The following is a 72089-nucleotide window of genomic DNA, read 5'->3' as shown; positions in this document are numbered from 1 at the left end:
CGAAGACTAAAAGCCAAAACCTCATCGCAGGCAGAATTAGTGCCACAAATGTTAAAGATAATTGTTGTTTTTTTGAACAAATGCTATTCACTGTTATTTTGTCCAAAGTAGTGGATTGTAAACAACAATCTGTTAAAGATTCGTGGGAATTATCTACACACACCCAGGTACTGTCAGAAGACAGGAATAGCACAAGAGCAAAGCTGTACAATGATTGCATTTCATTCGGCCTCAATGAAGGACAGGGGTAGATACAGAAAAGGTTCTGGGAAAATGATTATTGATGGGCCATCCAACTGGTCCCATTGTCTCTCATCCTTCAAATCTTAATACCTTAATATTTATCGATTATTTTCCAAAGAAGCTATTAAATCTGATTCCATCATACTTTCCAGACCTGTGTTCAAGTTTATAACAACTCTCTGTGTAAAAAGAATCCGCCTGTTCAATACAGTAAATCTGTGTCCTCTGGTTAAATACACTCCAGCCAGTTGCAATAGTTTCTCTCTAATTATTCGATTCAAACCTTCATGATTTTCTTTCGCAGTTTTATTAAATAGACACACATAAAGACGGAGAAAGATACAGAGAGAGAGAGAGTGAAACTGACCGAAGAAATTAGAAAGAGAGAAGCGGGGTTGAGAGATAAAGGCTGAGAAACAGCAAAAACAAATTGCACACAGAGAGGGAGAATGATAAAATAGTGAAAGGGAGCAATATACATTTTCCTGGCTTCAGAGAATCGGGGAAACTCAGTGACTGATCCACTGACCATCCAATTATGCCCTGGAATGGAAGCTTTAGAACATAGAACAGTACAGCACAGAACAGGCCCTTCGGCCCTTCGATGTTGTGCCGAGCAATGATCACCCTACTTAAACCCACGTAACCCGTATACCCGTAACCCAACAATCCCCCCCATTAACCTTACACTACGGGCAATTTAGCATGGCCAATCCACCTAACCCGCACATCTTTGGACTGTGGGAGGAAACCGGAGCACCCGGAGGAAACCCACGCACGGAGACTCCACACAGACAGTGACCCAGCCGGGAATCGAACCTGGGACCCTGGAGCTGTGAAGCATTGATGCTAACCACCATGCTACCGTGAGGCCCCAAGAACAGATCACAACCGGCTCATTTGTAAATGTCACCGCAATGTGATCTGTGTGACTCTGCCCTGACTCTGTGGACAGATATAGGCCGCACTGACAGATGTTCTCACCAGATTGTGGTCCCTGGATTTATTTTCTGCTCAGAAGTGAGATGTGCGGTTTGGAACCGGCAGCAGAGAAACAGGAAGTTGTGTTACCTGAGAATGAAACAGCAGGCGTCAGTTTCATGTTATCACCGTGAACAGTCTTCCTGCCTGTGAGGGTGAACTCACTCTGACAGCATCAAGGACACCCACACAGATTGCTGCCGGCTTTAGCATTACATTCATCCCCATTCCTTTAAAAAAGGTGGATTATTTGTTTAGAAACACAGTAACCGATCGGGAGATGCTTAGATGATCTTCACTGGTCATAATACCAATAATCTGGAGAGAAGGAGGGAAATTAAAACAACAATCTGTTAACAGAGGTTATACTAAAGTAGAAAGTTTGAAGTCACTTGATGTCTGAGAGCGATAGAGCGAGAGCTAGACAGAAGGAGAGCGTGTGAGAGAAAGAGGGGGCGCGGGGGGGGGGGGGTGGATAGAGAGAGAGGGGGAGAGAGTGAGAGGCGGGGGGCGAGAAAGGAGGTTAAGTGAATGAGCTAGTGCCTTTCTGGTACAGAATTTTCCTCTGATGAAGGTTTAGTGCTTCATTTTTTTAGACATGAAGTGCCTTCAACAAAAAAGATTTAAACACGAGGTGCCTGACCCGGCTGCTGTGTGCCTGTGTGAGTGAGTTAAGAGTGAGAGACAAAAGCGAGATCAACTGATTTAGGTGCAGCCTGAGACAGAGAAAGCGAGGTGAACCGATATGTAAGTAATTTGAAAGATATGTTTGCCTTTTCAATGGAATGAACAGCTTGACATTACTGCATAGATCACTCAAGACCAGTAAATACTGAGTGCAGCATAGGATCTGGAAGGTAATCTCAATAAAATGTCGTCATGTGCTGAAAAATAATTGCAATTATTGGCAACGCCATTTGCAAACAATGAATAATGATGTTGTGTTCCAGACTAACCGGCCCTTATGGACATACAGGCACACACATAGACACACATATCCACACACAGACACAAACACACACATACGTACATACACAATTTCAGACTCTGTCTCTCACAATCAGTGGCCACACCAAAAGGAAACAGAAATCCACTCAGCAAAAAGTGTGAAAGACAATTCGGACCATGAAAGGAAACAGTGGGTAGTTGCCACAGATTTACACAAATCTGAATTATCATACATACCACAATGGAGTTTGTGATTGTGTTGTGCAATGTGAAATTCAATATGGCTCCTGTATTTCTGTTCCTCAGTCTGGTGATGAAGTGAATGGCACAAGATTCACTCCGATCTATCAGCAAAATATTACACATCCATTACCAGACCAATCACACAACACCAAATAGTTATTCATTATGCTTTTGTAAGTGAAATAAGTCTGAGAGAGAACAGAGAGATTAATCAATATACGTGTAGTCTGTAACAGTGATGAGAACAGATCGGCAGTAGTTTTAAAGATGTCTTTGCCTTTGCAACGAACGCCCATGACAGCTAATAGTTATTAACACGACAAAATGTATTCTTCCAAAGTGAGTGTCACAAGTCATTGGCGCAGTGGTATTTTCGCTGGACTAGTAATCCAGAGACCCAGAGTCAAGCTCTGGGGACCCGGGCTCCCACCACGGCATGTGGTGAAATTTCAATCAAGAAAGATCTGGAATTAAAAGTCTAATGATGACCATGAAACCCTTGTTCTGTCTAATCAAAACCCATCTGGTTCACTGATGTCCTTCAGGGAAGGACACCTGTCGCCCTTAACTAGTCTGGTCGACATATGACTCCAGATGACTCGACAGCAATGTGGTTGACTCTTAAATGCCCTCAGGGATGTGTAAGAACTGTAGGATCAGCCAGCGACATCCACATACCATGAATGAATAAAAAGTATTTAGTATCTTGAAAATAAAATTTCTTCTTTCTCTCTCTCTCTCTCTCTCTCTCTCTCTCTCTCTCTCTCTCTCTCTCTCTCTCTCTCTCTCTCTCTCTTTCTTTCTTTCTTTCCTTCTTTCTTTCTTTCTTTCTTTCTTTCTTTCTTTCTTTCTTTCTTTCTTTCTTTCTTTCTTTCTTTCTTTCTTTCTTTCTTTCTTTCTTTCTTCTTTCTCTCTCTCTCTCTCTCTATCTATCTATCTATCTATCTATCTATCTATCTATCTATCTATCTATCTATCTATCTATCTATCTATCTATCTATCTATCTATCTATCTATCTATCTATCTATCTATCTATCTATCTATCTATCTATCTTTTAGACATCCTTTATTGTTTGATTCATTTACGGGACATGGGGCCACTGATCGGGTCAGCAATAATGGCCCATTCCTAGTTGCCATTCAGAAGGTGGCGGTGAGCTGCCTTCTTGAATCGCTGAAGTCTCTGATATGCAGTTACACCCATACTCGTATTAGCGAGAGAACTCCAGTATTTTCACCCAACCACAGTGAAGGAACTGTGATATATTTGCAAGTCAAGATGGTAAGAGACTTGGAGAGGAACCTCCAGATGGCATTAATCCAAAGTATCTGCTGCTCTTGGCCTTGTTGGTAATTGTTGCCATTGGTCTGGTAGGTGCTGAATATGAAACCTTGATTAGTTCCAACAGTAAATCTTGTGGATGGCAACAATCAAGCGACTGATATTTCCTGGATGGTGTAAAGCTTCTTGAGGTTTGTTGAAGCTGCACTCCAGACAAGTGGAGAGTATTGCATTACACTTCTGACTTTTGTCTTGCAAATGATGGGCAGGCTTTGGACAATCGGGATGTGAGTTACTCGCTGTAGGATTCCTAGCCTTTGAACTGCTCTGGCAGCCACAGCATTCGTCTGGCTTGTCCAGTTCAGTTTCCGGTCAATGACAACCCCCAGGATGTTGATTGTGCGGGAATCAATGCAAATAAATCTGTTGTATTATTCTGTGGGGTAGGAACGTTTGTTATACAAAGTGAGACACAGATGACTTCAGCCGTGAATGAAATAGTAATAAAATAATATCAGAGAGTGGACGCCACATAGTATAAAAGGAAGGACGGCAGGAAGAGGGAAATCGACCGTGGATATCTAAGGAAATAAGTGAGAGTATCAAATTGAAGGAAAAGGCATAGAAAGTGGCAAAGATTAGTGGGAGACTAGAGGACTGGGAAATCTTTCGGGGGCAACGGAATGCTACTAAAAAGCTATAAAGAAGAGTAAGATAGATTATGAGAGTAAACTTGCTCAGACTATGGAAACAGACAGTAAAAGTGTCTTCAAATATATAAAATAAAAAAGAGTGGCTAAGGTAAATATTGGTCCTTTAGAGGATGAGAAGGGAGTTTTAATAATGGGAGATGGGGAAATGGCTGAGGAACTGAACAGGTTTTTTGGGTCGGTCTTCGCAGTGGAAGACACAAATAACATGCCAGTGACTGATGGAAATGAGGCTATGGCAGGTGAGGACATGGAGATGATTGTTATCATTAAGGAAGTAGTGATGGCAAGCTAATGGAGCTAAAGGTAGACAAGTCTCCTGGCCCATTGGAATGCATCCCAGAGTGCTAAAATAGATGGCTAGGGAAATTGCAAATGCACTAGTGATAATTTACCAAAATTGACGAGACTCTGGGGTGGCCCCGGCGGATTGGAAATTAGCAAACGTGACAGCACTGTTTAAAAATGTAGGTAGGCAGGGAGCGGGTAATTATAGGCCAGTTAGCTTAACTTCGGTCGTAGGGAAGATGCTGGAATCTATCATCAAGGAAGAAATAGCGAGGCATCTGGATGGAAATTGTCCCATTGGGCAGACGTAGCATGTGTTCATAAAGGGAAAGTTGTTCCTAACTAATTTAGTGGAATTTTTTGAGGGCATTACCAGTGCGGTAGATAACGGGGAGCCAATGGATGTGGTATATCTGGATTTCCAGAAAGCCTTTGACAAAGTGCCACACAAAAGAGATCTGCATCAGATAAAGATGCATGGCATTAAGGGTAAAGTAGTAGCATGGATAGAAGATTGGTTAATTAATAGAAAGCAAAGAATGGGGATTAATGGGTGTTTCTCTGGTTGGCAATCAGTAGCTAGTGGTGTCCCTCAGGGTTCAGTATTGGGCCCACAATTGTTCATAATTTACATAGATGATTTGGAGTTGGGGGACCAAAGTTAATGTGTCCAAGGTTGCAGACGACACTAAGCTGAGCGGTAAAGCAAAAGGTGCAGAGGATACCGGAAGTCTGCAGAGGGATTTGGATAGGTTAAGTGAATGGGCTAGGGTCTGGTAGATGGAATACAATGTTGACAAATGTGAGGTTACCCATTTTGGTAGGAATAATAGCAAAATGGATTATTATTTAAACAATAAAATATTAAAACATGCCGCTGTGCAGAGAGACCTGGGTGTGCTCGTGCATGAGTCGCAAAAAGTTGGTTTACAGGTGCAACAGGTGATTAAGAAGGCAAATGAAATTTTGTCCTTCATTGCTAGAGGGATGGAGTTTAAGACTAGGGAGTTTATGCTTCAATTGTATACGGTGTTAGTGAGGCCACACCTGAAGTATTGTGGTCTCCTTACCTGAGAAAGGACGTATTGGCGCTGGAGGGTGTGCAGAGGAGATTTACTAGGTTAATCCCAGAGTTGAAGGGCTTGGATTATGAGGAGAGGTTGAGTAGACTGGGACTGTACTCGTTGGAATTTAGAAGGATGCGGTGGATCTGATACAAAGTTTGATTAAACTTAAACGAGGAAGGGTCTAAAGCAGTGATTATTGATGCAGGATCTAGAATATTATAAACTGAGGCAGGGTCCATTGCAGTCATTCCTGGTCAGGGTCTGGATTAATATATGTGAGAAGAGTTATTCGGCCAGATGATTAAAAACATGGTCGACGAGGCAGGTTATAGGATGATTTTAATAAGGAAATTGAGGTAAAGAGGTATAGGGAATGAATACCAGCGCTTAGGGCCGAGACGCAGGAAGACATCGCAAAGTGAACCAAATAATTCTGAAGATAACAATAGGTCTTGATCAATTGGAGTTGCAAAAATTAAGAAAAATGTTTCATATGCACACCTGTACGAACGGTCAATACGTTTTTGCAGCAATTTTAATTTTTCTTCTTAACCAGATGAGTGTTGTATGATTGAGTGGACATTTCTCCTATGGGTGCCCACCATTACCATCGTGGCGATACTGTGAGAACACGGTTCTGTCTAAGTCTGCCAGTGCATCAGGTGATTGGTTAATAGAAATCGAGGCAGGAAAATAATCATCATCGTGAAAAAAACGTTCCAATCGATAGAGTGTAACACAAGAGTAAATTCATCATTTTGAACAAAACAGAGATTTCCACTAAATTTTGGAAATTGCAGTGCACCGGTGTTCAAATGTAGACCTGTCCCTCAAGGCCAGCACATTCCTGGGATGTTGGGTAAAATATTCAACTCAATATTGCCCACATAATAGCAGAGCAAATACACATGCAATCTACTTAGAGATATTAACACGAATTAACATAATCTCAAAATCAACGATGATTGTACTTGGAGATACAAGCAAACATATTCAATCATTTATAATATCGAGAGGCAACAGGAACATGGTCCGGTGTAATATAAACAGAGAGAGGCCCTGGTGTGATGTAAAGATACAAATTCCTGTGGAATATAAAAGAGGCGGTACTTAATGTAATATAATCCTATGCATGTTATAGCATATTATTAATTGAGTGTAGCACAAACAGAACAGTGTAGTATAGACAGGGGCAGGGGTTACTTTAATAGAAATAAAGACAGGGTCTCATTCAACATGAGAAGAAACCGATTTCATGTAATAAAGTGCATAGAAAATAGAGCAGGAGTAGATCATTCTGCCCTTCGAGCCTGCTCCGCTATTCATTCTGATCATGGCTGATCATCCACCTCAGTATCCTGTTCCCACTTTCCCCGATATCATTTGATCCCTTCAGAGTTTTCATCCCCAAGAGCTTTATCTAGCTCCTTCTTCAAAACATACAATACTTTGGACTTAACTTCGTTCTGTGGTAGAGAATTCCACAGGTTCACGACTCCCAGGGTGAAAATATTGCTCCTCATCTCAGTCCTTAATGCTTTATCCCGTATCCTTAGACTGTGACACCTCGTTCTAGCTTCCCCTACCATCGGAACATCCTTCTGCATCCGCCCTGTCTAGTCCTGTTACAATTTGATAGGTTTATAATCAGAGGGGGAAATTAATATTTCATAAATTAGCACGAACAGACTCAAAAACAGCTTCTTCCCCACTGTCACCAGACTCCTAAATGACCCTCTTTTGGACTGACCTCATTAACACGACACCCCTGTATGCTTCATCCGATGCCAGTGCTTATGTAGTTACATTGTATATGTTGTGTTGCCCTATTGTGTATTTTCTTTTATTCCCCTTTCTTCTCATGTACTGAATGATCTGTTGAGCTGCTTGCAGAAAAATACTTTTCACTGTACCTCGGCACACGTGACAATAAATAAATCCAATCCAATCCAATAGTGTCTTCTGGTTTCTGACCCTCCTGCCAGTAAATGACGTGTATTCCTAATTAATCAAACAAAACCCTTCGGAATTTTGAACGTTGTTTCCACGCCTGCCCATAACCTGCTCAGTTTTCAGGAAAACAATCCCAGCTTCTAACCGCTCTGACCGTGCAGCTAATGCAGTGGGAAGGCCCAGTTGTATATATGTTTCTACCTTCCTTGTGTTCAGATGCTGTTTTTGGAATTACTGACATTTTATATGGAGTCAGTGGAATTCCCATTCACCATTGCCATCGTGTCAGAATAAGGCACAAGACTAAAAAAAGACCAGCCTCTGAAAATTAAATTGGCCCATGTAAGGCTGGACCCAGAATTAGAATTTAGATACACTGAGCAATGTCACAGAATGTAATGTAAAAATGCAAACCATGATAGGTTAACAGCCTTGCTTCAGTAGAATCAATATCACCTCCCACAACAGATTCCTGAGCCCATGATCCAGACTGTGATCCAATGTAGGAGTATTTTATGTTCAGTTGCTCCATCTTTTGGATGTGATGATATCACAATTTTAGGGGTGTTTCGCAATATTATTACTAGACTGGTAATCTGGAGGCCTGAGCTATTACTCCAGAGGTAGGAGTACAAATTCCACCAGGGCATATTGCAACGATGTGAGCAGTTTTGATCTTACCTAAGGAGAGAGATTTTGAAAGCAATCCAGAGAAGAAGGTTCATTAGGCTAATCTCGGGTATGGATGGATTTTCATAGGTAGCTGGAATTTCACAGCACAGAAAGAGGTCCTTCGGCCCATCGTTACTCCACCTGTCATCAAATAGAGAAGAATCCGGCCTGAGATGGTCTTGAACCACAGACACGTTGACCAATTGCACCAAAGCGACTGATATGAGGAGAGGTTAAGTAGGTAAGGCCTACACGCATTGGAGTTTAGAAGAATGAGAGGTGAAATTACTGAGATATATAACACTCCCAGGGAGCTCGATTGTGTAGATGCTGGAGGTTGTTTCTGTTTGCGGAGAGTCTGGGACCATAGGGCACAATCCCATAGTAAGGTGTCACTCATTTCAGACGAGGATGAGGAGGAATTTCTTCTCCCAGATGGGAGTGATTCTATGGAATTATTTGCTGCAGAGAATTGGAGAGGCTGGGTCAATAAATATGTGCAAGGCTGAGACAGACAGATTTTTCATCAGTAAGGGAATCAAGGGTTGTGGGGAAAAGGCGAAAAAGTGGAGTTGAGGATTTAATCAGATCTGCCACGATCTCATTCAATGGCAGATTATATTCCATTGGCCAAATGGCCAAATTCTGCTCCTACATCTTATGGTTTTATGGCAGCTTGAGGACTTACAATTAAATGAATTAATAAGTCAGAAATAAACATCGTTGTGTCATTCCTAATACTCATGAAGTTATCGAAATTTCCCAAAGCTCAGCAGGTTCACCAACATCCTTCAGGAGAAGAAATCTTCCCTCCTTACTCTGTCTGGCCTATATGTGACGAGTTCAACAGTGATGTGGTTGACTCATAACTACCTCTGGTATTGCTGAACAAACAAGTTAGTTCAAGGGAAGCTGCTGCAGAAAGTCAAATGTGAATTAAATTGTCCTAATTTTGCCAGTGAGGGTCAGATGCCGATAATGAATTTTTAAAAACTGCAAAGTGCTGCAGATTCCGGAAATCTGAAACACAAACAAAAAGAGGCTGCTCAGCAGATCGGTGAGCATCAGCAGAGAGAGAAACAGATTCACATTTCAGGTGGTCTACCTCATTGACATAATTCAAAAGAGTAGAGCTGATTTTCCCAGTGTCCTCGACCAATGTCCGTTCTTCATCTAAAATCACAGATTAGTTGGTAATTTATCACATCTCAGTTTGTTGGAGCTTGCTGTTCGCAAATTCTCTGCTCTGTTTCCAACACTACAGCAGAGACTAAATTCAGCAAAAATATATCAGTGAGTTTTAATGGCTTTGGGATGACCTGAGGTCGGGTAAAGCGTTTTACAAAAACAAGCTTTTTCCAAATGTTAACATTTTAAAATGTAAGTTTAATATGTTGAAATATCTGAGATTGATGTGACTGTAGGTCACTCCTCTGCCTGATGTTTGAATTCATCTACTTTAAATCGGTTAATATTTCAATCAAATTAACATTCAGTGGAATAACAGCCTGGTTAAAGATGCTTTATTAATTGAGGCATCAGAACTTTCAGAAAGAATACTTAATTTAAACGTATTTTTTATTTCAATTAAGTAACAGCTGTTCTAATGGAAGTTTCTATACATTTTATTATACTGTCAATATGCTTAAAATAAACTGCTATTTTGAGTTGAAACTAATCAATGCGTGAATGTGTTTATCTCGTTTTGCTGACATGAACACTTCATTGTGACCAGTGAGGTGTTTATGTAAATAAACACAGAAATAGAAGTCCCAGATTAGATTGTGGACTGACATAAACACAACATCTATATCCCCACCGACACAGCACAGAAATAGAGATAAAGATGTAAATAGAACAACGGATTCCAGTAGTAGTTGTTTTTGGACATTTGTCTCTTCATCAGTTATATGAGAAAAATGCCACGATGATATCCATGTTCAGAATTAGCAAATATTCCCTCCAATCTCGAAATATAATGACAAGCAAAATGTGTTCGTAGAGTTTTCCTGAATCTGATATATGTACCTTTCTCCTAACTGGTTCAGTCTCATGTCTCTCCACGATGGGTCATTGTCTTTATTCGACAACTTGAAGTCAACATTCGCCCAATATATTCTCTCAGCCTAAACTCACCCCATTGGTTTCCAACTAAATGTATCGAATCTAATGAATTGGAATACATAGAGGGGGTTTTACTCTAAAATGTGGTTGGAGCATTCAATTACCTTGTAGTGTTTAATGAGAACTGTAGAGAAACATTTACTCTGTATCTAACCTGAGCTGCACAGAGCAGTGAGGATTTGATGTGGCAGTGCCAAAGGATCGTTCCCTATATCGAACCGGGCTGACAGAGATAGATAATTTCTTGCTTAATAAGGGGATCAGGGGTTATGGTGCGAAGGCAGGAGATAGGCTATTAGAAACATAACAGTCATGATTGAATGCGGAGCACACTCGATTGGCCGAATGGTCTAATTCTGCACCTGTGTCATATGGTTTTATGGTATAAAGCCCATCTATTGACGATCTTACAATAGATAGGTACCTGATTGCCATCGCAGATATGGTGGGTGAAGGGCATCTTCCTGTATTGTAAACCTCTAACTTTTCATGACTCTATGACAAGGTCTAAAATTATTATCACTCATACAGTGTGGCGATTAACCTAAACTAATCTAATATTTGTTTTTCCACAAGGTAGCTGACATTAGCACTGCAATGAAGTCACTTGAAAAGTTCCTAGTCGCCATATTCCGGTGCCTGTTCGGGTACACAGAGGGGGAATTCAGAATGTCCAAATTACCTAACAGCACATCTTTCGGGACTTGTGGGAGGAAACCGGAGCACCTGATGGAAACACACACAGACACGGTGAGAACGTGCAGACTGCTCACAGACTGGGACTCTGGCGCTGTGAAGCAACAGTGCTGCTGAGATTGGATCTATTGAAGTGATTACTGATGCAGGGTCTAGACTAACATAAACCCAGACAGGCTCTCGTGCAGGAATTACTGATACAAAGGTTGATTACCCTTATATGATATAGGTTATAGAGCAGTGATTATTGATTCAGGGTCTGGAATATTATAAACTGGGGTAGGGTCTATTTTAGTCATTCCTGCTGTAGGATCTGCATTAATATATGTTCAAATATATAGGCAACACGGTAGCATTGTGGATAGCACAATCGCTTCACAGCTCCAGGGTCCCAGGTTCGATTCCGGTTTGAGTCACTGTCTGTGTGGAGTCTGCACATCCTCCCCGTGTGTGCGTGGGTTTCCTCCGGGTACTCCGGTTTCCTCCCACAGTCCAAAGATGTGCAGGTTAGGTGGATTGGCCATGATAAATTGCCCTTAGTGTCCAAAATTGCCCTTGGTGTTGGGTGGGGTTACTGGGATATGGGGATAGGGTGGAGGTGTTGACCTTGGGTAGGATGCTCTTTCCAAGAGCCGGTGCAGAGTCAATGGGCCGAATGGCCTCTTTCTGCACTGTAAATTCTATGTCTAAAGAGTTATTAGGTCAGATGATTAAAAACTTGGTCGTCGAGGCAGGTTATATGGGATGATTTTATTCAGGGAATTGAGGAAAAGAGAAGTACGGAATGCATACCAGAGCTTAGGGCCGAGACGCATGAAGACATCGCAAAGTGAAGCAATTAATTCTGAACATAACATAACGTCTTGATCAATTACAGTTGCAAAACTCAAGAACAATATCTTATATGAACACCTACACGAACAGCCAATACCTTTTAGCAGCGAATTCACTTGCTCTTCTGAGCCAGATGAGAGTTCTATGATTGGGTGGATATTTAACCTGTTGGTGCCAATCTGGTGATTCTGTGAGAGCACTGATCTGTCTAACACTGCCAGTATATCAGATGATTAGTGAATATAATACTAGGCAGGAAAATAATCCCCACCATGAAAACAACTTTCCAATGGATAGAGTGTAACACAAGAGTAAATTCATCATTTTGAACTAAATAGAGTTTTCCATTAACTTTTGGAAAGTGCTGTGCACCGGTGTTCATATGTAGACCAGTCCCGCAAGCCCAGTTCATTACTGGGATGTTGGTAAAATATTAACCTCAATATTACCCACATGATAGCAGAGCAAATACACATTTCATAGAACTACTTATAGGTATTAACAAGAATTAATATACTCTCCAAATCAACAACGATTGTACTCGTACAAACAAGCAAAAATATACAATCATAGGGCAGCACGGTGGCACAGTGGTTAGCATTGCTGCCTACGGCGCTGAGGACCCGGGTTCGATCCGGGCTCTGGGTCACTGTCCGCGAGGAGTTTGCACATTCTCCCCGTGTTTGCGTGGGTTTCACCCCCACAACCCAAAGATGTGCAAGATAGGTGGACTGGGCCCCTTAATTGGAAAAAATAATTGGGTACTCTAAATTTTAAAAAAATATATACAATAATTTGTAATATCGAGACAGGCAACAGGAACATGGTCCGGTAAAATATCAACAGAGATAGGCCCTCGTGTGATGTAAAGCGACAAATTCCTGGGGAACATAAAAGAGGCGGAATTTAATGTAATATAATCCTATGGTCTCGTGTGTATTAATTGAGTGTAACACAAACAGAACAGTGTAGTTTAGACAGCGACAGGGTTTGCTTTAATATAAATGAAGACAGAGTTTCATTCGACATGAGAAGAAACAGATTTGATGTAAGACAGTGACATAAAAAATAGAGCCGGAGTAGACCATTCTGCCCTTCGAGCCTGCTCCGCTTTCCCCCGTTTCATTTGGGCCCTTCAGAGCTTTGATCCCCAAGCGCTATGTCTAAATCTTTCTTTAGAACATGCAATACTTTCGACTCAACTTCGTTCTGTGGTAGAGAATTCCACAGATTCACGACTCCCAGGGTCAAGATATTGCTCCTCATCTCAATCCTAAATAGTTTACCTCGTATTCTTAGATGGTGACCCCTCGTTCTAGCTTCACCCACCATCGGGACCATCCTTTCTGCGTCCGCCATGTCTAGTCCTGTTGCAATTTGATCGGCTTAGAACCATGGGGGAATTAATTGATATCTAATTAATCAGTGTCCTCTGCTTTCTGACCCCCCCTGCCAGTGAATCAAGTTTCTTCCCAATTAATCAAACTAAACCATTCTTAATTTTGACCATTTTAACCAGGCCTTCCCATATCCTGCTCGGTTCTAAGGGAAACAATCCCAGCTTCCAACCGCTCTGACCATGCAGTTCGTGCAGTGGGAAGATCAAGTTGCACATATGTTTCTGCCTTGCTTGCATTTAGATGTTATTTTTGGAATAACTGATATTTTATATGGAGCCAGTGGAATTCCCATTCACCATTACTATCGTGTCAGCATAAGACCTAAGACTAATAAAAGACCAGCCTCTGAAAAGTAAATTGACCCATGTAAGACTGGACCCATAGTTTGAACTTTAGATTCCCCGAGCAATATTTCAGAATGTCAAAATACAAACCATGATAGGTTAACAGTCTTTTCCCAGTGGGATCACTATCACCTCCCACAACAGATACCTGAGCCCATGATCCAGACCTGTGATGCAATGCAGGAGGAGTGTTTAATGTTCAATTGTTCCATCTTTTAGATGTGATGATATTACAGTCTTTGGGATAGTCTCGCAATATTATTACAAAACTGGTAATCTGGAGGCCTGATCTATTACCCCAGAGACAGGAGTGCTAACTCCACCAGGGCATATTGTAATGTTGTGAACAGTTTTGGTCTCCTTATGTAAGGAAATATATTTTGGAGGCAGTCCAGAGAAGGTACTTTCGGTTAATCCCGAGTATGGAGGGATTTTCAAAGCTAGGGGGCGTTTCACAGCATAGAAAGAGATCTTTTGAACCATCGTTGCTCTACCTGTCAGCAAAAAAAGAAGAATCTGGCCTTGAATCACAGACCTTTCGGTAAACAGACAAACATGCTGACCAATAGCACCACAGAGACTGACATGGGGAGAGCTTAAGTCGGTTCGACCAACACGCATTGGAGTTTAGAAGAATGAGAGGCGAAGTTACTGAGATATATAGTATTCTCAGGGGGCTCGACAATGTAGCTAGAGGTTGTTCCCGCTTTTGGGAGAGTCTAGAACCATAGGCCACAATCTCAGAGTAAGGTGCCACTCATTTCAGACGAGAATGAAGAGGAATTTCTTCTCTCAGAGGGTAGTGATTCTATAGAATTATTTGCCGTAGAGAGTTGGCCTGATTGATGAATAAGTTCAAGGCTGAGTCAGACAGATTTTTCATCAGAAAGGCAATCATGGGTTGTGGGGATAAGTTGGAAACGTGGAGTTGAGGATTTTGTCAGATCAGCAACGATGTCATTGAATGGCAGATCATATTCCATGGGTCGAATGGCCAACTTCTGCTTCTACATCTTATGGTTTTATGGCAGCTGTGGGGACTTTCAATTGAATGAATTAATAAATCAGAAAAAAATCGTCGTGTCATTCATAATACTTATGAATTTAGCGAAATTTCCCAAAGCTCAGAAGGTTCACCAACATCCTTCAGGAGCAGAAATCTTCCCTCCTTATCCTATCTGGCCCAAATGTGACTCTAGTTCAACAATGATGGGTTGACTATTAACTATCTCTGATATTGCCGAGCAAGCAAGTCTGTTGACGGGAAGATGCTACAGAAAGTCAAATGTGAATTAAACCGCCCGAAGTGCACCTTATCAAAAAGGTGGTTCACATCCGGCTTCTCGGGATGGACAGTTAATGCTGACTTTGTCACTGATGGCCATATGGCGAGAATGAATCCAAAACTGTTCAAAGTGCCGCAGATTCTGGAAATCAAAAACAGAAACAACAAAAAAGTCTGCTCAGCAGGTCAGTGAGCATCAGCAGAGAGAGGAACAGATTCACATTTCAGGGGGATTACCTCATTGACATAATTCTAACGAGCAGAGCTGTTTTTCCCAGTATCTTGGACTAATGTCCGTTCTTCAACTAAAATCACAGATTAGCTGGTCACTTATCACATCTCAGTTTGTGGGAGCTTGCTGTGCGCAAATTCTCCGCTGTTTCCAACATTACTGCAGTGACTAAATTCAGCAAAAATATATCACTGAGTTCTAAGGGCGTTGGGATGACCTGAGGTCGGGTAAAGCGTTTTACAAAAGCAAGCTCTTTCCAACTGTTTACATTTTAAAATGCAAGTTGCAATTGTCAAAAGATCTGAGATGAATGTGTCTATTGATCTCTCCTCTGCCTGATGTTTTGAGTTATCCACTTTAAATTGGTTAATATTTCAATCAAATTAACATTCAGTGGAAACGAGCTGGTTAGATATGCTTTATTAATAGAGGCTTCATAACTTTCAGAATGAATACTTATTTTAAATGTATTTTTTCTTTCAATTAAGTAACATCTGTTCTAATGGAAGTTTCTATTCATTTTAACCAACTGTCAATATTCTTAAAATACACCTCTATTTTTAGTTGAAACTAATCAATACGTGATTGTGTTTATTTCGTTTTGCTGAAATGAACACTTCATTGTGACCAGTGAGGTGTTTATGTAAATAAACACAAAAATAGAAGTCCCAGTTTTGATTTTGGACTGAGAAAAACAAAGCAAATGTTTCCCCATCAACACAGCACAGAAATAGAGCCACCGACACAAATAGATCAACGGATTCCAGTAATGATCGTTTTTCGACATTTTTTATGCATCAGTTATATGAGAAAAATGTCATGATGATATCCATGTTCAGAATTAGGAAAGATTCCCTCTAATCTCTAAATGTAAGGACATGTGAAATGTGTTCGTAGAGTTTTCTTGTATCCTATCTCCCTCTGTGTGTTTCTCCTAACTGGTTCTGTCTCATGTCTCTCGACGATGGGTCATTGTGTTTAATCGACAACATGAAGTCAACATGTGGCCAATACATTCTCACAGCCCGATCTCACCCCGTTGGCTTACAACTAGATGGATTGAATCCAATGAATTGGAATACATAGAGGGATTTAACTCTAAATTGTCGTTGGAGCAGTCAATGACCTTGGAGTGTTTAATGAGAACTGCAGAGACAATTTTATTCTGTATCTAATTTGGACTGCATATGGTGGCGATGATTTGAGGTGGGAGGGCCGGAGAATCTTTCCTTTTACTTCACCAAGCTGCCGTGACCTTCGAGCATTTGATTGCCCAGGGTAGAGCAAGCTTTACTTGCATGTCACCTGCACTGAATCTGCCCTGTGAGTGTTTGACATGACTGCACAGGAAGATTTACTCCGTATCTGAACTATGCTGTACCTGACCTGGATGTGTTTGATGGAAAAATGACCAGGTTTCTTTGCCCAGTAAATGCACAGGTTTCTTTACCCCACTGTCAACCTGTCTTGGGGATCTCTGAGGAAGAGTGCAGAAGAGATTTTACCTGGCATAGAACCCTTGATTTCCAGACCTTTAATGTGTTTAAGCGAGTTATGTAGAGGGAATTTCATTCTATATAATAATAGCTTATTGTCACAAGTAGGCTTCAATGAAGTTACTGTGAAAAGCCCCTAGTCGACACATTCCGGTGCCTGTTCGGGGAGCCCGGTATTGGAATTGAGCCCACGCTGATGGCATTGTTCTGCATTGCAAGCCAGCTATTTACCCCACTGTGCTAAACCAGCCCCGCTTACAATCGGCAGCTGCACTGGGAATGTTTAATGGGGGCAGTGTGATTGAAGAAGTCCTGGCGAAGTTTTGTCTTCAACCACTGATCCAACTGTCCTGCGAGTGTTTGAAGGGACAGTAGGCCCTGCCTCTGTATTGTACCTGGCCGTGAACCCGTCTCTGTTTGTGTTATACTACCTCGTACCTGTGTCAGTTTATATTCAATAAGGACACTTTTATATTTGTTCATATAAAACTAGGCCACCAATTCGAGGATTGTCTTGATCAATAAGGAGTTCAGGGGTTATTGGGAGAAGGCAGGAGAATGGGGATGAGGAACATATCGGCCATGATTTAATGCCAGAGCAGCCTCTATGGGTCGAATAGCCTAATTCTGCTCCTATATCCTATGGAGTAATGGACCCTGTTGGCTCTGTTCAGATTAACCTAGAACCTAACTCTGTTTCTATTCATTTAAACCTCTCTGTATTACATTAGGTACAGCCTCAGTTCTTCACTGGGCCATGTCTCTGTTCATATTAATTTGGACCCGGCCTCAGTCATTGATGCAGTAGAGCATGAAATGAAAATGAAAATCGCTTATTGTCACAAGTAGGCTTCAATGAAGTTACTGTGAAAAGCCCCTAGTCGCCACATTCCGGCGCCTGTCCGGGGAGGCTGGTACGGGAATCGAACCGTGCTGCTGGCCTGCTTGGTCTGCTTTAAAAGCCAGCGATTTAGCCTGGTGAGCTAAACCAGCCCCTGCATGCACAGTAATGTGGAAAATGGCTGGGGAGGAAATTGTGAAGATAAAAAAAAACTGAGGGAACAGTAATACTGTAAAATTCTTTGGCGAGCAATGCTAATCTATGTCCAGATAAACGTCATAATCTGTCTTGTCAGCACCCTAGATGCAGGCACATAGAACCGCAGATCTCTATGATGTTCTTGCAGCCAATTCAAATTGTACAACTGAACTTCTATTGCCTGGGCCTAGTGCAATAAACGAAGGGAATGGAATAGTTGTAATTGTGCAACATAAACGATATGTTTCAAATGATGTAATAGGACCTTGGCTTCACCAGTAACGTCAGAATGTGGTGTTGAGCCCTCTTACTGAACCATTGCATTGATATTGAGTAAGTACACCCACAGTGCTGAAAGGAAGGGAGTTCCAGGATTTTGACCAGTGACGGCGAAGGAACAGAGACATAGTTCCCATCAAGATGGTGTGTGGCTTGGCGGGAACTTGCAGGTCCTGCTGTTACAATGCATCTGCCGGGCCTGCTCCTTTTAGATAGCTGAGTTCGTGGGTTTGGAAGGTGGTATAGAAGAGGCAGTTGCTGCAGTAGATCCTTGTATATCGTTCACGCTGCTAGAAGTGTATACCCGTGATTCAGGGAGTGAATATTTAAGGTGGTGGATGGGGTGTTCGTCGAGACGGCTACTTTGTCTTGGATGGCGTCGCGATTCTCGAGTGTTGCTTGAGGAACACATTTCAGACAAATGGAGAACATTCAATTAAACTCCTGACTTCTGCCGTATAGATGATGGGTAGGGTTTGGGAAGTCAGGAGGTGAGATACTCACCGCAGAATTTCCAGCCACTGACCTGCTCTTGCAGCAATATTATTTAAAAGGTTCTTCCAATTCAGTTTTTAATCAATGATAATCCAGAGGATGTTTATAGTGGGGGATTACATCATGGTAGTGTCATTTAAAATCCAGGGAAATGGTTAGCATCTCCCTTTTTGGGATGGACATTGCCTGACACTTGTCAGCCCAAGCCTGAATGTTGTCCAAGTCTTGTTGTATATGAAGACAGACTGCTTCAATATTTGAGGAATGGAATATGGTGCAGAACATTGGGTAATTATCAACGAACATTCCCACTTCTGACCTTATGATGAAGGGTGAAGCTGGGGCCGGGGACACTATGCGAGGACACTATACGTTACAGGATGCTCCTTGACACTTTTCATGAAGTTGCTGATGATCGAATGCGGACTGATGGGCCAATAATTGGCCGGGTTGGATTTTTCCTGCCTAATGTGGACGGGTCATGTTTGGCAATGTTACACATTGTTGGGTACATGCCAGTGCTGTATCTGCACGGGAGCAACTTGTCTGGGGCGCAGCCAGTTCTGCAGCACAAATCTTCAGTCTTGTTGCTGGAATGCTGCCAGGAATAGTAACATTTGCAGCGCCGTCAGCCATTTCTTGATATCGTGTGGAGTGAATCAAATTTGCTGAAGACTGACATCCATGATGATGCAGACCACCGGAGGAGGCCGAGATGGATCATCCTCGGCAAGGTTGACAGAAACTTTCAGTCCTGTTTTTTGCACTGATGTGCTGGGCTCCACCATAATTGAAGAGGGGGATTTTATTGAGGCTCCTATTCCAGCTTTTTGTTTATTTGTTGATTACTATTCAGGACTGGATGTGGCAAAACTGCAAAGGCAAATCCGAAACATTGAAAATGGGATCACAGTGATTATGTGGCATACGCATTGAGATGTACTGGTGCAGTATTAATTGAAACAGAGTGTCGTGTATTATAAACAAAGACAGAGTCTAGTCTAACAAAAATACAGATGGAGTCCAATTTAAAATTAACAGAGACGGGGATCACTGCATTAATTATTGAGTTAATGTCCGCTTCATGTGTATCGTCAGGCATCTCGATGTAAATGCCATCTGCTGGCCAAACTGTGCAATTGCAGTTACTGCGAAATGTCACTGTCAGGTATGATCCATGATGATTTTACATAGAATTTACAGTGCAGAAGGAGGCCATTCGGCCCATCGAGTCTGCACTGGCTCTTGGAAAGAGCACCCTACCCAAGGTTAACACCTCCACCCTATTACCATAACCCAGTAACCCCACCCAACACTAAGGGCAATTTTGGACACTAAGGGCAATTTAGCGTGGCCAAATGATGTATCACTAATCCTTTTTCCACAAACGTAATACCACATCGCCTTCTGCGGGAGATTTCGAAATATAAGGTGTCGATGGCTGATTATCCCACATTGAGATCAGAAACAGAGCAAAGCTGCTCAATTCCTGGCCTTGTATTTTTGTTCATCTTTGTTAAATAGAGGAATGTTTACCTGGGCGTTGTATCATGCGAAATGTAACATTCATCTAACAAACATAGTGTTGGGGAGAGTTTATTGATTCACTATACCACCTGGAAAATGGTTGGGATCAATGTCACCGAAGATTCCCAGGAAGTTAACATGGGATTTTAATTTTAATGGGGAAATGTGGGTGTGCGTGTAAGACAGAGAGAATGCGTGTGTGAGAGACTGTGTGTGTGTGTCTGTGTTTGTGTGAAACACATGTTGCGTACAACTAAATTTCACAAAGGCCACGACATCCTTCTATTTCCAATAGATGAACCGCAAATATTTCCACAAATGTAGCACATGAAGCTCCCAATTGTCGTTCTGGGTTGCCATTTTCTCGGTTTGTGTCTATTTCAAACCTGCTAAATCCACTGGTCCTGGTGGTTCACACCAGCCCACCGGACGTGTACCATTTTTTCAGTTTGCAGCTGGTGACACCCAGTTGCGATGATCAATATTTAGGTTTAAGGACATTATGTCACACTTGGAAGAATCCTTGAAGCGGAATATCGGCCTTTCCACTGGGTGCGTGGCTCCGGCTATTTCGCAAAGTGGACATTCCTTGCTCGTGTGACCATGGCCGATTTAGGGACAACACTGGAAATGTGAAAACCACCTCTTTTTATCTTGGAGAGACTTGGATGCTCTGTCTTTGAGAGAACTGCCGCATTTTGATTCCCGGCTGGGTCACTGTCTGTGTGGAGTCTGCACGTCCTCCCCGTGTGCGCGTGGGTTTCCTCCGGGTGCTCCGGTTTCCTCCCACAGTCCAAAGATGTGCGGGTTAGGTGGATTGGCCATGCTAAATTGCCCGTAGTGTAAGGTTAATGGGGGGATTGTTGGGTTACGGGTATACGGGTTACGTGGGTTTAAGTGGGGTGATCATTGTTCGGCACAACATCGAGGGCCGAAGGGCCTGTTCTGTGCTGTACTGTTCTATGTTCTATTTCTGATTGTTTCCGGCCAGTAAATATCCATAATGCATTGTGGATGACAAAGATGACATTGGTTGAGCTATTTTTCTTCACAGGTGCAGGTGTTCCTTGTTTCACAGCCAGACAACAGGGTTCTGAGAGTTCAGGCCTTATAAACCATCAGCTTGTTCCAATGGGTCAGCTTGATGTTATTCCATGGGCATTCAATGAGTAAAACGTAACTGTTTTTCCCCATGAATTACATTCCAAGGCAGCCTCTCACCATGGAAACTCGGGAGCAGAATCTGCTCACCGGCTCTTATTTAGTGAGACCATGGCGAAAGTGCAACACCTTGACCCACAACCACGATTTTCCTCATGCTTATGGTAAGGAAGAACAAGATACAGGCACCGAGGACACAGTCCATGAGTCTCTGTAGATGATGTTTTGTTTTGATGATCGAATTTTCAGCGTAGAGGAATTCTCTGATGAGGATGTATTGTGATTATGTCTCCGTTTTGATAACTGAGAAGTTGTAGAGGTTGCAGCCTGACCGAGTGTGTTAGTGGATTTTATTCTTGTCTTCAGGTAAGGCGAAGATCAGCAGCATGGAGAGGAAGCTGCTGAATAGAGGTGGGTGTGGGACACGGTCCTCTTTCACTCAATTATTCACTTAGAATCTGTCGGAAGTGGAATGATCACTCTGTCCCCGTGCAGTGCATTTTACCATGGAAGGAGTGAATGCGACAGGGGAGCTTCAGCAGTCAGCCAATTTTCCCCAAATCATATAGTCCCTACTCTGTGGACAGTGTCGAATATTTATCGAGATTGACGAAAGTAAGGTGAAGAGGTAGGCATGTGGCAGAGGGAGCAGATCATGTCCAGAGTAAATCCTGTGACGCAAACACAGCACCATTCTTCCAGCAACATTTGGCCTGAAAGCAGATGAAGTGTTTAAAGTGTGACCATTGGAAAGGCCTTCCCAGTGCTGCTATGAGTGAGTTATGTCATTAGTTGCTGCAGTCTCCTCTGTCCACTTTATTTTCAGATATTGGTTATGATTTTGCATCATGAACCTCCTGTGGGATGGGTTATATCTTCCAGCAGAGAAAGAGCAGGCCATAAATGTTCATAAACATAGCAATAATATTCACCAATTTTCGTTCATTTATGAATATAAATAATTAGATTCACAAATTGCCAGCGTTCCATAAAGTGCAGTTTTAAATTAAGTTATACGGTGTGGCCATCAAGGGCTAGGCCATGACTTATTGTCCATCGCTAATTTCCTTTCACAAAGAGGCGGTGAACTGCTTGTTTGAACCTCTGCAGTCACTCTGGTGTAGATACAGCGACAATGCTGTTAGGGAGGCAGTTGTAGGTTTTTGAATCAGCGACACTGAAGATTCTGTGATATATTTCCAAGTCAGGATAGTGAGTGATCTAGAGGGGAATTTCCAGGTGGTCATCTTCCCATGTGTCAGCTGCCTTTTCCTTCTAGAAGGTAATGGTCCTGGGTTTAGAAAGTGTTTCAAGGGAGACTTGCTGCGCTCCTGCAGCTCATCTTGTGGATGGTACATGATTGCCATTGTAAGTCAGTGGTGGATGGAATGAGTGTTTGCGCATAGGGTGGCAATCAAGCGGAGCTGCTTTGGCCTGGAAGGTGTCAGAGTATTCAACAGTCCTGACTTGTGCCTTGCAGATGGTGAACAGGCTTTGGGAATCAAGAGGTGAGTTGCTCGCTGCAGGCTTCCGAGACGCTGACCGGATCTTGTAGCCTCAGCATTTATATGGTTAGACCAGTACCGTTTCTGGTCAATAGTAACCCCAGTGTATCGATCGTGCGGGATTCAGCGATGGCAGTATCAGTCAAAATCAAATGGCGATGGTGAGATTCTATTTTGCTGGAGATGGTCATTGTTTAGCAATTCCGTGGCGAATATTACCAATTGTCACAATTCACAAAGTTAAATAATGATATTAATCAATTATCATCAACTCACAACATAAAACGTTATATTCACCAATTATGATCCACACTTTTTTTTACAAACTGTAAACGCAATTCATTTAAGGGAGGTGGATTTGAGATCAGGAAGAGATCAGCCATGATGATTGAATGGCGGAGCAGGCTCAAAGGGCTGAACTGCCTACTTCCGCTCCTAATTCCTATAGTCATATGTTCAACATAATTTAATTGAGATAGGATTGACTATTCTGTCACCGAGTAGTCACATCTGCATCAGAATTCAATGTGAAATGGAATTAAACCAGACCGAGGATTATGTGCAGCTACCCAGCAGCCTCTGCGTTGTATTGGTCAGTAATCTCCTCATCGTCACACAGAATCTCCAGACTGGAGTATGAGATGATTTTTAAAGTGTCGGTAGAAATGAAAATGTCTGTACCCAATGTGACGCTGATGAATCTTTGAATCCCAGTATGTTATTACAATGATTTGGAAACTAATTCAACGTCTGCAGCTGTCCACTGAGTTTCACAGTATTTCAGTTTTCACATTAATGTGTTTTCAGTCTGGTGTCTTCATTAATTTGGGTGAGGACATCTTAATTGACCTATTGTACATGAAATTACCACATGTTCCAAATATTACAACCGTCCCCCCTCAACGTCATCATGTTCCTGCTTTCTGTCTTTGAGATGAAGATTCGCCATCAGCAGAGAAGTATCACCAGAACCGCAGGATATCTCAAGTTTCCGCTTAGTGACCTCCATCTCATCAGTTCCCGATAGTCTGGGGATGGAATTCACCCAGAAAAGCTTGAGCCACCGAATGCATTATACTGACACAAATTATAAAGGTCCTGATTTAATTTGTGAAGTCATCAAGCACAAAACTGAGAATGTAGGACAGCATCTTTCAGGACCATCTATCCATGCATCCATCAAACCCATTCACCGATTCCACAATCAAAATATTCAGGCATCTAACAAACATCCATCCCTACATCAAAGCAATAATCCCTTTATCTTTTGGGTCGGTAGTGGGGGTGTATTAATGACATTGAACCAATAATCCAAAGGCCCGGGCTAATTCTGTGGGGGCTTGGGTACAAATCCCACCATGGCCGGTGGGGGAATTTGAGTTCAGTTAATAAATCCGGAATACATACTAATGGTCACCATGAAACCCCCTCTGCTTCACTAATGAAGGAAATCTGACATCCCTCCCTGGTCTCACATACATGTGGCTCCAATCAGACAGCAACATGTCTGACTCTTCAGTTCCTTCTGAGCTGGCCCAGCAAACCACTCAGTTCAACAGCAATTAGGGACAGGGAACACATGGTGGTCTTGACAGTGGCTCCCACATTCCATGGAAGAATAAAGGGAAAAACACGTAAATGTACATGTTTAGCTATTACAAAATGTAGCCCCTGTCTGATAGTCTGCTTGTATTCCTATCCATCATCACAATGTTATGAGATGTGGGAGAGATACTCCAGCCGGCAATTGCTACGATTGGTCAGAGAAGCTGGATAACTCTCCTTTCCTTAGGGATGGGAACAGTTCAAATAAGTTCACAATTTAAAACATAAAAAGATCTCCAGTACTGTTGCTGGGTAGATTTGTTTATAATTAGTCCTCATTGACAATGTTAAGAGTTTGAAGTTGGATTGCAGCCAAGCGGTCAGTACTGAGCAAACAGATCTTTGAAAAAAAATACAGATGTTTCCTGTAAACAACATTGAACATTCGAGCCTCCCTGACTGCAGGCGGCTGGATTGCTGCCAAATACTGTGTGGGGCAGATTAACCTGAATATGAATGGACACAATGGGATTTATCCATTCAAACAATAAATGTTTTAGTCGCACATGAAGTAAACGTTTTAAATGGTGTTCCATGCAAAGAAATATATTCACTGAATGTTTTGTTCACTATGATATTAAACATTATTGGAAAATAGTAACCTGACCAGATGCTATTTAATTTATATTAGTTCTGAGTAAAGATCACTCTAGTTATTAAAGTCCGTTTGTTGAGAACCGAATGAAGTGAGAGAGTGATTGGTGTTGATGGACCCAATCCACAAGTTCAATAAGATGACTCCAATTCCAAAAAATAAAATAAAATGAAATAAAAGTAAATAAACTGCATTGAACTCGGGGGGATTCCTGAAATATTCTCCGAGTTGTTGATCTCCGTTAAACGGAGGCGTCTCTTATACTCGATTAACACCGTGTTCTGTACAGTTTAATTTGTGCTGATTTCCATTATTTAACAGTCCGTCTCATTGCTGCCAATAAGTGGAGAAATGACCAGTTCATGACCTGCTTCAATGGAAGATAAAACATTTATTCCTGTGATATTGTGCAATATGCAGCAAAGTCCTGATATCCTGTGTTCCCAACACCAGTGAATGTTCGACAGCCGGTGGTCAGTAAAATTAGCGGCAATAATTTGGATGCTGAAGGATAACTTTGCTGATCACCGTGTCAGTTCTGATTCATTAACTTCTCTGTCAAAAGCTGTTGTTAATTTTATGTTTCTCTGTCAACTCACTGTTGAATTATCAGGCAAGCGGCTTCTTTTACCGCTAATGTTCACAGGACTGTCTGTGGCTCAGGGGCAAATCGAGAAATGTAAAGAGAGACATTGTGTAATGTTAGAGTTTGTTTTTGTCTACAGACCCACATTGTACAGTGTTAGCCATCCGCACTGCAAATGTAATCACGTCATTCATTCCCTCATTTAGTTACATTATGTCTGATAAATTATACTTTATTGTTGTAATGGGATAGAGTCCCGGAGTGTTGCAAATCTGACTGACAGACGATTTATTCCCTGATAATGTAATTTAATCTGTTTATGTTCATCCCTTTATATTGGAGTGTAGAAATAAAGAGACTTAATATATAATGGAATTAGATTTTACTTAGAGATGTTCAAATATAATTTTCCTTTCGGATGAGGATAGACATTACAATGAATCAATTCAGCCAAACAATTATACCGATCTAATGTATTTTTAAAAAATAATATCCTGTAGTAAATCTCTGGTTCCATTCTGTTGGGGATGTGGAAGGTGGGACGTGGATCCAGTCGCCGCCTCCACCAGGGAATCAACAGGCGGCGCCTGGAAAGCCGCCCCCTTCTGCCGGGTATTTAAATGCCGCTCACTGGGACCCGAATCCAACAGTCCGGGAGCTGGTTTGTTCACTGAGTTCCTGACACAACCATTTCCCCCAAATGACCAGAAGGATGAGGTGGGCCATTTCTCTCAGTTTGTTGCTGACTTTCTTATCCCGTGAGTAGTTTTTATTGTCCAAGTCTCTCACTGTTACTGTCTCAGTGTTAGTCTCTCTCTGGAATGTTCCAGAGTCACCAATCATTTCACCAGCATTAATCCTCGGGCTTTTTGATATATTTTTACAGGTGTCCAGTCGGATGTTGTGTTGACTCAGCCGGAGGCAGAGACCGGGCGTCCCGGAGGCTCCCTGACACTGACCTGTAAAACCAGCGGCTTCGATCTCGGCACCGCTTACATGTACTGGGTCCGCCAAGTTCCCGGACAGGGGCTGGAGTGGCTGCTTTACTTCTATAGTTCATCCAGCAACAACTACGCCCCAGCCATTAAAGATCGATTCACTGCGTCCAAAGACACTTCAAACAACATCTTCTCTTTGGCCATGAGGAGTCTGAAGACCGAAGACACCGCCATCTATTACTGTGCAAGAGACCACAGCGAGAGGAACCAGGGCTGGACCCGCACAAGAACAGCTCGAGAGGGAATTCAGCAACTTGCAGCTTAACCTGAAGGTCAGCACTTGATTCAAATGTAATATTAATGTCAGTGATCAGAGTCATTGCACAAGCTGCTTCTTACATAACTAACACAGAGAAAATTAAACTGTAAAACTGAACACACCAATCGATATAATAGGATGAGCTTGTGTCAGTTTATATTTATTGTTAACAGTTTCAGCTATTACAGACTTGTATATAATCATCGTTTTATTATTTCTGATACTTGGGAAAATCTATGTACATTGGATTTGATAAACTGCTGTATAAATTGTAAATTAGATCAGAAGTAAACGTGTATTTGAAGTGAATATTGAGCGGCAGGACTGAACAGAGAGTGAGTGCAGTTTTTGTGCGGGTGTCTGTCACTGTGACTACAGCAGTGGGTCACAGTGCTGTGCGCAGCGACATCCTCATACAAAAACCTCAGTGAAAGAGCTTGTTCAAATTGGTGATCAGCGTCACAGCACGAACGTTAAAGTAAACGAGTTTTAAATAAAACAACGTTTGGAAGTAATATTAGTTTGCAAAAAGGTATAAAAATCTTCCACTTTATCACTGTTCACCGACTCGCGAAATGTGCACAGAGGTTTTAAAAGTGTTCCGATCCTCTTTATAAATGTAATGACCAGGACAAGCTGAAATAACTCACCCGTTCGCTCTTGGAAGAGACAGAGTTAGTTTTCTGAGTGAGCAGTGAAATTAAATCTCTGTATTTTACAGTTAACAGTCTGCCGCAGTATTTGACACGCTGTGTCTCACTGTGATAACTGGGGCACAGCAGTTACTGTCAATACAAAAAGCCCCTCAGCACTAATTAACTGAAGCTGGCTCAGTGCTCGCTTTTACAATCCAACTTTATTCACAGTGAAGCATTATTTATTTCCAGCACTGACAAAATGATAAGAATTAATGTGGAAAATTGGTGGTCGTTAGTTAGTCACAGTTGGTGTTTTCAATAACATTTCCATGTCTGTAAAATGTAAAACATTCGGTCATTTATGAAGAGAGAACGGTATGCACAAATATTAATATAATTTCCTGATAATTAATCCTGAATTTTATTTGCCGTTGGTTTGTGAATATTTAAAATAATGGTGGATTTCTGTCTATTTTGTGCAGGTGCGGTTATTGTATGGAGCAGCCCAGGGAATGTGACACTGTGACTACTTCGGCTACTGGGGACAAGGCACCATGGTGACGGTGACTGCAGGTAAGAACCATTCCGTCATTCACCAACTGTTTTATTTGAGTATTTGTTTTATATTTTTCTGCATTTTCCAAATCCATTCGTTCACTGAAATGTGTTTTGGTGGATCGTGTATTGTGATGTTGTTGCAATGTTTATTTGATTCTGCTGAAAGGGGGATATAGAATCCCGAGGTTTCTTGACAGGAGGATGCTGCTGAGGGATTCAGACCCTGTTTGCTGTGATTTGGTGTTTATTTGCTGAGGATACTGTGTGGCGGGGTTAGTTTAAATACAAAACGTGTGTTTTTACGATGTTTAATCTCGGTTCTATCTAATGTCTGCAATTTGTACCGTCTTCTGCACAAGTGTATGAGATCGATCCCAACATTGACAAAATGTGCTAAAGTTTCTATATTATCTTATTGAACATGTTCTGCTTACTGAAAGTGCTGATGGTATTATTCAAGTTTTCTGTTTAGTTTACCTGTTCGTTCATTTGATGAAATGGGGGTTTGGTGCATTCTAAATTGAGATGTTCTTGCAATGTTACATTTGATTCTTTTGGAAGTGTTTGTAGAATTGAGCTGCTTCTCCGTGATGTTTCACTCCTTCAGTGATGTGGTTTGGTGTTTTCCTGCTGAGGAATGTTTTTGGGAGACTTTGTGTAGGAAAGTTTGTGAAACGGTTTGGTGTGTCTATTGTTTCAACTCGGTGACACTGAGCGGTTGCACAGTTTGTGACTGAATGCAAAGGGTATACGTGTTGGAAACTGCTTGTCGCAGAGGACAGGGAGGCTGTTAGTGCACATTGAAAAACAGTGAAAATTGCAGATTACACTTTTACGCTTTCCGACAAATCCTTTCCGAGCACAGGTTGTTGCTGCAATCACAGTTTGCCGTTTGTGCAAAGTTTAATCTCGGTGGCATCTGATGGTTGCAGCTTTTACCATGAACTGCAAACATTAAAAAGCATTTAAATATGTTTGAAAAATGACTCAGTATGAAACAAAATGGTTGAGTTTCAATATTTATTTGTTGTTAATATTCGAGCACGTCGCAGTGCTATTTGTGTTATTCCACATTTCTGTTTAGTTTAATAATTTATACATTTGGTTACGAGCTGCTTTGCTGGCTATTGATATTTTCTTGCAATATTAAGTTTGATCCTGTTCGATGTAGAATTGAGCTGCTTCTCCATAAACGGGTTTCAGTCCTTCATTGATGTAATTTAGTGTTTTGTTCTGCTGAGGAGATTGTGTATCTGGGTGACTTTAAATGATTCAGATCTGTCAAACGGTTCAGCGTTTCTGCATTGTTTCTGCATTGTTTAAACTCGGTGACATTGAGCGGTTACACGTTTTCTGGTTGAATGCAAACAGTCTCGGCGTTTGAAAATGCTTGAAGGGCGATTGTCGGGAGAAAACAGCCAGGCTTAAGAAAATAATCTTAAAAATATATATTAATGCATTTTGTAATTTTAACTGATGCTTCCAGATTACACGAAATAGTGACTGAAACGCCCATGCAGAACACAGTAACATTTTAATAATTCAAACAATTGCAATGCGGTGATTCAACTCTATATTAACCAAGGGTTATTTTAGATTAATTTAATTCAGCATCAATCGCCTTTCACAATCCTGCTGTGTTCTGCACGAGATTGACATGGTCGGACAGGTTTCTAGGTTGGAAATACTTTGTAGTTCCAGTTATTCTATTATTTCTGTGCCGCTGCAACCATATTGTACCTCCACTGTAATGCGTAGTTGGATAGCGAGGGAATTATCACTAAACTAATCTTAAACAGGTTTCTGAGATGTGGAAGTCGCTGCCAATCAATGAATTGTTCCCATGATTTTATTTGTATTATAGGAAAGTTCAGATTGCATATGGCAAGAGATTGAAAAGTAAAAGCTTGAATGTCAAACCGATTTATTTATTTACAAAAGGTTAACAGTACCGTTGCATTTTATAATGACATCCTGTCTCCCACGGCTGTCCTCTACAGACGATAGAATTATAGGAAGAACAGATGATTGGAAAGGAAGAATGATTATATCTCAGCTTTTGGCTTAAATTTTATTAAATGCTAAATTCAACAACAAATTCTCCACTTGCTCATAATGGGTGAGTTTTGCAAATGATTTGAACAAACTCAGCTGTTCTCGTTATATTCATTACTTTCTGAGAATAGATGGAGGTTATGATTTATCAATGTGTTCAGAAAGGTGCAGATTTTACACATTTGTAGGTCGAATAGAGCAATTTGAGTTTTTAAAAATGTGAATTTAGTCAATTAAATGTTAAGATGATTCCATCGAGTAAGTTGGAGTTTACTGTTCAACATTGTTTGATTGTCAGGTTGTTTTAATTAAATCCCAATTATTTCACAAAGCTCTGGGTAAAAATAAATTGGGGATTATTGAATGCTATTTTTATTATATTCATTATTATAGTACAGATAATCGAATAAAGAATTAGCTGACAATTAACAATAACTTACAATACAATATCAGTGAGAATTAATTCAATATAAATGATCTCCTACAATTGAGTTGTATCCTGGCGTGCAATATCTCAAATGTCTTAGATAATTTTAATAATATCTGAAATTAATTTAGGAAACTATACATTTCATTATACTGCTGTGTGCAGCTAAATTCTTTTTCTGATTACATTCTTTTGCCCTGATTCTTTTTCTGATTACATTTAATTGTGTTTTTAGATCATATCAGTGGGTAATGTGAATATTTCCTGGTTTGTTTAATTATTGCCCTGTCACTGAGTCTCTGTTCTGTCATTAATCTGCCCTGAATCTGTAATATTTAATCTGCTCATTTTCAGCAAAACTACTTTTTGCCCAATTATCGAGTTTTGAGATAGACAGAGAGAAATTGTTAAAAACCAAACGCAGTTTTGAAATTAATGTCAGTTTAATTTCAAATAAGTCACTAAATTATTGTTGTCGGAAGTTGGCCATTGATAAATTAAAATCAAACAGTTTCATGAAACTGACAGATTGAACAGATCTGCTGGAACTCGATTGTTGTCATGTGTGTCTGTTCAGTTTCTGTGCGTGCGGTCACTGTGCTGGGACCAGGAATCTTCCTGACTGGTTGTAAATCTTCTACTTCATTTTCCAATATTTCAGGGAGTGCAATTTGATCAAGCCCTTCAATAAAACTTGTGTATGTGTGAAATGTGGAAATTGTACTTGATGTTTGACTAGGCGACTCAGAAAGGGGATTCCAAACCCAGATAATGACAGTCAGAAAGAATTCAGCAGCACCAGACAGGCTGGAGAAGGAGATTTGGGTGATTTTTAAGCAGTGATATATCGGTCTTGGGAATTTTCGATTCGGCACTGCAGAGAGCGATTTATTGGGTTACATTCCGTGCTATGGCAGTCCTTGATCTATTTAATGGCTCACTCACACAGCCTCAGTCACACACCCTCACTCACACACCCTCACTCACACACCCTCACTCACACAGCCTCACTCACACATCCTCACTCACACAGCCTCACTCACACATCCTCACTCACACAGCCTCACTCACACAGCCTCACTCACACAGCCTCACTCACACAGCCTCACTCACACAGCCTCACTCACACACCCTCACTCACACACCCTCACTCACACACCCTCACTCACACAGCCTCAGTCACACAGCCTCACTCACACACCCTCACTCACATACCCTCACTCACATACCCTCACTCACACAGCCTCACTCACACATCCTCACTCACACACCCTCACTCACACACCCTGACTCACACAGCCTCACTCACACACCCTCAGTCACACAGCATCACTCACAGACCCTCACTCACACACCCTCACTCACACAGCCTCACTCACACACCCTCACTCACACAGCCTCACTCACAGACACAGCCTCACTCACACGCCCTCACTCACACAACCTCACTCACACACCCTCACTCACAGCCTCACTCACTATCCTCACTCACACAGCCTCACTCACTCTCCTCACTCACTATCCTCACTCACTCACACCCTCACTCACACAGCCTCACTCACTCTCCTCACTCACACACCCTCACTCACACAGCCTCACTCACACAGCCTCACTCACACAGCCTCACTCACACACCCTCACTCACACAGCCTCACTCACTCTCCTCACTCACACACCCTCACTCACACAGCCTCACTCACACACCCTCACTCACACAGCCTCACTCACATAGCCTCACTCACACAGCCTCACTCACACAGCCTCACTCACACACCCTCACTCACAGCCTCACTCACTATCCTCACTCACACAGCCTCACTCACTCTCCTCACTCACTATCCTCACTCACTCACACCCTCACTCACACAGCCTCACTCACTCTCCTCACTCACACACCCTCACTCACACAGCCTCACTCACACAGCCTCACTCACACAGCCTCACTCACACAGCCTCACTCACACACCCTCACTCACACACCCTCACTCACACAGCCTCACTCACACAGCCTCACTCACACAGCCTCACTCACACACCCTCACTCACAGCCTCACTCACTATCCTCACTCACACAGCCTCACTCACTCTCCTCACTCACACACCCTCACTCACACACCCTCACTCACACAGCCTCACTCACAGACACAGCCTCACTCACACGCCCTCACTCACACAGCCTCACTCACACAGCCTGACTCGCACAGCCTCACTCACACAGCCTAACTCACACACCCTCACTCACACAGCCTCACTCACACAGCCTCACTCACAGACACAACCTCACTCACACCCCCTCACTCACACACCCTCACTCACTCACTCCCCTCACTCTCACAACCTCACTCACTCAAACAGCCTCACTCACTATAACACCCTCACTCACCATCACTCTCTCACACTCATTGACGCACACTTGCTAGCCCAACATAAATTGCTCACTCTCATTCACACACCCTCAGTCCACTTTAGTCACACACTGGTTCACTCACCCACCCTCACTCACTCAGCCTCACACACCCACCCTCACGCATCCTCACTAATCCTCAGTCATGGAACCTCACTCAGTCACCCTTACTCATTCACCCTCAGTCACACACCTTCACACAACCATCATCACTCACCCTCATTCATCCTCCCTCACTCACTCTTCCTCGCTCACCCACCCTCATTCATTCACCTACCGACCCTCATTCAGCTTCATTCAGTAACCCAATCACGCACCCTCCCTCACTCAGCTTAACACACCCACCCTCATTCATCCTCATTCAGACTCTCAGCTCAATCAATCACCCATCCTCACTCACTCACCCTCACTCACTCACCCACCCATCCTCACTCACTCACCCTCACTCACTCACTCACCCACCCTCACTTACTCACGCTCAGTCACACACCTTCACACACTCACCCAGTCACTTACCCTCACCCACCCACCCTCACTTACTCACGCTCAGTCACACACCTTCACACACTCACCCAGTCACTTACCCTCACCCACCCACCCTCACTTACTCACGCTCAGTCACACACCTTCACACACTCACCCTCATTCACTTACCCTCACCCACCCACCCTCACTTACTCACGCTCAGTCACACACCTTCACACACTCACCCTCATTCACTTACCTTCACCCACCCATGCTTACTCGCCCTCATTCACTCTGCTCTCACTTACTCACCCTCGTTCACCCACACACCCTCACTTACTCACCCTCAGTCAGACAACCTCACACACTCACCCTCATTCACTTACCCTCACCCAGCCACCCACCCTCACTCACGCTCGGTCACACACCTTCACACACACACCCTCATTCACTTACACTCACTCACCCATGCTCACTCGCCCACACTCACACTGCCCTCACTTACTCATCCTCACTCACTCACTCACCCACCCACCCTCGATTACCTTAATTCAGTAACTTACCCTCACTCAGTCACCCACACTCACTAACACACTGACTCACCCACTCTCCCTCCCAACTCTCATTAACTCAACCTCACTGACACCCTCAATCACTCACCTCACTCACTCTCTTACTCACTCAGCCACCCTCAGTAAACTACCCTAATTCAGCTCCACTCACTCAACATCACACCCACCATCACTCACCCATCATCTCGCATTCACCCACCCTGACTCACTACCATCACTCACACAGCCTCATTCACACACCCTCACTCACACAGCCTCACTCACACACCCTCACTCACACAGCCTCACTCACACAGCCTCACTCACACAGCCTCACTCACACACCCTCACTCACACAGCCTCACTCACACACCCTCACTCACACACCCTCACTCACACACCCTCACTCACACACCCTCACTCACACAGCCTCACTCACACACCCTCACTCACTCACTCGCCTCACTCTCACAACCTCACTCACTCAAACAGCCTCACTCACTATAACACCCTCACTCACCATCACTCTCTCACACACATTGACTCACACTTCCTAGCCCAACATGAATCACTCACTCTCATTCACCCGCACTCATTCACACACCCTCACTCACACAGCCTCACTCACGCTACCCTCACTCACACACCCTCACTCACACACCCTCACTCACACATCCTCACTCACACACCCTCACTCACACAGCCTCACTCACACACCCTCACTCACACAGCCTCACTCACACACCCTGACTCACACAGCCTCACTCACACACCCTCACTCACACAGCCTCACTCACACAGCCTCACTCACACACCCTCACTCACACAGCCTCACACACACAGCCTCACTCACAAAGCATCTCTCACCCACCATTTCCCAGGCACCTTCACTCACAATCTCACCCATCCTCATTCACACACCCTCACTCATGTTCCCTCACACACACTCACTCAGCCACCCTCACTTACACACACTCATGCACCCATCCTCTTTCACCCACTCTCACTCAACCTCACACCCTCACCCACTCTCATTCACTTACCTTCACTCACTCACCCTCACTTACTCACACTCACTCACCCTCACACTCACTCTCATTAACTCACTCACCCAACCTCATTCAATTACCCATATTCTCTAACATTCACTCACTCATGCACCCACTCTCATTCACTCACTCACCCTCACTCACCCGCTAACTGTCACGTACACTCCTGGCTCACTCACCCTCACTCACTCACCCTCACTGAATCACCCTCACTCATTCAGCCTCACTCATTCACCCTCACTCATTCACCCTCACTCAATCACCCTCGCTCAATCACCCTCACTCAATCACCCTCACTCAATCACCCTCACTCATTCACCCTCACTCATTCACCCTCACTCATTCACCCTCACTCATTCACCCTCACTCATTCACCCTCACTAATGCACTCTCATTCATTCACCCTCCCTCACCCTCCCTCGCCCTCCCTCACTCAGTCACCTTCACTCTCATGTTCACTGCACACCTTCACTCACAAACTCACCCTCCCAGCCTCACTCAGCCAGCCTCATTTATTCTCCACCTCTCACTCACTGCCCCTCACCCATCCAGACCCATCCACCCTCAGTGACATACCCTCACCCATTTACCCTCACTCCATCAACCACCCATTCTCTCCCACTCATCCACACTCCAACCGTTACTCAGTTACTCACTCACCCGCACTCACTCTCCTACTCTCACTCAGTTACTCACTCACCCGCACTCACTCTCCTACCCTCACTCAGTTACTCACCCACCCACACTCACTCTCCTACCTTCATTCAGTTACTCACTCACCCGCACTCACTCTGCTATCTTCACTCAGTTACTCACTCACACACACTCACTCTCCTATCCTCACTCAGTTACCCACTCATCCACACTCACTCTCCTACCCTCACTCAGTTACTCACTCACCCACATTCACTCTCCTACACTCACTCAGTTACTCACTCACCCGCACTCACTCTCCTACCCTCACTCAGTTACTCACTCACCCGCACTCACTCTCCTACCCTCACTCAGTTACCCACTCACATGCACTCACTCTCCTACCCTCACTCAGTTACTCACTCACCCGCACTCACTCTCCTACCCTCACTCAGTTACTCACTCACCCGCACTCACTCCCCTACCCTCACTCAGTTACCCACTCACCCACAGTCACTCCCCTACCCTCACTCAGTTACTCACTCACCCACACTCACTCTCCTATCTTCACTCAGTTACTCACGCACCTGCACTCACTCTCCTACCCTCACTCAGTTACCCACTCACCCACACTCACTCCCCTACCCTCACTCAGTTACCCACTCACCCACAGTCACTCCCCTACCCTCACTCAGTTACTCACTCACCCACACTCACTCTCCTACCCTCACTCAGTTACCCACTCACCCACACTCACTCTCCTACCCTCACTCAGTTACTCACTCACCCACCTTCACTCTCCTACCCTCACTCAGTTACTCACTCAACCGCACTCACTCTCCTACCCTCACTCAGTTACCCACTCACCCGCACTCACTCTCCTACCCTCACTCAGTTACTCATTCGCTCACACTCACTCTCCTATCTTCACTCAGTTACTCACTCACGCGCACTCACTCTCCCACCCTCACTCAGTTACTCACTCACTCTCCTACCCTCACTCAGTTACTCACTCAACCGCACTCACTCTCCTACCCTCACTCAGTTACTCACCCACCCACACTCACTCTCCTACCCTCAATCACTCACCCACACTCACTCTCCTACCCTCCTCACTTACTCACACATCCTCTCTCACTGATGCTCAGGAAATGGGCACGGGAGCGTCTGCAACGGGGGAGGAATAGAGAACTGGAGCGAAACTGATGACGAGTGGCGCCCGAATGTGGCTGCATGTCACGGGATTGCCCGGAGCCGGAGGAAAGTGCAGACAGCCGGGGGGAGGAGGAGAGAGCCGGTGGAAGGGGCAGAGAGCCGGGGGGAGGAGCAGAGAGCCGGGGGATGGAGCAGAGAGCCGGGGAAAGGCGCAGAGAGCCGGGGGGAGGAGCAGAGAGCCGGGGGGAGGAGCAGAGAGCCGGGGGAAGGGGCAGAGAGCCGGGGTAAGGGGCAGAGAGCTGGGGAAGGTGCAGAGAGCCGGTGGAGTAGCAGAGAGCCGGAGGAAAATCCATGGAGTGGGTCATAAGCGATAAGAATCGGGGTAAAGCGAACCGTGCTGGTGAAAAGCTCAGAAAGCCCGCACAAAGTGCCAGGAACCGGGAAAAGCACAATGAACTGGGAAAAGTGCAGCACACATGGGCACAACACAAAGAGCAGGATGACAATGCCGAGTCGAGAGAAAGTGCGGAGGAAAGCGCAGAGAGCCGTGAAAAAGAGCAGAGAGCTAAAAGAAAGTGAAGGGACCAGGAGAAAGGTACAGAAAACCAGCGGGAACCGCGGAGAGATGGGGGACGCACAGGGAGCGCGGGGCGGGGTGCGGGGGGATTGCAGACAGCCCGGTCTCAGTGACAGGCGGAATGTGAAACTGCACAATCAACACAGGCAGGAGCTTACTGAATGGGGAGGAGACTCGACAGACCGAATGGCCGCCTCCTGCTGTTAATAGAACATAGAACAGTACAGCACAGAACAGGCCCTTCGGCCCTCAATGTTGTGCCGAGCCATGATCACCCTACTCAAACCCACGTATCCACCCTATACCTGTAACCCAACAACCCCCCCTTAACCTTACTTTTATTAGGACACTACGGGCAATTTAGCATGACCAATCCACCTAACCCGCACATCTTTGGACTGTGGGAGGAAACCGGAGCACCCGGAGGAAACCCACGCACACAGGGGGAGGACGTGCAGACTCCACACAGACAGTGACCCATCCGGGAATCGAACCTGGGACCCTGGAGCTGTGAAGCATTTATGCTAACCACTATGCTACCCTGCTGCCCACTGGTGAATGTGCAGGATCCTAAAATTAGAGACTGTTGCAATTACTCAAATGTAGAGTTTTATTGTAATTATATAAATGTGCATTCAGTTAGCTGGATTGTGAAGTACACAGCTCAGTTAGCTGGATTGTGACGTACACAGCTCAGTTAGCTGGATTGTGACGTACACAGCTCAGTTAGCTGGATTGTGACGTACACAGCGCAGTCAACTGGATTGTGACGTACACTGCTCAGTCAGCTGGATTGTGACGTACAAAACTCAGTCAGCTGGATTGTGACGTACTCAACTCAGTCAGCTGGATTGTGACGTTCACAGCTCAGTCAGCTGGACTGTGACGTACACAGCTCATTTAGCTGGACTTTGACGTACACAGCTCAGTTAGCTGGATTGTGACGTACACAGCTCAGTTAGCTGGATTGTGACGTACACAGCTCAGTTTGCTGGATTGTGACGTACACAGCTCAGTTAGCTGGATTGTGACGTACACGGCTCAGTCAGCTGGGCGGCTGGTTCGTGATGAAGATCAATCCCAGCAGCGCGGGTTCAATTGCTGCACCGGCTGAGGTTATTGATAAAGACTCCCATTCTCAACCTTTGCCCTGGCCTGAGGTGTGGTGACCCTCAGGTTAAATCACCACCAGTCAGCTCTCAAAAGGAGAGAGCAGACTCCGGGTTTATGTTTTGTTTTGTTTTACATTTTGTTTTACATGATGGCTGACATAATGGGGAAAATCATCCGCTCTTCGCTTTCGCTTTCAATCCAATGCAAATTTCATCATTCAGATTACATCAACATGTTGTTTTTATGTGATAGAGACGGAGAAAGATTTGAGTTTCTAATGAGGGGCAAACAGGTGTTGGTTCTCAAATGATAGAACTAATAGAAGCTGAAATGTGGTGTAACATTTGTTAGGAAAATGTTGGAATAAACACATAGTTCTCGTCAAATTTTGAAATGTTTGGTTACTGAATAAATACAATCCCAGAGTCTAACCTGTTGAATGGGCCATTCTCTCCCAGCGACACCGTCTCCGCCCACTCTCTACAGCCTGGTCTCCTCCTGCCAGCAACACAACACCGACGGCTCCGTGACCTTCGGCTGTTTGGCGATGGACTACTCCCCAGAAATCACCAGCCTTACCTGGAAGAAAGATGGGCAGCTGATCGACACTGGAGTTAAGAAATACCCGTCAGTGAGAAACAAGAAGGGAACCTACACCCTTAGCAGCCAGTTAACCATCACCGAGTCAGAGGGGGAATGCAGCAAAATCAGCTGTGAGGTTCGACACAGCGGCTCAGCCAAGAGCATTGGAATGACATGTAAGTGTTGTGGAATCTGTGAGAATCAGAAACCTATGATTATCTTGTATAGGGTCTTTGATATAACTAATTTTAATACTCTGCATATTTCTGATCCCTGGAAAATCAAGCTTTGTGTCTATTGACCACAAACATGTTTTAAAGCATATGAACTCATTTTTTTCATCAATTTCTTCTGCAAGAAATATCTAATTGTGTTTCTTGAAGGTCCCAGAATTTATGCTCCAAATGTTCTCCTCACCGTGAGTTCCAGTGAAGAAATCACAAGACAGAAATTTGCAACCATCGTCTGTTCAATTAACGATTTCCAGCCAAATTCAATCACGGTAAAGTGGCTGAAGAATGGACAACCCATGGGTTCAGGAATTGTCACCTCTCCCGCCTGTGAAGTGAACGGGAACTTCTCAGCGAGCAGTCGGCTGACACTCTCCGCTGGGGAATGGTTCAGCAGAGCGGTCTATACCTGCCAGGTCACTCATCAAGAGGTCATCCACAGTCACAACATCACCGCGTCTGGTAAGACACACAAACAGAGGAAAGAATAAACCATCCTGCATTCTGATGTTAATCCAAATCAGGAATTTACTGAAGTTAGTACAAAGCACAGAATAACTTCTAATTTACTGCCATGTAGTTTGTGTTTCATTCTGATGGAAAAGCTGCATTAGGATTGTTCACCATTCAGGATTTGATCAGTATAGAAATACATGTTTCGCTCTAATTTGAAGTCATTTAGTGAGTGAGGTGGCCTTGATATCAGCTTTATCCTGAGACCGCTGATTATATTTGAGAGTCAGTGGGTGTCTGAAACACTTTACTGATAACAGCTCCGGGACGAAAGTGTTGGAAAGTTCAATCCAATCTATTTATAAATAAGCCCTCAGTACTTCGTTCCTGAGATCAGCACTTGAGTATTTGTATTGGGAATGCTGCAATACTGATTCGTTAGAATGGCATCGGGGCTGACTGTATTTCATAATGAGAAGAATTTACACTGACCAAACGTGTATAGAAGATTAATGGCGATCATTAGAAGTCTCGAAGTTGATTCATTCCCATTGAGTGAGTGAAGGCTGAATCCTGCTGTCCTATTCTGAAGATGAAACTTGGGTTGATTTCCACTTTTTTCATTCACAGATCCTTCCGTTTGCACTGTTGCCTCAGTAACAATACTGCCACCACCAATAGAACAGGTCTTGCTGGAGGCGACTGTAACCTTAACCTGCGTCATTTCGAATGCTCCTTATGGAGTCAACGTGTCCTGGAGTGAAGCGAAGAAGCCGCTGAAATCAGAGATTGCCGACCAGCCTGGGGCAGATACCGAGAGCGTGCTCAGCAAATTAAACATCTCGACACAAGCCTGGCTGAGTGGGGCTGTGTTTGACTGTGTGGCGAGCCATCAGGACCTGCCAACTCCTTTAAGAATTTCAATACACAAAAAAATAGGTGAGCGGTGAGACTGAAGCAATAAGTGAGTCATTGTGTCTATTTCTGGTGTCAGTGCAGCGGTCAGTATTTAGCATTCAGTGTATTTATGGTCCACTCTGATTGGTAATTCCACTAACTAAATACTCTGGGCCCTCAGAGTTTAAGGGGGAAATTGATATGCAGCAGAATGAACAATGAATTGAAAACAGTGATATTGGGTTTAGACGGAGCGAGACCATAGACCACAAGACTTAGGAGCAGATGAAGGCCATTGGGCCCATCAACGCCGGCCCAGCCTTCAGTGAGGTCATGACTGATCTGCTGTGATAATCTTCAACTCCTCTTTCCCACCTTATCCCCATATCTCTTGACGCTTTTACTAATTGAAAATGTTTCTCTCTCAACCTTGAACATACCGACCGACCTAGAATCTCCAGCCCCCTGGGTTAAATAATTCCACAGCTTCACTGTCCTTTGAGAGAGGAAATTCCTTCTCATCTCGGTCTGAAATGGGCGAACCCTCACTTTGCGACCATGCACGCTGCTCCTAGATGCTCCTACAAGGGAAAACAATCTGTCAGCGTATATCCTAAGAAGCTCCCGGAGAATATTTCATGTCTCGATTAGGCCGCCTTCGTTCTTCTCAACTCCAATATGTACAACCCAAAATATTTAACCTCTCCCCATAAGAAAATCCCTCCATACTCGGGATCAACCTCGTGATCCTTCTCTGGGCTGCCTTCAAAACCAATCTGTCTTCCTCAGATAAGGGCATCAAAACTATTCAAAGTGTATCAGGTGTAGACTAACTAATGCCTTGTATAGTTTGAGCTAGACTTCCCCATGTTTATATTCTATTCCCTTTGAAATAAATGTCAACATTCAATTTGTCTCCATATTACCTGCAGAACTTGCTTTTTGTGGTTTCTGCATGAGGACCCCCAATTCACCCGTTACTTCAGCTTTCTACAGTCTTTCTCCATCTAAAAAATATTCCGTTATGTTCTTCCTCCTCCCAAAGTGTCTAACCTCACATTTTCCAACATTATGTCCCATCTGCCAAGCTCAGTGACTGAAGCTGTCTCTGTCCCTCTCTAGATTTTCTGTAATCCTCACCACTTGCCTTTCTATTTTTGTCAGCTGCAGCCGTGGGAATAGTACATTCATTTATTAAACACAGTTTTGAAATTCATGTATATCATACCTACTGGCCCCCCTCTCTCTATCCTTCTTGTTATCACCTCAAATAAGGGCAATAAATTTGTCAGGCACTGATTTCCCCTTCACGAAGCCGTGCAGACCCTGCTTGATTATACTCTGTATGTCTAAATGCTCAGCTACGAAGGTCCCTGGCCTATAATTATCTGTTTTTGTCTCCCTCCCTTTTGAATAAGGGTGTTACATTGGCAGTTTTCCAATCCTCTTGAGGTAGGGGGAGTTTGGCGTGGAGTTTATACACCAGCACAGAACAGTTGGGCCGAATTGCCTGTTCCCCTGCTGTACATTTTCTGAAACTTTCGAACCAACATCCGTAAATTCTCAGGGAAAAGGATTGTGCCCACCTCTGCTCCGAGCTGGGAACCCGGACAGATCCCAAAGTGGAAAATGGAAACCTTTAAAATCAACACAAAACACATTTCTCTCACATCTACCCCGCGGTTCCATTGTCTCCGGAATTCCCCATTTTATTGACATTTATTGTACATTTTCTGCAGATCCCAATCCGCGGGAACCGTCCGTCTCTGTCCTCCTGCCCTCGGCTGAAGACGTCTCCGCTCAGAGATTCGTCTCCCTCAGCTGCTTAGTGAGAGGTTTCTCCCCCCGAGAGATCTTCGTCAAGTGGACCGTCAATGACAAACCGGTGAATCCCGGGAACTACAAGAACACCGAGGTGATGGCGGAGAACGGCAATAGCTCCTTCTTCATGTACAGCCTGTTATCCATTGCAGCGGAGGAGTGGGCCAGCGGCGCTTCTTACTCCTGTGTGGTGGGACATGAAGCCATCCCCTTGAAGATCATCAACAGAACGGTTGATAAATCCAGCGGTAAACCCAGTTTTGTGAACATTTCCCTCGCTCTGATGGACACCGTTAATTCATGTCAATGAGAATCTATTGATTATATTTTGAACTAAAATAAAAATAATAAAGATTTTTTTTCCTCCAATTGTGATTTAAATACACAGCCGCTTAATTAATGGAGCTTCCACTTTGTTGATATTAGATCTGTTGAATGAGACCCGGATTTCTACAGGTCTCGGCCCCAAGTCTGATACAATCAGTGCTCCCAGCTCAGATACACCCTGGGTAAGAGACAGAGTAAAACTCATTCATTCCAGGATTCAGCAAAATATCTTCATTGGCTTTCCTCCCGCTGAGGAGAAATCGGACACGTTCCCATTTCAGACAAAGAAACATCACATTTAGATCTCGGTGTTCCTGCTTTTCTCATTGTCCATCCCTTAAAATTAATGTCAGCTTTAAGTTGCTGCATCACACCCACTGGGAACTGAATTGAGGGTCACACAGAAACATGGACCAACAATCCCCAGTCAAAGAGAGGGGAAAGTGAAATTGTTAATCCACTGAATCTACACTTCACCAACAGAGAGAGGGGGAGGGGCTTTAATTAATCCACTGTACCGCCACTTCCACAATAGAGAGAGGGGGAGGAACATTAGATAATCCACTGTTCCCCACATCCCGAATAGAGAGGTGTGGGGCATTAAATAATCCACTGTACCCCCACTTCCCCAAGAGAGAGAGGGGGAGGGGCATTAGTTAGTCCACTGTACCCCCACTTCACCAACAGAGTGTGGGAGGGGCTATAGTTATTCCACTGTCTGCCCACTTCCCCAACAAAGAGAAGGGGAAGGGCATTAGGTAATCCACTGTACCCCCAATTCCTCAAGAGAGGGGGAGGGGCATTAGTTAACCCACTGTAAACCAATTCCATAGCATAGAGAGGAAGAGGGCATTACTCAATGCACTGTACCCCACCCCCCCCTCCACCAAAGGGAGGGGTAGGGGCATTAGGTAACACACTGTACCTCCACCTGCCCAGCAAAGAGAGGGGAGGGACATTAGTTAATACACTGTACCTCTACTTGCCCACCAAGGCGATGGTGGGGGCTGAATTAATCCACTGCACACCCGCTTCCAACAATGAATGGAGCGGCATTATTTAATCCACTGGACCCACACTTCCCCAACAAAGAGAGCAAAGGGGCAATACTAACCTATTTTACCTCTACGTTCCGACCAAAAGAGGAGGAAGGTGATGAGTGAACTCTCTGTATCTCCACCTCCAGCAGGGAGAACCCAAAGGCAATTTCCTGAGCTGACCAGAGAGAGGGAGATTATTAACTCAATATCTTCCCAGTCCCCAAGAAGGGAGTTTGAAAGTAAACGGCTCTCTGGACTAAGAACTCAGTTACTGACATTACAAGACGGCATATAGCTTACTGCCTGAAGGGTTTAAGAGACCATCATGATTAAGATGTTCTTAAAACATATATTCATGCAACAGAATTTTTTTTAGTACTCTTGTTCCTCTTATCCGTATGGTGAAACTGATTCACCATAATCCAAATCCAGACTGGTGATTGAATTCTCCCTGGGTTTTCACTGTTCTCTCCTGAGGCACCTCCTTGTATTTTTGCATTCGGTCACCTGATGTCAGCTTGCAACTCACAGAAAACAGATTTATAAGCAGAAAGTTCAACATATTCTACATCGGTACCAATAATACCCACAACTGGCAAAGCTACAGGCAGCTCATACAAATACACAGACAGATATAGACACAGACACTACACACACATGCACACAGACCCACAAACACACACACGCTCACACGTAGACACAAACACATACATGGACACACACATAGACACACATGCATAAACATACATCCAGACATAACGAACCACACATATTTTGACACAAAAACACATGCAAACGTGCGCACAAATTCACAAACATGGACATAAACACAAAAAAGCACACGTGTATACACACACAGACACACACAAATCCACACACACAAGCGGGTACACAAATGTACACAAACAGACACATACAACCACGTGTCCACACAGATACACAAACATATAAAACCAGACAAGCAGGCTGACAGAAGAATATGAAGCACAATTGTAACCAATAACATATACATTAGCAGAATTTCACGATGACAGAAATATTTCCATTCAGAGACAGTAATCCACATTAACACACTTGTGGACACATGGAGACACATATTAGCAGACTTGTACAAACGCTAACACGAACACATATGAATACACATGGAGGCATCAATACACAGCAATAGATAGTTATAAACAACCACCAACGCATAAATAGCACTGCTGCCTCACAGCACCATAATCCCGGGTCCAATTCCAGCCTTGGGTGATTGTCTGTGTGGTGTTCCCACGTTCTCCCCGTGTATGTTCCTGTTTCCTCCGCCTGCTCCAGTTACCTCCCACAGTCCAAATATGTGCAGGTTCGGTGGATTGGCCATGCTATATTACCCCTCATTGTCCACAACGTTAGGTGGGGTTACGAGGTTCTGGGGATAGAGCAGGGGCATGCGTCCAGGCAGAGTGCTCTTTCCGAGGGTCGGTGCAGACCCAATGGGCCGAATGGCCTCGTTCGGCACAGTAGATATTATACGATGATGATTCTGTGATGAAATACACGCATCAACAAACACACACACACACACAAACACACTTATGCAGACACAAACATTAAGACACTGACATGCATGTTGAACGCATAAAGACACATTAACATTTTTATTACTGGGCAGGGACGTATAAACATATATTAGCACAGGCATTAATATATAAACATAGACTTCAACACACAAACACGCACAATCAAACACTCATATATACACATTGACAGAAGATAAACAAAGTTCACATTCAGGCGCTGACACACAAATACACAGATCAATACTCGTTGACACATGAACAGACACAATGACATTTATAAAGACATCGGGACACACAAAAGAGTAAAGCAACACGGATTTCGCATCTACACAGACACAAAAGATAAAGAACAAACACAAACGTCAGGCAAGGGCGGCACGGTGACGCGCTGCTGCCTCACGCCACCATGGACCTGGGGTTGATCCCGCTCCTGGGTCTGTGTCCCTGTGGAGTTTCCACGTGACCCGTGGGTTTCACCCCCACAACCCAAAGATATGCAGGGTAGGTGGATTGGCCATGCTAACTTGCCCCTTGATTGGAAGAAAAAAGTTACAGAGATCGATTTATGAGTGTCATGAACTCAACAGTATGAAGTTACTGAAAATATATTAAAGAATTAATTAGCAGCGGGAGAAAATGAAACGAGAATACTGAAAATAAATCCTGGATTAACAAACAATCTGATAATATTTATTCGGCTCTATCCTCGTAGATACCACAGACCACACCTGGACTGAAGACAATGAGGATGATAACGGGAACATCTGGACAACCGCTTCCACATTCATCACCCTGTTCTTCCTGAGCATTTCCTACAGCGCTGCAGTCACTCTGGTGAAGGTGAGAAGATTCAATCCACTCACACTTCAAACTGAATGAAGCCGTTTAAAAAAATCTCTAAATGTTTGATTGATTAAAAACTCTAACATAAATGTTCCAGATCATAAACATCTGCTTCATCATTTTCTCTCTCTTTTACAGATCAAGTGATGGGTTGACGTTCGGATGCTGTAGATTTCCCTCAGCTGTTTATTATGATCTATGTGTGACACAAATACAATATCTCCTCTTGGTGACTAACAGTAAAAATATCTCAGTTTATTATTCTGCATCTGTAACTGAGACAATCATGGACAGTATTTCTGCTTTTCAGTTTAAAATGTACGAGATAATTTTGGCTGTAATGTAATTGTAGCTAATAATTTCCCTCAATGTTATGTATAAATAAGTAACTTATCTCGTACCTTATTCACAACAGTTGCCTTCCCTTTATGTTGAGCTCCTTTTCTCTCTTGTGTCTGTTACAGTTGTACATACATTTGGCAGCTCAGAGGGCATGTGTTCTGTTCTTACTGTGACCCTCAATCGTTATGTTCCCTTTTGTAAACATCAAAATAAACTTTTGTGTAATATTTTCGCTGACATTTTAATAAATATTGAATAAAAAATGAAGAAAATAAGACTAATCTGAACTCCTTTCTCTAAGATCCATCGGCACCGCTCCACTTCCCCGGTTATACAGTTTGCTCCCCTTTCCCAGACAGATATTTCTCACCAGTCCTGTCTGGGATGTGTCTGAACTCAAGGCCCATCAGTGAAAGAGCCACTGCGCCACCAAGCGGCCCATCCGGGTTAAGACACCTTCACCTTTGTCTTTTTATGGTAAAACCCCAGAGATATAATGCCAGCTGAAGAATTCCAGATTCACTACCCTCTGATGGAAGAAATGTCTCCTCACCTCTGTCCTAAATTTGAGACCCCTTCCTCTGAGATGATGCCCTCTGGTCCTAGACTCTCCCACAAGAGGAAACAAGATGATTTTTCAGGCTGTGTAACTGGTTAAAGCTCTTTCCACAGTCAGTTCACTGGAACACTCTCACTGGGGTGTGTGTGGGTCTCGGGGCTTTTCCAGTCTCACTGATGTTTGAAATCTCTTCCCACAGTCAGAACAGACAAGCACATTGACAGTTTGTGATATTTAGATGCTAATGAATTGAGTGACTGTCAGATCTTCATGTTATATTTGGTTCCAGTTGCCCAGCTGCCAATCCTCCCGTTCTAATGCCTAAAAAATAAGTTTACAAAAATGATCACTATAAAAGGATAGTAATTCACAACAGATCATTCTAGTTTCTATCAAACCTTCTTTCGTCTCTTGCTTTCCCCAAGCATGTGGTCCAGTCAAAATAAAGGACCAAAATTAGCTAGAACCCAACAAAAGTGTCACTGCCTGTGCGGAGTCTCAGTAAGAAGTCTTACAACACCAGGTTAAAGTCCAACAGGTTTGTTTCAAACACGAGCTTTCGGAGCACGGCTCCTTCTTCAGGTGTGCGGAGTCTGACAGTTCTCCCCATGTCTGCGTGGGTTTGCTCCAGGTGCTCCGGTTTCCTCCCACAGTCAAAAGATGCACAGGTTAGGTGGATTAGCCATGCTAAATTGCCCTTATGTTAGATGGGGTTGCTGGGTTACAGTGATAGGTTGGAGGTGTGGCCTTAAATAGGGTGCCCTTTCCAAGAACCGGTGCAGACTCAATGGGCCGAATGGACTCCTTCTGCACTGTAAATTCTATGATTCTACCTACCTCTATGATTATTGAGTCAATCAGCGCGTCAGCCAGAAAACTGCCTCACAATGCCCGGGTGATTGACGGCAGCACGGGACCAATAGGAAGAGGAGGGACACTGGAGAACGGACCGGAAGCAGCTAGTCCTCCAACCAATCGGAGTGAATGAGGGGCGGGGCCCGCTGTGTTTGAAGCATGCGCAGTGTGGGTAATGGCGATGCAGATGGACGTCTTTTTCAGATCGGAAATTGGTAAGAGACGTTTAACAATACGGAGGGAGCGAGAGATCGCGGGTGCGGGCGGAAACGTTGTGTAAAGTTGTTGCAATCGCAAACCTCGGAAATGTTTACGAGACCCAGTTTGTACCGAGCGGGGCTGCAGCTCCTCATCTTCGGCTCGGGTTAACGGCCGCCATTTTTATTGGATGTGAATTAGGGCGCATGCGCGTTTCTCATCTTTGTCGGGGCGGAGTTTCAATGAGTGGGAGGAGTTTGTTCCCCATTGTTCAGAATGGAGATAACTTGTCCATCAAACTGGATTAGTCTTTGAGTCCCAATGTCTTATTGATGATGCAAAGCAGTGACAGAGATGGAAAGAAAAGGAAGAAGGGTAGCAGGGTAGCATGGTGGTTAGCATAAATGCTTCACAGCTCCAGGGTCCCAGGTTCGATTCCCGGCTGGGTCACTGTCTGTGTGGAGTCTGCACGTCCTCCCCCTGTGTGCGTGGGTATCCTCCGGGTGCTCCGGTTTCCTCCCACAGTCCAAAGATGTGCGGGTTAGGTGGATTGGCCATGCTAAATTGCCCGTAGTGTCCTAATAAAAGTAAGGTTAAGGGGGGGGTTGTTGGGTTACGGGTATAGGGTGGATACGTGGGTTTGAGTAGGGTGATCATGGCTCGGCACAACATTGAGGGCCGAAGGGCCTGTTCTGTGCTGTACTGTTCTATGTTCTATGAAGCCAATCCTGCTCTCTAGATTTCACTCCAGGCCCATGTGTCCAAAGTTCTGCGTCTCTGTTCAGCAGGGCAGAAACTCACAATCCTGAGGCAACATCACTCTCAAATGAGGTTAGGTGATGCTAAATTTCCCTTCGTGTCCAAAAAGGTTGGGTGGGGTTACGAGGATAGGGTGAAGGTGTGGGCTTGGGGAGGGTGCTCTTTCCCAGGGCTGGTGCAGACTCGATGGGCAAAATGGCCTCCTTCTGCACTGTAATTGGTGAAAGCTCTTTCCACAGTCAATTCACTCTCACTCCACTCTCACTCGGCTGTGTGTTGTGTGGGTCTCGGTGCTTTTCCAGTCACACTGATGTTTTAAATCTTTTCTCACAGACAGAACAGAGAAACATTTCTCCTTCCACATTCAAAGGATGATATTCAGGTCCTGATGAATCAACTGATCTCTCCGATTTTGATGCAATATTTAGTTTGAATATCCCGAATACAAATCTTCTAATGTCCTGTAAAGGGAGTTTACAAAATTCATCACTGTCAGGACAGGATAGATATTCACAACACATAGTGCTCGTTTCTATGGAATATCCTTCCTCTCGCATCCCCAAAACCTGTATATCTCCATCTCACACACACTCCCTCCATTCTCGCTGCTGTGCCGAATACACACCATCCCAATTCTTCTGAATGACAATTCATGCTGATGACCAGGTCCATAATCACTAATTCCTGTACAGGACAAAGGGACCTGAAAAGGATCATATAGACTGCTAGCCATGTACAGGTATATATTACTGGATTAAAAATGTGTAATAGACACTGCATCACTTGGTGAGGTGATGGCATAGTGGTAATATCACATGACTAGTAATCCAGGCCCTGAGTAATTCTCTGGGAACTGGGGTACGAATCCCACAATGGCAGATGGTGTCATTTCAATTAAATAAAAATCTAATGGTGACCATGAAAACATTGTCAATTATTGTAAAAACCCATCTGGTTCACTAATGTCCTTTAGAGAAGGAAATCTGCCCTCCTTCCCCGGTCTGGCCGACATGTGACTTACATAGAAAATAGAGTAGGAGGAGGCCATTTGGTCCTTCACGCCAGCTCCGCCATTCATTATCATCATGGCTGATCGTCGATTCAATACCCTGACTGTGGAAGGAAACCGGAGCACTCGGCGGAAACCCACGCAGACATGGGGAGAAGGTCCACGACAGCCACCCAAGGTCGAAATTGAACCTGAGTCCCTGGCACTGTGAGACAGCAGTGCTAACCAACGTGCCACGCTACCAGTCGACTCTGGTGGGATTTGAACCCACAACATTTGAATCCCTGACTTGCCATTAAGTAGAAGTACAACACACTGTCCAGTGCACCACAGAGCTGCACATATCCTTTAATCCCTTTCGGCCCAAGAGCTGTATCGAACTCCTTCAAATTGCACAATGTTTTGTCCTCAACGACTTTCTGTGGTAATGAATTCCACAGGCTCATCACTCTCTGGGTGAAAAAAATCTCTCCTCACCTCAGTCTTAAAAGTTTTACCCCATATCCTCAAACTATGACCCGTCTAGTTCTGGACTCTTTATGAATCTACTCTGTCCACCCCTGTTGGATTTTTATATGTTTCTATGAGATCATTTCATTAAAAAAAAGATAGAGAAGCATAATTAGGCCATTCAGCCCATCGGGTTTGCTCTGCCATTCGATCATGGCTGATATGATTCTCATCCCCATTCTCCTGCCTTCTCCCCATAACATCTGAGCCCCTTATTAATCAAGAACCAATATATCTCTGTCTTAAAAAGACTGACGGGCATGGCCTGGTGACACGTGGCATCAATTAATTTCCTTTCCCGCTAGAGAAATCAAGGACTTGACATAGTGTGTTTGAGACAAAGCTGATTTATTTCACAATCAACAAGATATTAAACACTAGCCCAGCTCAGTTACAGGGAATCGAAATAAACCCCAATTGTCAGAATGAAGATGATTCAGTTCTGGGTGTGATTAACAGTGACAGTAACAGCAGAATCAACACTTTTCAGATGAACAGGGGGTAAATATAAATTCCTTCCGTTGGTTTGACAGTTCAGGAACCGTCAGTGGCATCTTATGATATGGAGAAATTAGCTCAACAATCCTCTGAACTAAAATTTAGTCTGGCCTGGTGTCACCAAGCTGAAATCCAGTCTTTCTCTGACACATTAGTCTCAATGACATAGCTGACAGGTTAAGAGTGAAAAAGTCAACTGTTAGCAGTAAGGGGGAAGAGGCAGGTTTGTAGATGTTCTACAGTGTTACAGACTGGCTCGTTGGATCTTATTCTGTCCCATCTTACATTCAGCGAACAGAAAAATGACTAAAAGACTGCAACATACAGGCATTTGGGGACAACGGTGAGTTTACTGTTCAGATTAGTTAAAGTCTCCATATTGTAAAATGGATCTAGAAGTACTGGAGAAGATGCAGGAAAATATATTTGAATTATGTCTGAATTAGCAGGTTAGACCCAGCAAGAAAGATTTGGCAGGGTGTAAACCTTTCTCTGGAAAAGGGAATGAAGGATGACCTGATCATGTAAGATTATGAAAAGGTTTGATATGATAGACAAGTGGAAGATGTTTTCACTGGATAAGAATAAATAGTCATTAATTAATCTAATGTGCAGTTCAGGAGCAGTTTAGAGGGAGATCACTCACACACTTCACATGTGCAAAGGTATTTCCTCAGTTTTCCACTGGTCAACACTCCAAATTTAAAAGCACAAACCATTTGATCCAATTTCAGCACATTGTTATTGGCGAGGGGTAGTTTAACTTTTGTCCAAGAAGACAAAAATCACTGTTCACCTGAACCTGCTCAGACCCCAACCCGTTAACAACTCACTGTCCGTGTTTGGTCTGTTGTCAATCACACCCAGGACAGAACTGTGGTGGATGGGCCCAGACTATTTAAGTTCCTTATTAATTTATTTAATACATTTGTTACCTTGGCACAATGGTACCAATCGGAATCGGATCGCAAAGCATAATTTCGATCAGGAATATCGATTTCAGTGACAGGGTTATTACCCATCGTGCGTTGCGGCTGTGAATGTGCTCCATCCACATTACAGAAGTTGCTCACACATGCGCAGAGTCCGGCTGTGTCCGGCGCATGTGCAGTTCAGGTTGTCGCTGATGGTGCGAGGAGCGGGAAAGAAGCAATTGAGCGACTTTCAGGATTGGAGCCGGTGGGTGGCCGGGGAGCAATAGAAGCTGCGGAGTGAGCCGAGAGGCTTCATAAATACCCCGTGGAGGCTTCAAATCCCAAGGAAAATGTTAACGGTCCCGTCTTAAACAGCATCGAACAGAGTGAGAGCTGAGCGGTGACAGGCCCGGGTTACCGGCCGCCATCTTTACAGAGGACAAGGGGCCGCAGGGCGCATGCGCTGCGAGCCTGGCCCGGATACCAACTCTCCCGGATTGACTGACTGGAATCTCCAGGATTTTATTTTATTCATTTGTGGGAGTCACTGGCTGGGCCAACATTTATTGCCCATCTCTAATTTCCCTCAAACCGAGTGGCTGGCTCGGCCATCTCGGAGGGCATTTACAGAATCAACCACATTGCTGTGGTTTGGAACCGTGTTGGCCAGACCAGGTAAGGATGGCAGATTTTCTTTACTATTCATTCCCGGGATGTGGGTGTCGCTGGCTGGGCCAGCATTCACTGCCCAGCCCTAATTGCCCTTCAACTGAGTGCATCTCCGAGAGCATTTTACGGGTCAACCCTTGGGCAACACGGTAGCATTGTGGATAGCACAATGGCTTCACAGCTCCAGGATCCCAGGTTCGATTCCGTCTTGGGTCACTGTGCGGAGTCTGCACATCCTCCCCGTGTGTGCTCCGGTTTCCTCCCACAGTCCAAAGATGTGCAGGTTAGGTGGATTGGCCGTGATAAATTGCCCTTAGTGTTCAAAATTGCCTTTAGTGTGGGTGGGGTTACTGGATTATTGGGATAGGGGGAGGTGTTGACCTTGGGTAGGGTGCTCTTTCCAAGAGCCGGTGTAGAGTCGATGGGCCAAATGGCCTCCTTCTGCACTGTAAATTCTATGATAAAACTGACTGTGGATCTGGAGTCACATGTAGGCCAGACCAGGTAAGGATAGAAGATTTCCTTTACTGAAGGACAGGAGTGAACCAGATGGGTCTTTGCAACAACCAACAATGGTTTCATGGTCACAAGTAAACTTTCAATGAATTCAAATGTTACCTTCTGCCTTTGTGAGATTCATACCTGGCTGTCTGGAAAATCATTAGGACAGTAAAAAAGATTTTTGCGTCTCTGGAAAATGATACGGACAATAAAAGCGATTTTTCCGACACTGAAAAAAATAGTCAGCCCCTCGAGCCTGCTCCTTACACACAAACTAGGAGTCGGCCCCTTGTGCCTGCTCCTTTCATACAAACTAGGAGTCGGCACCTCGAGCCTGCTCCTTACACACAAACTAGGAGTCGGCCCCTCGACCCTGCTCCTTTCATACATACTAGGAGTCGGCCCCTCGAGCCTGCTCCTTACATACAAACTAGGAGTCGGCCCCTCGAGCCTGCTCCTTACATACAAACTAGGAGTCGGTCCCTCGACCCTGCTCCTTTCATACATACTAGGAGTCGGCCCCTCGAGCCTGCTCCTTACATACAAACTAGGAGTCGGCCCCTCGAGCCTGCTCCTTTCATACAAACTAGGAGTCGGTCCCTCGAGCCTGCTCCTTACACACAAACTAGGAGTCGGACCCTCGAGCCTGCTCCTTACACACAAACTAGGAGTCGGTCCCTCGAGCCTGCTCCTTACACACAAACTAGGAGTCGGCCCCTCGAGCCTGCTCCTTACATACAAACTAGGAGTTGGCCCCTCGAGCCTGCTCCTTACATACAAACTAGGAGTCGGTCCCTCGACCCTGCTCCTTACATACAAACTAGGAGTCGGTCCCTCGAGCCTGCTCCTTACACACAAACTAGGAGTCGGCCCCTCGAGCCTGCTCCTTACATACAAACTAGGAGTCGGCCCCTCGAGCCTGCTCCTTACATACAAACTAGGAGTCGGTCCCTCGAGCCTGCTCCTTACACACAAACTAGGAGTCGGCCCCTCGAGCCTGCCCCTTACACACAAACTAGGAGTCGGTCCCTCGAGCCTCCTCCTTACACACACTAGGAGTTGGTCCCTCGAGCCTGCTCCTTACACACAAACTAGGAGTCGGCCCCTCGAGCCTGCTCCTTACACACAAACTAGGAGCCAACCCCTCGAGCCTCCTCCTTACACACAAACTAGGAGTCGGCCCCTCAAGCCTGCTCCTTACAGACAAACTAGGAGCCGGCCCCTCGAGCCTGCTCCTTACACACAAACTAGGAGTCGGCCCCTCAAGCCTGCTCCTTACAGACAAACTAGGAGTCGGCCCCTCGAGCCTGCTCCTTACACACAGACTAGGAGTCGGCCCCTCGAGCCTGCTCCTTACATACAAACTAGGAGTCGGCCACTCAGCCCCTCAGGCCTGCTCCACTATTCAATGAGATTATGGTTCATCTAATTTTCAAAAAAAAAATTTTGATTACCTATTTTATTTTCCATTTTTTTCCCTTTAAATACTGAGTTGCCAATTCTTTTCTTTTCCCAATTAAGAGACAATTTATAAAGGCCAATTCACTTAACTTGTTCTTGGACTGTTGGAGGAAATCTGAGCACCGGGTGGAAACCCACGCAGACACACGGAGAAAGTGCAAACTCCACACAGACAGTCACCAAGGCCGGAATTGAACCCAGGTCCCTGGCACTGTGAGGCAGCAGTGCTAACCACTGTGCCACCAGAAGCATAGTTTCAGTCTCAATATTACTGTTTATGAAGCTCAAGATCGCATTTGCTTTGCCAACTACTCTCGTAATATGTCTTGTAGATATACAAAATCCCTCTTTACCCCTTTCTCCTCCCAAAGAGGCCAGTTGGGTTTTTATGACAATCCAGCAGTTTTCATGGCCCTTATCCCTTGTTTCGGCTCCACAAATGACCAGATTCATTCAGCTCAATTTTGCAACCTGTTTTTGTGGGTTCTCTCTCACTCCTTATTTTCTGTTTTAAATCAGTTTCACAGGGTGTGCGAAGGGAAGCTTCAAAGTCCAGAAACTCAAACCAAGCATCACATCAGGATCTGACAGAGTACTTAATTTATCATATCCTGAATATCATGGGATTTTGAACATGGAAGCTAAAAGCATTGTTCACAGTGGGGAGAAACCATACACGTGTTGTGTGTGTGGACGAGGATTCGCTCGATCATCAGCCCTCACAACCCACAAATGCAGTCACACAGAGGAGAAACCGTGGAAATGTGCGGACTGCGGCAAAGGATTCACTTCCCCATCCAAGCTGGAAACTCATCGACGCAGTCACACTGGGGAGAGACCGTTCACCTGCTCCAAATGTGGGAAGGGATTCACTCAGTCATCCTCACTGTCCACACACCAGCGAGTTCACACTGGGGAGAGACCATTCACCTGCTCAGAGTGTGGGAAGGGATTTACTATTTCAGCCCACTTGCTGAGTCACCAGCGAGTTCACACAGATGAGAGACCGTTTCAATGTCCAGACTGTGGGAAGTGCTATAAAAGTTCTGGGGAACTGATGCGCCATCAACGTGTTCACACTGACGAGAGACCGTTCAGGTGCTCTCGCTGCGGAACTGGGTTCAGGCGATCCTCTGACCTCACTGTACATCAGCGAATTCACACTGGGGAGAGGCCATTCGCCTGCGCCAAGTGTGGGAAAGGATTCACTCAGTCATCCGACCTGCAGAAGCACTAGCGAATTCACACTGGGGAGAGGGCATTTACCTGCTCCAAATGTGGGAAGGGATTTACTACATCATCCATCTTGCTGGCACACCAGCGAGTTCACACAAACAAGAAAACTTTTAAATGTCCAGACTGTGAGAAAGGCTACAAAAGTTCTGAGAAACTGATGCTCCATCAACGTGTTCACACTGACGAGAGACCGTTCAGGTGCTCTCACTGTGGGACTGGGTTCAGGCGAACATCTCAACTCGCTGCACACCAGCGAGTTCACACTGACAAGAGACCTTTCAAATGTCCAGACTGTGGAAAGTGCTTTAAAAGCTCTGGGGAACTGACCCGTCACCAACGTGTTCACACTGAGGAGAAACCATTCAGGTGCTCTCACTGTGGGACTGGGTTTGTGCGATCATCTCAACTCACTGTACATCAGCGAATTCACACTGGGGAGAGGCCATTCCCCTGCTCCGAGTGTGGGAAGGGATTCACCACTTCATCCCACCTACTGAGACACCAATGTGGCCACAAGTAACCACAGTGATTAGATTTTGCGATGTTCAGTTGGGTCTTTTTCTGCTGATAAATTCAAGCCCATTTACAGGGGCTAATATACTGGCTAAAAGTCAAATAAATTAGATTTGTGTGAAATACGCAGTGTGCTGAACCTTTTTTAATATCTCTAACACAAGTCAGTCCCTTTTGAAGTACTCTCGCTCTCCCCTGTCTCTTCCATCCTCACCTCCAACAAGAAGTGTGAGGAGCCTGTGGAGCTTCTTTGTGACTGAGATTGAGTCAATCCGATCAGCTGCCTCTGCTGCTTCCCTCCCTTCCATGAGCCTCTAATTTTCCTCATTGAGTGGTGAACCCTGAGGGTAAGGGGCCTGGATGGTGAGGAATTTGTTAACTGTGTCCACGATGGTTTTTTTGGAACAATATGTGGATAGTCCGACTAGATAGGGGAATAATACCAGGGAACGAGCCCTGCCATGTCATCAAAGTTGTAGTAGGCGAACATGTGGCGAACAGTGACCACAATTCCGTAAGCTTTGGGATATTCATGGAAAAGGACGAGTGTTGTCCTCGGGTTAAGGTGCTAAATTGGGATAAGCCTAACTACAACCAGATTCGGCCGGATTTAGTGGCTGTTGTTTGTGAGAGGCTGTTTGAGGGGAAATCCATATTTGACATGTGGGAGTCTCTTAAGGAGCAGTTGATGGGAATGCAGAACAGGCATGTGCCGGTAAAAAGGAAGGACAGGAAAGGCAGGGTTCGGGAACCATGGATGACCAGGGAAATTGAGAATCTGGTCAAAATGAAAAAGATGCATATGTGACATAAAGGCAACTAAAAACAGATGAAGCACTTGAGGAATAGAAGGAAAGTAGAAAATAGCTCAAGCTGGGAGTTAGGTGGGCAAAAAGGGGTCACAAAGTGTCCTTGGCAGATAGGATTAAGGAGAATCCCAAGGTATTTTATACGTATATTAGGAACAAAAGGGTAGCTGGAGAAAGAGTTGGTCCACTCCAGGACAAAGGAGGGAAATTATGGTGTAGAACCAAAGGAAGGAGGTGAAGTCCTTAATGAGTATTTTGCATCGGTATTCACAATGGAGAGGGACACGTTGATTGGTGGTGTCTCAGAGGGATGTGTAAAAACTTTTGAACAAGTCATTATTTCGAGGGAGGAAGTGTTTGTTAAAAAGCATTAAGGTAGACAAATCCCCATGGCCAGGTGGCATCTATCCCAGATTACTGAGGAAGAGAGGAAATCGCTGGGCCTCTAACATAAATCTTTGTTTTCCTTATTGGCCACAGGTGCGATCCCAGATGATTGGAGGGTAGCCAATGTTGTGCCGTTATTTAAGAAGGGTTGCAAGGATTATGCGGGTAATTATAGCCAGTGAGGTTGACGTCAGTGATAGTGAAATTGTTGGAAAAGATTCTCAGAGATTGGATCTATGCACATTTGGAAGTGAATGGTCTTATTAGTGACAGACAGCATGGTTTTGTGCAAGGGAGGTCATGTCTCACTTACTTGATTGAATTTTTTGAGGAGGTGACAAAATGATTGACGAGGGAAGGGCTGTAGATGTCCACATGGACTTTAGTAAAGCATTTGATAAGGTCCCTCATGGGAGGCTGGTGCAAAAGATTAGATCAAATGGGGTCAGGGGTGAACTAGCTGGATGGATCCAGAACTGGCTTGGCCATAGAAGACAGAGGGTAGCAGTGAAAGGGTGTTTTTCCAAATGGAGGTCTGTCACGAGTGGTGTTCTGCAGGGATCAGTTCTGGGACCTCTGCTCTTTGTAATATATATAAATGATTTAGTAAAAAACGTAGCGGGTCTGATTAGCAAGTTTGCGGATGGTACTAAGATTGCAGGAGTTGTGGATAGTGATGAAGATTGTCAGAGAATACAACAGGATATAGATGGGCTGCAAAATTGGCCGTGGAAATGGCAGATGGAATTTAACCCAGACAAATGCGAGGTGATGCATTTTGGTCGATCCAATTCAGGTGGGAGCTATAAAATAAATGGCAGAACCATCAGGAGCATAGAGACACAGAGAGATCTGGGTGTGCAGGCCCACAGATCCTTAAAAGTGACAGCACAGGTGGAAATGGTGGTAAAGAAAGCATATGGCATACTTGCCTTCATAGGACGGGTATAGAATATAAAAGCTTGGAAATTATGTTACAGTTATATAGAACTCATCCACACACCGAACACGTGTATGGTTTCTCCCCACTGTGAACGGTGCAATGTTTTTTCAGGCTGTGTAACTGGTTAAAGCTCTGTCCACAGTCAGTTCACTGGAACACTCTGACTCGAGGAGTCTGTGTCTCGGTGCTTTTCCAGTCACACTGATGTCTGAAATCTTTTCCCACAAACAGTACAGAGAAACATTTCTCCTTCCACATTCAAAGGCCGATGATATTCAGGTTCTAAAAAATTGAGTGACTGTCAGATTTCGATATTTGGTTTCAGTTTTCTGTCGGCCAATGCTCCACTTCCAATATCCTGTAAAAGGAGTTTATAAAAGCCATCACTGTCAGTCCAGGATAGAAATTCTGAACAGACAATTCCAGTTTCTCTGGAATATTTTTTCCTCTCTTGTTCCCCCAAAGCTGTAAATCCCCATCCTACACACTCTCCCTCCTCCCTGGGCTGAAATCCAAACCCATCTGCACCATTTCTTTCCTCCACTCCCAGTTTTCTCCCTCCCTCTCCTCTGCCTGGGTTCAGTTCTCCAGCTCCTGTCTGCAGACTGACAATAAAATCAATGGGTCTTATTGGGGGGTCCAGCTTCATACCCGCACTGCGCATGCTCCAATCCAAAATGGCTGTGGAGTAATGGGTGGCAGCTCCGGACCAATAGGAAGCTGGTAATCAAGGTCTGGATTTTCCGTGGCAACCAGCCACCATCTTGGGACAGGAAGGCGAATGTTTCATTCAGAGATTGAGTGCTGGGGGTGGCCATCTTGGTATGGGTAGAGGGAGTGGGCGGGACTTCCTCCCGGGTCACCCGGTGGCTGCCGCCATCTTGTGGCGGGATTTTCTATCCGGGTCTTTAGTGAAGGACAATGAGCTGGAGCTGAGGTTGCAAAGTGTTCAGAGGAAGGTCTGAAATCAGATTTACAGCCAGATATCTGTAAGAACCACAAAGTTCACATTCATTATGTTTGTCAAATTAAACCACAATGCTGCAAACACACTTCTGAAGAAGAATCAGATTGCATTGGAAATGTTAACTCTCTCTCTTCACAGAAGCTGCCAAACCTGCTGAGGATTTCCACAACTTTCTGTTTTCACTTCACATTTCCAGCTTCTGCAGTGTTTTACTCAAACTTATTATGCTTTTCAAATTTTGTCACATAACCAGTTAAGAGTAAAATAATTGTCGCTATTTAAATGTCTAAATCAGTGAGATTTATTTGTCTAACTGAGACTGGGCTGTTCAGGAGCAATGTCAGAAATCACTTTTAAGAAAATATAGTGAAATCTGCAATTCTGTCAATAGAAAATATTTAAAGCGCTGAGATTGCGAGTAATTTGTGAGGCGAGAGTATTAATGGTTATAGAATCAATGGAGCTGGATAGCTTTACCAGAGTTCAGGCATCTGCAAACTGGAGCTCGGTGACTGAGGTCGGACTGATTCTGGTTTTATTTTAGAGGTGGTGTAGGTTTCCTGTCCTGTAGCAGCATGGTGGTACAGCGGCTAGCACTGCTGCCTCACTGCGCCAGGGATTTGGGTTTGATTTTTTTTAAAATTTAGATTACCCAATTATTTTTTCCAATTAAGGGGCAATTTAGCGTGGCCAATCCACCTACTCTGCACATTTTTGGGTTGTGGGGGCGAAACCCAAGCAGACACGGGGAGAATGTGCAAACTCCACACAGACAGTGACCCAGAGCCGGGATCGAACCTGGGACCTCAGCGCCGTGAGGCGGTTGTGCTAACCACTAGGCCACCGTGCTGCCCGGGTTTGATTTTAACATCGGGTGACTGTATGGAGATGGTACAATTCCCCGCCATGTCTGCGTGGGTTTCCTCTGGGTGCTCCGGTTTCTGCCCACAGTCGAATGATGTGCAGATTAGGGGGATTGGCCAAGCTAAATTATCCCTTAGGATGGTGTAGCAGGAATAGGGCAGGGGATTGGTAAGGGGGTCTTTCGAAGAGTTGGTGCAGACTCGATGGGCCGAATAGCCTCCTTTTGCACTGTAGGGATTTTATGAAGAATCGGAGTGGCACCATTCAAATCACTGGGTGGGATTCTCAGTGAACCAACAGCATTTGCTCAGAGAGAGGAAGGTTTATGTTACAGCTGATTAGAAGCAGCACAGATAGTCTGCAGTCACACACAGTCTGCAGACACACACACAGCCTGCAGACCCACACAGGCTGCAGGCACACACAGCCTGCAGACACACACAGTCTGCAGACACACACAGCCTGCAGTCACACACAGCCTGCAGTCACACACAGCCTGCAGGCACACACAGCCTGCAGGCACACACAGCCTGCAGTCACACACAGTCTGCAGACACACACAGCCTGCAGACACACACAGCCTGCAGGCACACACAGCCTGCAGACCCACACAGCCTGCAGGCACACACAGCCTGCAGGCACACACAGCCTGCAGGCACACACAGGCTGCAGACACATACAGCCTGCAGGCACACACAGCCTGCGGACACACACAGTCTGCAGTCACACACAGTCTGCAGACACACACAGCCTGCAGACACACACAGCCTGCAGACACACACAGCCTGCAGACACATACAGCCTGCAGGCACACACACAGCCTGCAGACACACACAGGCTGCAGACACATACAGCCTGCAGGCACACACAGGCTGCAGACACACACAGCCTGCAGACACACACACAGCCTGCAGGCACACACAGCCTGCAGACACACACAGCCTGCAGACACACACAGTCTGCAGACACACACAGTCTGCAGTCACACACAGCCTGCAGACACACACAGCCTGCAGACACACACAGCCTGCAGTCACACACAGTCTGCAGTCACAGCCTGCAGACACACACAGCCTGCAGTCACACACAGCCTGCAGACACACACAGCCTGCAGACACACACACAGTCTGCAGACACACACAGTCTGCAGTCACACACAGCCTGCAGACACACACAGCCTGCAGACACACACAGCCTGCAGTCACACACAGTCTGCAGTCACAGCCTGCAGACACACACAGCCTGCAGTCACACACAGCCTGCAGACACACACACAGCCTGCAGACCCACACAGCCTGCAGTCACACACAGTCTGCAGACACACACACAGCCTGCAGACACACACAGCCTGCAGTCACACACAGCCTGCAGACACACACACAGCCTGCAGACACACACAGTCTGCAGTCACACACAGTCTGCAGTCACACACAGCCTGCAGACACACACAGCCTGCAGTCACACGCAGCCTGCAGACACACACAGTCTGCAGTCACAGCCTGCAGACACACACAGCCTGCAGTCACACACAGCCTGCAGACACACACAGCCTGCAGTCACACACAGCCTGCAGTCACAGCCTGCAGACACACACAGTCTGCAGTCACACACAGCCTGCAGACACACACAGCCTGCAGTCAGTCTGCAGACACACACAGTCTGCAGTCACACACAGCCTGCAGTCACACACAGCCTGCAGTCACACACAGCCTGCAGACACACACAGCCTGCAGACACACACACAGCCTGCAGTCACACACAGCCTGCAGACACACACACAGCCTGCAGACACACACACAGCCTGCAGACACACACAGTCTGCAGACACACACAGTCTGCAGACACACACAGCCTGCAGACACACACAGTCTGCAGACACACACAGCCTGCAGACACACACAGTCTGCAGACACACACAGCCTGCAGACACACACAGCCTGCAGACACACACAGCCTGCAGACACACACAGGCTGCAGACACACACAGGCTGCAGACACACACAGCCTGCAGACACACACAGTCTGCAGACACACACAGCCTGCAGACACACACAGGCTGCAGACACACACAGTCTGCAGACACACACAGCCTGCAGGCACACACAGGCTGCAGACCCACACGGGCTGCAGACACACACAGCCTGCAGACCCACACAGTCTGCAGACACACACAGCCTGCAGTCACACACAGCCTGCAGACACACACAGCCTGCAGACACACACAGCCTGCAGTCACACACAGTCTGCAGACACACACAGTCTGCAGTCACAGCCTGCAGACACACACAGCCTGCAGTCACACACAGCCTGCAGACACACACAGCCTGCAGTCACACACAGCCTGCAGACACACACAGTCTGCAGTCACACACAGCCTGCAGACACACACAGCCTGCAGTCACAGTCTGCAGACACACACAGTCTGCAGTCACACACAGCCTGCAGTCACACACAGTCTGCAGACACACACAGTCTGCAGTCACAGTCTGCAGTCACAGCCTGCAGACACACACAGCCTGCAGTCACACACAGCCTGCAGACACACACAGCCTGCAGTCACACACAGCCTGCAGTCACAGCCTGCAGACACACACAGTCTGCAGTCACACACAGCCTGCAGACACACACAGTCTGCAGACACACACAGCCTGCAGACACACACAGTCTGCAGACACACACAGCCTGCAGACACACACAGCCTGCAGACACACACAGCCTGCAGACACACACAGGCTGCAGACACACACAGCCTGCAGACACACACAGTCTGCAGACACACACAGCCTGCAGACACACACAGGCTGCAGACACACACAGTCTGCAGACACACACAGCCTGCAGGCACACACAGGCTGCAGACCCACACGGGCTGCAGACACACACAGCCTGCAGACCCACACAGTCTGCAGACACACACAGCCTGCAGTCACACACAGCCTGCAGACACACACAGCCTGCAGACACACACAGCCTGCAGTCACACACAGTCTGCAGACACACACAGTCTGCAGACACACACAGTCTGCAGTCACAGCCTGCAGACACACACAGCCTGCAGTCACACACAGCCTGCAGACACACACAGCCTGCAGTCACACACAGCCTGCAGACACACACAGTCTGCAGTCACACACAGCCTGCAGACACACACAGCCTGCAGTCACAGTCTGCAGACACACACAGTCTGCAGTCACACACAGCCTGCAGTCACACACAGCCTGCAGACACACACAGCCTGCAGACACACACACAGCCTGCAGTCACACACAGCCTGCAGACACACACACAGCCTGCAGACACACACAGTCTGCAGACACACACAGTCTGCAGACACACACAGCCTGCAGACACACACAGCCTGCAGACACACACAGTCTGCAGACACACACAGGCTGCAGACACATACAGCCTGCAGACCCACACAGCCTGCAGACACACACAGTCTGCAGACACACCCAGCCTGCAGACACACACAGGCTGCAGACACACACAGTCTGCAGACACACACAGCCTGCAGGCACACACAGCCTGCAGACCCACACAGGCTGCAGACACACACAGCCTGCAGACCCACACAGTCTGCAGACACACACAGCCTGCAGTCACACACAGCCTGCAGACACACACAGCCTGCAGACACACACAGCCTGCAGTCACACACAGTCTGCAGACACACACAGTCTGCAGTCACAGCCTGCAGTCACACGCAGCCTGCAGTCACACACAGCCTGCAGACACACACAGCCTGCAGTCACACACAGCCTGCAGTCACAGCCTGCAGACACACACAGTCTGCAGTCACACACAGCCTGCAGACACACACAGCCTGCAGTCACAGTCTGCAGACACACACAGTCTGCAGTCACACACAGCCTGCAGTCACACACAGTCTGCAGACACACACAGTCTGCAGTCACAGCCTGCAGACACACACAGCCTGCAGTCACACACAGCCTGCAGACACACACAGCCTGCAGTCACACACAGCCTGCAGTCACAGCCTGCAGACACACACAGTCTGCAGTCACACACAGCCTGCAGACACACACAGCCTGCAGTCACAGTCTGCAGACACACACAGTCTGCAGTCACACACAGCCTGCAGTCACACACAGCCTGCAGACACACACAGCCTGCAGACACACACACAGCCTGCAGTCACACACAGCCTGCAGACACACACACAGCCTGCAGACACACACAGTCTGCAGACACACACATTCTGCAGACACACACAGCCTGCAGACGCACACAGTCTGCAGACACACACAGCCTGCAGACACACACAGGCTGCAGACACACAGAGTCTGCAGATACACACAGCCTGCAGGCACACACAGGCTGCAGATCCACACAGGCTGCAGACACACACAGCCTGCAGACACACACAGCCTGCAGACACACACAGCCTGCAGACACACACAGCCTGCAGACACACACAGTCTGCAGAGACACACACCTTTGAATACACAACCACATTCTGAAACACAGAGAGCGACAGTCACACACACTGACACAGGAATACCTCCTGTCCCATAAGGTGGACAGTCCCATCCAACCTGACCAATCCTGGGGTTAAAGTACCAGTGTCTGGAAAGACCACAACGTTACGGAAATTATAATAATCTATTAGTGTCACAAGATGGCTTACATTAACACTGCAATGAGGTTACTGTGAAAATCTCCCAGTCGCTGCACTCCAGCACCTGTTCAGGTACACTGAGGGAGAATTCAGAATGTCCAATTCACCTCACAGCACGTCTTTCGGGACATGTGGGAGGAAACCGGAGCACCCGCAGGGACCCACACAAACACGTGGAAAACGTGCAAACTCGCACGGACAGTGACCCAAGCGGGAATCAAACCCGGGTCCCTGGTGCTGTGAAGCAACAGTGCTAACCACTGTGCTACCGTGCCGCACTCAATTACAAGTAAAAATTCAAGTAAACAGGTTACAAAGGGAAAGAATATAATAGAAATGTTTGTACTGAGCAAGAGAAAACTCTAAAGCTACAAAAGGAAGCACCTTATTGAGCCTCGAGGTGGGGAATGTAGACAGAGGGAGGCAACGCAAGAAGATCTGAATAACTTTAATAAACATTTTTCAACAGTAATGACACTTGCACACATTAAAACTAAGGACCTACAATAGAAACAGGTTCTCAGAGGTCACACTGAGGATAAGATTAGACATGAAGAGATAAATGATCTGAAAGGACAGACAATGGGCCGAATGGCCTGCTTCAGCACTGTCGGGATTCTATGATTCTATGAATGTAAGTTGTCGACACTGAGACAGAGGGTCAGGAGATGGACTGAATACAAAGACATTATTACATCCTTCAGAAAGAGATGAGATATTTAGGTACAAACCATGAAAAAAGTAATGATAATATCACACAAGACTACTAAAGAGCATGATATCATTTATCAGCTGAATTAATGGGTTAATATGTTATGTTTTAATAAACAAGTAACCAGAATTTATTGAGATGTTATCGTCAGGTTAATACAACATTACTAAAGCTGGGACCTGTAAGAGAGGGAGACGGCTTTTGCACTATGTTTATAGTTTCATGTACATTGTTTATTTTGTTGTTGTTTTTTTCAAAAATATTATTTTTATCGAAATTTTTAACAAAAAATATAACAACAAACAGTAACAAGCAACAATAAAACAACATAATAAGTATAACACCCCCAAGACAGTAGCAACGCATATATCGCACCCCCCCCCCCCACCCTCCCCAAACCCAGTAAATAACAAGATAACTTAAAAATAAATTAAAATTAAATAAACATAGTCAACGACACCCCCCCCCCCCTCCCGGGTTGCTACTGCTGCTGACCCAGTTCCCTATCGCTGAGCCAGAAAGTCGAGGAAAGGCTGCCACCGCCTAAAGAACCTTGTACCGATCCTCTCAGGGCGAATTTGACCTTCTCCAGCTTAATAAAACCCGCCATGTCATTGATCCAGGTCTCCACGCTTGGGGGTCTCGCATCCTTCCACTGTAGCAAGATCCTCCGCCGGGCTACTAGGGACGCAAAGGCCAAAACACCGGTCTCTCTCGCCTCCTGCACTCCCGGCTCCACCGCAACCCCAAAAATCACAAGTCCCCAGCCTGGCTTGATCCTGGATCCTACCACCCTCGACACCGTCCTCGCCACCCCCTTCCAGAAATCCTCCAGTGCCGGGCATGCCCAGAACATATGGGTATGATTCGCTGGACACACCTGTCTTCGCCCCCAAAGAACGTACTCATCCTAGACCCGGACATGTGGGCCCGGCGCAGCACCTTGAATTGGATGAGGCAAAGCCGCGCACATGAGGAGGAAGAGTTAACCCTCTCCAGGGCATCCGTCCATGTCCCATCCTCGATCTGTTCCCCTAGTTCCCCCTCCCACTTAGCCTTTAGCTCCTCTACTGACGCCTCCTCCACCTCCTGCAATACCTTGTAGATATCAGATATCTTCCCATCCCCGACCCAGATCCCCAAAAGCACCCTGTCCCTCACCCCCTCGCGGGAAGCAAATGGAATCCCTCCACCTACCGCCTAGCAAACGCCTTTACCTGCAGGTACCTAAACATGTTCCCTGAGGGGAGCTCAAATTTCTCCTCCAACTCTCCCAGGCTCGCAAACCTCCCATCAATCAACAGGTCCCTCAGCTTTCCGATGCCCGCTCTGTGCCAACCCTGGAACCCCCCATCAATGTTCCCCGGGATGAACCGATGGTTCCCCCTTAGCGGAGCCTCCATTGAGCCCCCCACTTCCCCCCTATGTCGCCTCCACTGCCCCCAAATCTTGAGGGTAGCCGACACAACCGGACTCGTGGTATATCTCGTAGGAGGGCGCGGCAACGGCGCCGTTACCAGGGCCCCCAGGCTTGTGCCTCCACAGGACGCCATCTCCAACCTTTTCCGTGCTGCCCCCGCCCCCTCCATCACCCACTTGCGCACCATCGACACATTGGCCGCCCAATAATACCCAGAAAGATTGGGTAACGCCAGCCCCCCACCATCTCTACCCCCCTCCAAGAAGGCCCTCTTCACCCTCGGGGTCCCATGCGCCCAAACAAAGCTCATGATGCTGCAAGTCACCCTTCTAAAAAAGGCCCTAGGGATAAAGATGGGCAAACACTGAAAAAGGAACAAGAACCTCGGGAGCACCGTCATTTTGACGGACTGCACTCTACCCGCCAGCGATAGCGGCACCATGTCCCACCTTTTAAATTCCTCCTCCATCTACTCCACAAGCCTGGTAAAATTAAGCTTGTGGAGAGTCCCCCAACTCCTGGCCACCTGCACCCCCAGGTATCTGAAACTCTTCACTGCCCTCTTAAATGGGAGTCTCCCAATTCCCTCCTCCTGATCACCCGGGTGCACTACAAATACCTCGCTCTTGCCCAGATTCAGCCCGGGAAGCCCCAAACTCAGCCAACAGCTCCATCACCCCCGGCATTCCCCCTTCTGGATCCGCCACATACAACAGCAGGTCGTCCGCATACAGCGATACTCAATGTTCCTCCCCACCCTGCACCAGGCCTCTCCACCTCCCCGACTCCCTCAGCGCCAAAGCCAAAGGTTCAATTGCCAGTGCAAAAAGCAAGGGGGACAGGGGGCACCCCTGCCTGGTCCCACGGTAGAGCCTGAAGTACTCTGATCTCCTTCCATTAGTAACTACACTCGCCATCGGGGCCTCATAAAGCAACCTCACCCATTTGATGAACCCCTCCCCAAATCCAAACCGCTCCAGCACCTCCCGCAGGTACCCCCACTCAACTCTATCAAACGCCTTCTCTGCATCTAGCGCCACCACTATCTCCGCCTTCCCCTCCACCGCCGGCATCATGATAACATTTAACAACCTCCGCACATTCGTGTTAAGCTGTCTTCCCTTGACAAATCCTGTCTAATCCTCGTGTATCACCCCTGGCACACAGTCCTCTATCCTGGTAGCCAGGATCTTCGCCAGCAACTTAGCATCCACATTGAGGAGCGAGATGTTTATTTTGTTGTTATAATACCAAAAATACCTCAATAAAATGTTTATTAAAAAAAAACACAACATGACTGAAGTCAGAAAGGACCAATATAAAATCTCAGTGTTCCTGACCAGGTCTACCTTTGAGCAGATTGATCAGATTAGAATAACGTGCTCCCAGATCTTTCTGATGAGACCTCCTATCAGTATCCAGTAATCTCATGGTTCCTGTCTGGAATGGCTTATGTGATAGAAATAAAAACATTGAACCAATGTCTCATTGTTGCTTGTTTAAAGCAATAAATCATTGTGTAAAAACAAAAAAGTATATTTAGCCATTAAGACAGCAAATCTGCAACAATTTGAAATGAATTCCAGGATCTCTGATCAAAACGATATTCATTTTCAGGAAATGTGTTTGCAGACAGGAAGCAGGTGAATATCCTCTCTCCACTTTGTAATTGACAAATTTACAGTTGTGATGATGATCAAATCCTTTTACACACACACACACACACACACAAACACCCTCTGTGCAGTGTGAACTCACTGACGAGTCAGAAGTTTAAACGACTGAGTGAATCCCTTCCCACACACGGAGCAGGTGAACAATCTCAGCCCAGTGGGAACTCGCTGGTGTGTCCACAGATTAGATGATTAATGAATCAATCTCATGTCAGATCACTGCCCAGCCTTTCCCCCAGTGTGAACAATTTGGTGATTCATCAGGTCAGTTGAAACATTTCCACACACGGGGCAAGTGAAAGACTGTCCAACAGGAGACTGTGTAACTGACTGAATCCCTACACACATACATCTTTTCCCCAGTATGAACTCACTAATATCTCAGAAGGGCGTATGTCTGATAGACTCTCTACTCACATATGGCATCAGACAGCTCCTCCCAGGTGTGAGTGCGCTGGTGTGTCAGCAAGTTGGATGACTGAGTGAATCCTTTCCCACACTGAGAGCAGGTAAATGGTCTCTCTCCAGTGTGAACTCGCTGGTGTGTGAGCAGGTGGGATGACTGAGTGAAACGCTTCCCACACAAGGGGCAGCTGAACGGCCTTTCCCCAGTGTGAAGTCGCTGGTGTGTCAGCAGGTAGGATGAGGTAGTGAATCCTTTGCCACACACAGAGCAGGTGAATGGCCTCTTCCCCGTGTGAATACGCTGATGTACAGTGAGGTCAGATAATCGCCTGAACCCAGTTCCACAGTCAGAGCACCTGAACGGTCTCTCATCAGTGTGAACACGTTGATGGGACATCAGTTCCTCAGAACTTTTATAGCACTTCCCACAGTCTGGACATTTAAAAGGTCTGTCCTCACTGTGAACTCGCTGGTGTCTCAGCAGGTTGGATGAATGAGCAAATTCCTTCCCACACTCAGAGCAGATGAATGGCCTCTCCCCGGTGTGAACTCGCTGGTGGGTCTGCAGATGGGATGAACAAGTGAATCTCTTCCCACACCAGGAGCAGCTGAACGGTCTCTCCCCAGTGTGAGTGCGCTGGTGGGTCTGCAGTTGTGATGAGGCACTGAATCCCTTCCCACACTCACTGCAGGGGAACAGCCTCTCCCCAGTGTGAATTCGCTGGTGTTCCAGAAGACTATATCTCTGAGTGAATCTCTTCCCACAGTCAGAGCAGGTGAACGGCCGCTCCCCAATGTGAATGTACTGGTGTCTCTGGAGGTTGTGTGAGTGACTAAATCGCTTCCCACACCTGGAGCAGGTGAATGGTCGCTCCCCAGTGTGAACCCGCTGGTGTCTCAGTAAGTAGGCTGTACAAATGAATCCCTTTCCACACTTGGAGCAGATGAATGGTTTATCTCCAGTATGAATGCGTTGGTGTGTCAGCAAGTTGGATGACTGAGTGAATCTTTTCCCACATTTGGAGCAGATGAATGGTCTCTCTCCAGTGTGAACTCGCTGGTGTGTCTGCAGGTGGGATGACTGAGTGAATCCCTTCCCACATTCAGAGCAGGTGAATGGCCTCTCCCCACTGTGAATGCACTGGTGTGTCAGCAGGTAGGATGAGGTAATAAATCCTTTCCCACACTCAGAGCAGGTGAACGGCCTCTCTCTGGCATGACTGCAATGATGTACAGTCAGATCAGATGATCGTCTGAACCCAGTCCCACAGCCAGAGCACTTGAACGGTGTCATGTCAGTGTGAACATGTTGATGGGACATCAGTTCCCCAGAACCTCGACAGTGTTTCCCGCAGTCTGGGTATTTAAAAGGTCTCTCGTGGGTGTGAGCTCGCTGGTGTCTCAGCGGGTTGGCTGAGTGAGTTAATCCCTTCCCACACTCGGAGCAGCTGAACAGTCTCTTCCCAGTGTGGACTCATTGGTGTCAATAGGTGGGATGAGGTAGTGAATGTCTTCCCACACTCAGAGCAAGTGAGTGATCTCTCCCCTGTGTGAGTGTCACTGTGAATTTCCACTTCAATGGGTAATTGTATCCCTTCCCACAGTCCGCACGTTTCTACGTTCTCTCTGCTGTAACTGCGTTTGTCTCAACAGGACAGCTGATCGGCTGAAATCTCAGCCACATAGAACCTGAGCACAGTTTCCACTGTGAACGGTGTTGTTTCCCTTCCATGTTCAAAATCCGTCAGCATTTGGATGATGGTGAATTGGGCGACTATGTAAGATTCTGATGTGATGTTGAGTTTCAGTTTTCCAATGTTCAACCTCCTGTAAAATTGACAGAAAACAGAAAAGTGTGAGAATGAAATTGAGCTGAATGAATTTGGTCATTTGTGGGGCCAGCACTCGGAAAAAGTGACCATGAAAACTGCTGGATTGTCATAAAAACCCAACTGGTTCAGGAATGTCCTTCAGGGAAGGAATCCTGCCAACTGGTCTGGGCCAACACAAGATTCAGACTTCTATAGGAGGAGGGAGAATGGAAGAGAGAGTGGGAGAGGTAGGGAATGAAGGAAAGGGTTTTTATACATCTACAGCTTGACCAGACGTTTACAAATCTCTCACGCCTTCAGCTTCCATCACCATAAAGGACCAGGGCAGCATGTGTATGACAACGCATTCACCTACAAATTCCTCTCCCAGTCACACACCGTACTGACATACTGTACTGGATGAGCAAACATTTACTGCATTTAAACATTGCAAAAAATGATCCCATTGTCTTTGCTTCTCTCCTACAAACTCCATTTCCTCAGCACCGGCTCCACCCATCTCCCCGATAACAGCCTGAGACTGAACCATGGTTCATACATATCCCAAAATATTTTGTGATAATCCCATATCTACATCATCACCAAGACCGCCTATTTCCACCTCAGTAACATCACCAGACTCTCTGCTCATCTGCTGCTGAAACCTTCACCCATTCCTTTGTTCCCTGTGGACTGAACTGTTCTAATGCTGGTCTGGCTGGTTGGTCTCCCACATTAAACCTCCCTATGAACCTGAGATCATAAACTGTATTGCTTAATCACACCAAGTTTCATTCATGCTCACAGACCTCCAAAGGCTCCCAGTTAAGAAGCAGATACATTTAGAAATTCTCATCCTTGTTTCAAATTTCTCCATGCTCTTGCACCGCCCCCCCCCCCCCCCCCCCGGGTCTAATCTCCTCCATGCCCCTCTCTATCTCTGTCATCTCCCCCATGCTCTGGTCTCTCTCTGTCATCTCCCCCATGCTCTGGTCTCTCTCTGTCATCTCCCCCATGCTTTGGTCTCTCGGTCTGTAATCCCCTCCATGTTGTTTTTTCTCTCTGTAATCTCCTCCATGCTCTGGTCTCTGTCTGTCTGTAATCCCCTCCATGCTCTGGTCTCTCTCTGTCATCTCCTCCATGCTGTGTCTCTCTCGCTGTCGGTAAAACCATGGTCTTTTTTCCCTCTATAATCCCCTCCATGCTC

General features: G+C 45.5%; 1 protein-coding gene, 2 long non-coding RNA genes and 1 gene segment (V, D, J or C); 2 read left to right on the top strand and 2 right to left on the bottom strand.

Moving 5' to 3' along the window:
• The first annotated feature begins 26137 nt into the window (after positions 1-26137).
• Positions 26138-46272, top strand: LOC119961464. The segment is given in 8 exon segments: positions 26138-26349; positions 26478-26861; positions 27969-28059; positions 38932-39231; positions 39439-39747; positions 40369-40677; positions 42375-42704; positions 46095-46272. Coding segments are annotated over 6 exon segments (1434 nt in total).
• Positions 43898-48358, bottom strand: LOC119961468. 2 transcript variants are annotated; one of them, XR_005459669.1, is made up of 3 exons: positions 48281-48358; positions 46627-46759; positions 43898-43998 (listed from the first exon to the last, which is right to left on the bottom strand). It is a non-coding gene; the product is annotated as an uncharacterized LOC119961468 (long non-coding RNA). The 2 variants fall into 2 exon arrangements; XR_005459668.1 differs by lacking the exon at positions 48281-48358 and adding an exon at positions 47964-48033.
• LOC119961466 lies at positions 48144-55142 on the top strand. The gene is made up of 2 exons (XR_005459666.1): positions 48144-48196; positions 55020-55142. It is a non-coding gene; the product is annotated as an uncharacterized LOC119961466 (long non-coding RNA).
• A 3993-nt stretch (positions 55143-59135) lies between these two features.
• On the bottom strand, positions 59136-70544 carry LOC119961462 (zinc finger protein 229-like). The gene is made up of 2 exons (XM_038788841.1): positions 69084-70544; positions 59136-59375 (listed from the first exon to the last, which is right to left on the bottom strand). The coding sequence occupies exons 1-2, from the start codon at positions 70390-70392 to the stop codon at positions 59362-59364; spliced, it is 1323 nt and encodes a 440-aa protein (XP_038644769.1). The 5' UTR covers positions 70393-70544; the 3' UTR covers positions 59136-59361.
• Positions 70545-72089: the final 1545 nt, after the last annotated feature.

This window comes from Scyliorhinus canicula, unplaced genomic scaffold (genome assembly GCF_902713615.1).
Source record: "Scyliorhinus canicula unplaced genomic scaffold, sScyCan1.1, whole genome shotgun sequence".
In the NCBI taxonomy this organism is placed as follows: domain Eukaryota; kingdom Metazoa; phylum Chordata; class Chondrichthyes; order Carcharhiniformes; family Scyliorhinidae; genus Scyliorhinus; species Scyliorhinus canicula.
The sequence above is the reverse complement of the archived record's forward strand: the minus strand, read 5'-3'. Positions and strand labels throughout refer to the sequence as shown.

Coding starts and splice junctions, on each gene's coding strand:
- LOC119961462 (XM_038788841.1), bottom strand. CDS start 70,392: ATGTCCCATCAACATGTTCACACTGACATGACACCGTTCAAGTGCTCT.